At 41.2% G+C, this 72,089-nt stretch overlaps 1 protein-coding gene across 2 annotated transcripts; it reads left to right on the forward strand.

Moving 5' to 3' along the window:
* The first annotated feature begins 10,063 nt into the window (after positions 1 to 10,063).
* Positions 10,064 to 34,642, forward strand: IGSF10 (immunoglobulin superfamily member 10). Of its 2 annotated transcripts, XM_008051271.1 has the most exons (6): positions 10,064 to 10,257; positions 11,934 to 12,063; positions 15,815 to 16,205; positions 21,817 to 26,136; positions 26,593 to 27,493; positions 32,294 to 34,642. In XM_008051271.1, the coding sequence occupies exons 1-6, from the start codon at positions 10,064 to 10,066 to the stop codon at positions 34,200 to 34,202; spliced, it is 7,845 nt and encodes a 2,614-aa protein (XP_008049462.1). In that variant the 3' UTR covers positions 34,203 to 34,642. The 2 variants fall into 2 exon arrangements, with proteins under 2 accessions (XP_008049462.1, XP_008049470.1); XM_008051279.1 differs by lacking the exons at positions 10,064 to 10,257; positions 11,934 to 12,063; positions 15,815 to 16,205; positions 21,817 to 26,136; positions 26,593 to 27,493 and adding an exon at positions 29,690 to 29,912.
* The last annotated feature ends 37,447 nt before the right edge of the window (positions 34,643 to 72,089 follow it).

Below are 72,089 nucleotides of genomic sequence, written 5' to 3' on the forward strand. Positions count from 1 at the left end.
ATACAAAACATCAACAAAACAAAAAGCTGGTTCTTTGAAAGAATTAACAAGATTGATGGATCCCTAGACAGAATGACCAAGAAAAAGAGAGAAAAAGCCCAAATAAACACAATCAGAAATACAAAAGATCAAGTCACAACTGACCCTGAAGAAATACAAAATACTATCAGAGATTACTATCTACACCTATATGGAGACAAACTTGATAACCTAAATGAAATGGAGAACTTTCTGATATTACACAACCTCCCCACGTTGAAACAAGAAGACACTGAGACACTGAATAGACCAATAAAAACCCAGAAAATGGACTCTGTCATACAAAAACTACCTACAAAAAAAAGCCCTGGACCAGATGGCTTTCCAGCAGAATTCTACAAAATGTACAAGAAGGAACTGATACCAATCCTTTTGAAAGTATTCCAGGCAATTGGGAAAGATGGCATTCTCCCCAAATCATTTTACGAAGCTAACATCACACTGATACCCAAACCAGGTAAAGATTCAACAAAAAAAGAGAACTACAGGCCAATATCCCTTATGAACACAGATGCAAAAATCCTTAATAAGATTCTAGCAAATCGGATCCAAAAACACATCTCAAAACTCATCCACCATGACCAAGTGGCTTCATCCCCAGGATGCGGGGCTGATTCAACATTCACAAGACCATAAATATCATTAAATACATCAACAGATGTAAAAACAAGAACCACAGGATTATATCATTAAATGCAGAAAAAGATTTTAGTAAAATCCAGCATCCCTTCCTGATAAAAACCCTCAAACACCTAGGTATAGAAGGAACATACCTCAAAATAGTAAGTGCCATCTACAATAAGCCCACAGCTAACATGTTGCTAAATGAACAGAAACTGGAAACATTTCCCCTAAAAACCAGAACCAGACAAGACTTCCCACTCTCACCCCTCTTGTTCAACATTGTGTTGGAAGTCCTAGCTTTGACAATTAGACAAGAAAAGGAAATCCGGGGTACCCAAATAGGAAAAGAGGAAGCCAAGTTACCCCTCTTTGCTGACGATATGATCCTATACCTTGAAAATCCAAGAGAATCTGTCAAAAACCTGCTTGCACTGATAAGGGACTTAGGCAAAGTCTCAGGGTGCAAAATATATGTGCAAAAGACAATTGCATTCCTATACACCAACAACAAGCAGGCAGAGGCCCAAATTAAAAGCACAATCCCATTCACAATAGTCACACAAAAAAATGAAGTACCTCGGCATCTTCCTAACCAGAGTAGTGAAAGACCTTTACAATGAGAACTACAAACCACTGCTCAAAGAAATCTAAGAAGACACAAACGAATGGAAATATATTCCATGCTTATGGATAGTAAGAATCAACATTGTTAAAATGTCCATCCTACCAAAGGCAATCTACAGATTCAACACAATATCCATTGTTACCAACGTCATTTTTCTCAGACCTGGAAATGACAATACAGAAATTCATATGGAAACATAAACAACCACGAATAGCCAAAACCATCCTTAGCAAAAGAAACAAAGCAGGAGGTATTACACTTTAGACTTCAAACTTTATTATAAGGCTACAGTAATCAGAACAGCCTGGTATTGGTACAAGAACAGGCACATATACCAATGGAACAGGATAGAGATTCCGGAAGCAAAGCCTCAATTTCTCAACCAACTCATCTTTGACAAAGCCTCCAACAACAACCACTGGGGAGAGGAGAATCTATTCAGTAAATGGTGCTAGGAAAACTGGCTGATCACCTGCAGAAGATTGAAACAGGATCCCTATCTATCACCATACACAAAAAATTAACTCTAAATGGATCAGTGACCTAAACATAAAACCTCAAACTAGCCAGGCTTGGTGGCTCAGCCTGTAGTCCCCCGCCTTTGGGAAGCTGAGGTGAATGAATTGCCTGAGCCCGCGGGTTCAAGACCCACCTGGGCAGGCGAGACCTCATCTCTACAGTAAATTAAAAATTTAGCCGGGCATGGTAGCACGCGCCTGTAGTTCCAGCTACTTGGAAGGCTGAGGCAGAAGGATCGCCGGAGCCCATCAGGCGAGGCTGCGGTGGCCGGGAGCGGCCACTGCACTCCAGTCTGGGTGACAGAGTGAGACGCCAACTCAAAAAAAAAAACAACCTCAAACTATAAGAATCTTAGAAAAGGCAGGAGACACCCTTATGGAAAGTGGAACTGGCAACCAATTCCTGTTCAGAACCCTAAGTGCCCATACCTTTATAAATAAGATAGACAAGTGGGACCTCATCAAACTAATGAGCTTCTGCAAAGCAAAAGAGACCATCAAGAGAGCAGGAAAACAGCTTACAGAATGGGAAAAAATATTTGCCAATTATTTATCTATCAAAGGCCTAACATCTAGGATCTACAAGGAACTCAAACATGCCAAAAGGAAAAAACAAAACAAACAGACCCATTAAAAAGTGGGCAAAAGACTGAATGGACACTTTACAAAAGAAGATATATGGGTAGCCAACAGACACATGAAAAAGTACTCAGCCTCACTCATCATGAGAGAAATACAAATCAAACCACATTGAGATACCACCTAACCCCTGTAAGAATGGCCATCATTAATAAAAAGACAACAACAGATGCTGGCAAGGATGTGGCGAAAAAGGAACGCTTCTACACTGCTAGTGGGAATGCAAACTATGCAACCTCTTTGGAAGACAGCATGGCGATTTCTGAAAGAACTAGAAATTGACCTTCCATATGAACCAGCAATTCCCCTACTGGGAATATATCTGGAGGAACTCAAATCCTTCTACAAAAAATATATCTGCACATGTATGTTTATTGCAGCTCTATTCACAAAAGCAAAAACATGGAACCAAACATGTTGCCAATCGAAGCTGGACTGGATTAAAAGGTGTGTTACGTATACACAATGGAATGTTATGCAGTCATAAAGAAGGACAAATATATGAACTTTGCAACAACCTGGATACATTTTTTTAAATTATTATTATTATTATTTTTTGAGTTGGATTCTCACTCTGTCGCCCAGACTGGAGTGCAGTGGCCGCTCCCGGCCACCGCAGCCTCGACCTGCTGGGCTCCGGCGATCCTTCCGCCTCAGCCTTCCAATAGCTGGAACTACAGGCGCATGCTACCACACCCGGTTAATTTTTGCTTTATTGTAGAGATGAGGTCTCTCCAAGTTGCCCAGGTGGATCTCAAACCCGCGAGCTCAGGCAATCCACTCACCTCAGCCTCCCAAAGGCGCAGAATTACAGGCTGAGCCACCAAGCCCGGCTGGATACATTTAGAGTCCTTCATACTCAGTGATCTATCACAGAAACAAAGAACAGAGTACCATATGTTCTCACTCATAAGCGGACCTTGAACAATTATAATACTATAAGAAAGCAATTGGCACTTGTGGGAAACTGTCAGGGGAGGGAGGTGGGATTGGCAGTTGAGGGAAACTGCTAGGGGAGGGAGGGGCATGCCTCATCAATAGGGGTACCTGCATAATCAACATTTGTATACCTAACCCTGAGTTGTAACCCACATCTTTAAAAAAAAATTGTTGGGCATTTTAGTGTGCATCTATAGTGCCACCTACTCAGGAGGCTGAGACAGAAGGATTGCCTGAGCCCAGGAGGTCAAGGCTATGGTGAGCTGTGATCATGCCACACTACACTGTAGCCTGGGTAATAGAGTGAGACTCCGACTCAAAAAAAAAAAAAAAAGAATCTATAGAAACAAATTGCATTAAGTATGGTTAGAAAGGCAAATGGTGAAACTATTCATCTTTGATATGCTGCAACCCCTCCAAATTATATAATAGTGTTAATATATATAGAAGCATGTAAGTCTTCAGAGCATGGGCTTTACAGTTTTCAAGTTAATTCAGTATTGTATTCCAACTCTGAATCATTTAACATCCTTTATCTTCCGTAATATAATCTCAAAAAAATTAGTACAATTTTAGCACCTAATTCATCAGAATATTTCTGAGAATTAAGCAACACATATAAAGCCTTTATGCACTAATCATAAAAGCAATTATTGATATTATAATAATTAAGTAGGGCAAACTGCACTAGAATTAGTGCCAGCATGACTTTTTTCTTTAACTTTTAAATTAAAAAGTAGAAAATACATAGAGAACTCTGACATGAACAATTGTAGAAATTCCTCTTATAAAAATTCTTAAGACAAGCAAACATTCCTAACAAGGTACTCTTGGAAACTGATAGCAAGAAAATGACCCTGGGTAACCATCCTGGGAAAATGAGGAGTGTAACATGTCATCTTTCTGTGACTCACCCTAGTTGAGGTCTGAAAGTCCAAACCTGGGTTAGAAAAATTGACTAAAGAATACAAAGCCGTGCAGTTGGTCACCAAGGAGCTTTGCCAGAAAGATAAACTGTTGCTGTAAGAGTCCACAAATATGTCATATTTCCAAAGCTCAAGTCCAAGTTTGGACACCACGTGTGAATTTTTAACATAAAGAACCTTAGTTCTGCAGACATAATGACAATGCTCATATCATGCCTGCTTCTAGAATTACTTCTGATTCTGACTCCTTGATCCTCTAATTCTACTTTGGTAACTAACTGACTTACTATAACTATTAATCACTTAACACTTGGTCATTGGATATGACACATTACCAATGTTTGGCTAAGCAAGGCAGCCACAGTTTTGTGGTTAAACATTCAGACTGTAGCGCCAGACTGCCCAGGGCTTGAATTAACTGGCTTTTCTACTCACAAGCTGCATGACCTGAGGCAAGTCACTTTCCTTGATGTACCCTACTTGAGAAATGGGAATAACATGAAGACTACAGGTAATAAAACAAGGTCATTTTCTTTTTCCAAAAATCTTTTTTTGAGATAGGATCTCACTCTGTCGCCCAGGCTGGAGTGTAGTGGCACAACCATAGCTTACTGCAGCCTCGACCTCCTGGGGCCTAAGTGATCCTCCTGCCTCAGCCTCCTGAGTATTTGGGACTACAGGGGTGTGCCACCACACCCAGTTAATTTTTTACTTTTATTTACGTAAAGATGGGGTGTTGCTGTGTCGCCCAATCTAGTCTTGAACTCCTGGCCTCAAGCAATCCTTCTACCTCAACCTCCTAAAGTGCTGGGATTGCAGGCGTGAGCCACTGCACACATCACATTTTCATGATGTCAATTCAGTGTTTATGAATATCAGGAGCCCCTTTGGGAATTGCAGGAGCTATTACACATGGCCAAGTTGGTAAGAGTGATTCTGGAGGTATCTCTACCTTGAGACAGTGGGGCTGGAGATGGGAGAAGGGAACCCTATCCAAGCAGAAATAGTATTTAAATCCAATTCTCTTAATACCTCTTTCAAAAGAGAGATTTCTCTGAGGCATAATGTGCAATGGAATATTATTCAGTCTTAAAAGATAGGGATATCTTGCCATTGCCACAAATGGATGAACCTAGGGGACATTATGCCAAGTGAAGTAAGTCATACACAAAGAAAACTGTTGGTGATCTCACTTACACATGCAATCTAAAAAACGAAGGTCAAATTTACATAGGTGGAGATGCTTCAAGGTGAGTGGGTCTATGCAAGAAAGAGATTGACATACCCAGTTTCTTGAAAGAAACATTTATTTATTTATTTATTTGAGTCCAAATCTCTTTGTTACCCAGGCTGGAGTACAGTGGCACAATCATGGCTCACCATAACGTTGACTTCCTGGGCTCAGGCGATCCTCCCACCTTAGCCTCCTGAGTAGCTGAGATTACACAAATGTGTCACCATGCCCAGCTAAAGAAAGAAACATTTAACAGGAACTCATGAGCAGAAGTCACATCTGTGTCTCAAGTGGCGTCAAGAAAAGCAGGTGAATCTCCATGCCATTTACCCCCCAGATTAAGGGCTTATACACCATAGGGAATGGGTAATTTAGAAGAAATGACAATTGAAGTATGGGGACCTCAAGGTTGTTTGTCCTCAGGGCTGGATTTACAGTAAGTACACACTCTTATAAGGAACAATAGATAAATAGAAAATCTTCAAGGTCTTCACAGAACAGGGGTTAATCAGAAGTCAGCATGGCCAATTAACAACCAAGATCAAGTGTTTGGCCTCCACAGAGGATAAAATACTGATTACTGGGGTTGGGGACAGGAAATGGAGCAAGGCTGGTCAGTTAATACAAAATAGCAGACATGTAGGACGAAGAAGTCTAGAGTGCTAATATACGACATGAGGACCATAATTAATAAAATGGTATTGTATTTGGGATTACTACTAAAGGAGTTTTGTTTTGTTTTGTTTTTTGAGTTGAGGTCTCATTCTGTCACTCAGGCTGGAGCGCAGTGGCACAATGGCATCTCACCACAGCTTGACCTTCTGCGCTCAGTTGATCCTTCCGCCTCAGCCTCCTGAGTAGCTGGCTCTACAGGCCTGCACCACCATCTCCTGGCTAACTTCTTGATTTTTTGTAGAGAAGTCTCCCTATATAGCCCAGGCTGGTCTCAAACTCCTGGACTTAAGAAATACTCTCACCCCAGCCTCCTGGGATTATGGGCGTGAGCCACCAGACCCAGCTAAGAGTAATTAATTTTAGCTACTCTTGCCATAAAAACAAAAACTAACCGTGAGATAATGGATATATTCATTTGTTCCACTTAACCATTTTATTATGTATACATATCCCATAACTTCATGTTGTATGCCTTAAACACACACAATACAATTTATGTTTAAAAGTCCCCCCAAAAAGGAAAAAACAGAAAAAGAGGGTTTAAACAGAACATTCAAATTGCAGGCATCCCAGGTTGTTATCACTAACTCTCAGCCTTCCAACAGGACTCTGGGGAGCCCCAGAACCCAGGACAGTCCTCTGTGATCAAAGCAAACCCTCAAATCAAAGGGCCCACCTGTGACAGGTAGACAAGATCCTGGAGACATGGACGGGTGGCCACTGGCCCGGCTCTGTCCCCAGCCCGGGCTTGCGGACTTGCCCTGGGAATTTGGAAACGAGGAGGAAGAGAGTGGAGACAACAAGCTTTCGGCGCCTGCAAAAGCAAAAGGGGGCTCAGTGGTCGATGCCTATCTGTGTGCTGCAGAGCCCCCGCCGGTCCCCAGACGCAGGACTCGGGCTCCCTGCGCCGTCGCCCCGCCTCCCGCCTCCCTCCCCCCCGGCCCTGGACCGGCTCAGCGCTACCAGGCTGAGCTCCGGACCAGCAGGCGGCGTGAGCCCATTGGTCACCAGGGCACGGAGGTGAGCGGCGGGCCAATCCCTTCCTGGGAGCGGATGGGACCCACGGACCGGGGCTGGCGTGGGGATGGAGCGAGTTCCCGGAGGAGCGGGCGCTGGGGCGGGCAGGTCGGAGAGCTGAAGGTGGGGAGGGAAGACCCGCGGGGGGTGGGGAATGAACGCTAATTAGAGCAAGCCACTTCTACGGTGACGTGCCTGGCAAAATCACACCCTGATTTTGGAGAGGAGGTCAGTAGATGGAGACCCTTACTGGAGACACCTATGCCAGATTTGCCCAAACAAGTCAGTGTGAGGAGAAACTCCCGGGACCTGGGGGCAAAAATGAAGTGAGAGCAATCCTTGCAAGTGACAGCTTTAAGGAGTTCTAAAGCACGCTACTGAGGGAAGTGAAAGGGCATTTTTAAAACCTCCACTTTGCCTTTTGTTTCTGTGACAACAAAACCCACCCTCATAATAAAGGGACACTCTGGGTTCATTTGGGCACGGGTTCAATTGGAGAAGTACCTCCCGTTCTCTCTGAGGGGGAAACTCCTGAGATGTGAGCCAGAAAGACTCACTTTGGGAGCAGAGAGAGCTTTTCCTCATTCAAGTTTGGGCACAGCTTTCCGTTTCCTGGGAAGATTTTTCTGTCTCTGCCTATGTCACAAGAGGATTCAGGACCCGAAAGAAGAGATCAGGTATTGTCAATTTCCTACTTCATTATGTACAATTTCGGGTTTAAGTTTGTGTGAATCCTCTATTCGGATGTTCTTTTATATGTTTGATTCTTTTAAAACACTTGAATTTTGGCATACCCAGAACTTCTATTTTAACGCTGAACAAGAGAATTGCTTTCCTCTTGCTGTTTCTTTCCTTGCTTATCTCATAATAACAAGGTGGAAATGCTGTCTCCAATCATAAAACTTGTTTAAAATCTTTGTAACCAGGTGACAGTGACAAAAGTGGTCATGCGACTAATCCTATGTGAAATTTTAATGTGGGCTAAATACTACTAACAATTCCATCATCTTTATCTACATGAAGATGCAAGCAAATCAGTCTCTGTTATTTCTAGCATAGTTTATAGCTAAAGGATGGTTATTGGTAAAATCCAGAACAATGCTATTCCAGGGAACATTGAGATTTCTAAACTATGAAGGTCACGTTTCTTAGAAAAAGCATAATAGTTTATTTCAACCCTTATGTGTTCTGCATTTCAGGAGAGACTTAGGTTCGGATCTCTGGGCTTGTCCCACATGTGGGTAACAGATATCATTTTCTCCACAAGCTGAGCACATTTCTTCCCTACTCATGCTCCCCCCACCCTCCTGTGACAGACATGAGGGGGAGAGGAAACCAAGGAAGGAGGCAGAGAGATGTTCTAAGCAGATCAAAAGCAGTCAGCACCATGCCTGCACAAGGTCAGCATGGCCCACTGCAGTGAGTGTCCAAGACTCAAGTCTCCTGGTCAGTTACTGTTGCTTGTGGTCACTACTTGGCAGTGAAGTGTCCAGTGTGTCTTTTTTGGCAAGAACTTGAAAACCTGTTAGAAAGAGATTTATTCTCCCTTCCAGTGGATTATTATAGCTTTAAAAATGTTTTTGAAGAAGGTTTCATAAAATGAAAAAATATACTTACACATTAAGTGATAAAATATATTGTAGAATTGTATGATCATATATATACATACCCACATAAATGTATAGATATGTATACATATAAACACAATATATTAAAAGGCTGAAAAGGGACCAGGTATGGTGGCTCACACCTGTAATACTAGTACTTTGAGAGGCAAGGCAGGAGTATTGCTTGAGTCCAGGATTTGGAGACCAGCCTAGGCAACATAGTAAGAACTCGTCTCTACAAAAAATCAAAAAGTTAACTGAGTGTGGTGGTGTGTGCCTGTGGTCCCAGTTGCTAGGGAGGCTGAGGCAGAAGGATCACCTGAGCCCAGGAGGTCAACGTTATGGTGAGCGGTGATCGTGCCACTGCACTCCAGCCTGAGTGACAGAGTGAGACCCCTCCTCCTCATCAAAAAAAAAGGCTGGAATAGTAAAATGTTAAGGATTATATCTGAATGGTGAAATTGAGTCATTTTTTTTCTACTCAGTTTCCAATATTTCTATGCTGCACATGAATTACTTTTTTTTTTTTTTTTTTAATGAGTTGGAGTCTCACTCTGTCACCCAGACTGGAGTGCAGTGGCCATCCCGGCCACCGCAGCCTCGACCTGCTGGGCTCTGGCGATCCTTCTGCCTCAGCCTTCCAGGTAGCCGGAATTACAGGCATGCGCTACCACGCCCAGCTGATTTTTTGATTTATTGTAGAGATGAGGTCTCGCTGCCCAGGCGGGTCTCAAACCCGCGGGCTCAGGCAATCCATTCAATCCATTCACCTCAGCCTCCCAAAGGCGCGGGATTACAGGCTAAGCCACTGAGCCTGGCTCCATGTATTACTTTTATAATCAGTTTTCCCGAAAGAACTAATGTATCCAAAGGGAACTAAACCTTATGTATTTCAGTTGTCACAAGACCTTCATTAAGGCATCTACTTTTCCTTTTTATGAATCCATCCCTAAGTAAAAGAGATTGCTGCTTTTTGTTTAGGAGTGAGAAGCTGTGAAGAAATTTTCACAACAATAAATATCCCACTTGAGCACAAAACTCAGTGTGAGGCTGGTGCACATTATGGTTTTGTAAAGAGTGTGTTTTACCATGAAAGGTATGAAAGAAATTGACCACTTGCAACCCTTAAGGAAGGTCTCCGAGATTCCCAGAGCTACTGTGTGTGGTAGGCCTGGTACTAGAACCGTATTTCTAACTTCTAGGTGTGATGCTTTTTCAGAATGAAGGTGAAAGGCAAAGGAATCACCTGCTTGCTGGTCTCCTTTGCTGTGATCTGCGTGGTGGTCATGCCCGGGGGCAGGGCCTGTCCCCGTCGCTGTGCCTGTTACATGTCTACAGAGGTACACTGCACATTTCGGTACCTGACTTCCATCCCAGACGGCATCCCGCCCAACGTGGAACGCATCAATTTAGGGTGTGTGGAACCCTGTCTTATCCCCTTCTTAGGGAGGGATCAGTCACACTGGTGACTTGTTCCTTAATCACCCGTGACTTTGGAAGATTAGCCGCAATCATTTTAATGATATTTATCTTCTGAAATGAGCTCATGAGAATCTTAAGTTTGTTGGGAGCATTAAGGAAATGTTTCCTGGTAAAGTTTTGCTAGGAGAAAGTTATTCTAGAATTTGAAGGCCCTCTTGGTAGGTTGGGAAGCCCATGATTGTAGAAAAGCTTCCTTTGCCACATTCTCACTAGAAAATACTACACCTACTGTTAGGAATCAAGAATATGATATATCGTAAAAGATGATAGGGCAATTGGAAGTGTCCTCTTGTGTAAAAAAATATGAAAAGTCTGCCATATTCTTTTTTAAGGCCCTTTGACTTCTTTTAGTACAAAATTATTTAAAATGCATATGTAATTAAATCTGCCCAAAGAAAATTGTATTATAAAGGTTCATGAAGTGTGTGTGTGTGTGTGTGTGTATGCGCATGAAGTTGGACTTAATGCCATTTATTTGGCATTAGTGAGCCTCTACTATGTGCCAAGCACAATGGCTGGCATTGGGGGTGCAATGATGAACAGGATACATTTTTTACTTTGAGAAGCTATAGTTAAAGAGAGAAAACATGCCCAGTGAGTACAATTTAATACGAACTGCAATACGTACCAAGCACCTTGGGAACAATCGCTAATAATAGTAGTAACATTGTGTGCTTACTATGTCCTGGCATTGGGCTAAACACTCTACAAGTATTTACACATTTAGTCCTTATAACCTCCTTGGAGTGGGTTCTATTATCTGCATTTCATGGATGAGAAAACTGGGACACAGAAAACTTACTGATTTTACTCAGGTTGCACAACGACTAAGTTGAGCCTGAGCTCTTCATCATACCCAAAGCAAAAGCCCTAGCCTGGGCTCCAAAGCTCAGTTTCTTCACCGCTACTGATGAATTCCACCTGGGAGCGTGAGGGGACAGTGTCATTAAAAAAATGAGCTGGGTCGGGCTTGGTGGCGCAGCCTGTAATCCCAGAATTTTGGGAGGCCGAGATGAGTGTATTGCCTGAGCTTGTGGGTTCAAGACCCACCTGGGCAACTTGGCAAGACCTCATCTCTACAATAAATCAAAAATGAGCTGGGTGTGGTAGCACGCACCTGTCGTTCCAGCTACTTGGAAAGCTGAGGCAGAAGAATCGTCAGAGCCCAGCAGGTCGAGGCTGCAGTGGCCGGGAGCATGCCACTGTACTCCAGTCTGGGCGACAGAGTGAAACTCCAACTCAAAAAACAAAAAAAATGAACTGGGTCTTAAAAGTGTTCACAAATAGAAAAAGGTAGAGGCAAGGACATTCCAACCTGAAGGAATCATTTACACTTGAAAGTTTAAAAATGAGAAGGGATGTGGCAAGTTCTAGGAACATGAATACTGTGGTTGTAACTGAGATTGCAAGGACTAAGTACAGAGTGACCTTTGGCATCTGGTGAATTTCAGTAATATTTCAGGCATTTGATTATCATAGGAGGGCACACTTAAAATGAAAGGTATAGGGTGTGTGTGTGTGTGTGTGTGTGTGTGTGTGTCTTTGCTTTGGTATTGAGCATTAATTGACAGACTTTGCTTGTGCCTAGAATGACACTTCTTATTTCAGGTACAACAGCTTGGCCAGATTGATAGAGACAGACTTTTCTGGCCTGAACAAATTGGAGTTACTCATGCTGCACAGCAATGGCATTCACACAATCCCTGATAAGACGTTTTCGGATCTGCAGGCCTTGCAGGTGAGACCGGTGGACAGAGTGGGTAGGCTAAGGAGGGGAGGTGGGACCTGTGAGATGGACCCTCAAAGGCCGCCCATCCATACAGAATCCAAAAAGAAACATTCTGTAAAATAGAAGCAGACATCAAAAAGGATTGTCAAATAACTGATTTCTTTTTAAATGCAACTGTATATGGAAATTAGAACAATAAGAACATTCTGAGGCAAGTTTTCTTATATCTCGGACTAATAGGAAAAAAAAAACAATACTCAGGGATTAATGAATGTTTAAAATTGAATTCTAAAAGGTTGCTTCTAGTCACATTTATCTGGAAATTGCATGTGTTTCCTAAAAATAATGACTATCTTAGACAGGTGTTAACTTTCTATAAATCAATATGCTTTTTTTTTTCCTCCCAGTTTCACCTTACTTATTTATGCCCTGCCTTGTTCAAACAATGTTTTTAAGTCATGGGGACTCCTAACAATGCATAAAATGTTATAAGGATGATCACCCAAGTAAATGAGAAAGTAAAAGTTATAACAAGTCTAGGGATAAGAATACAAGCACTATGAGAAAAGGTATACATAGAGACCATTATGTCTGCTATAAGTAGGCCTTGAAGCTTTTGAGACATTAAGTCATAATACTTGATGTCTATTAAAATTTCAAAATAAAAAATACTACTGTTCAGGAGTGGTACAACCATTTCTGATTTTTAAATCAGAAATGTCTTACAAAGCTCCTTATACAATACCATGTAATAAAATTAAGTCAATAATATCTTTGTAAAAAAATAAAGTGCTGGGATTCACAGAGCCTTTTAATGTATCCTAGAGCTATGGAAGGAAGGTTGTAACCACAGTGGGGAGCAAGAGAATATAATATAGGATTCTGTTGCTGTGGCTTAATTTGGAATGTATGTCTTCAGAGGAATAGATAGACTGCATGTCCTTCATGGAATTCTCTACATATACTTATTCTCTTGACCAGGTTTTCAATTGATATTGAAGAACACTGAGTTGGAAATTGTATTCCCAGGTAACATTTGAGGCAAGCTCTTCTATGTTGCCAATTTAATGTTTCTTTTCTTCTCAGGGATGTTGGCATTTCAGAAAAGCATCTTCAACAGAGGTGACAGCTTAGGCCAAGTCAGGAAAATATGATGAGAAATCATTGTTCTTATTTGTATTTCTTTTTTCTTTTTTGGGAAAAGAGTATGTTCAACTAGTAAGAAATATATTCAACTGGAAAGGAAATTGGAGGCTACTATGCATTACTGAAATATTCAAAATTATTTTAATTTCAACTCAATAACAATCATATTACTCATAACCAAAAATTAGGAAACACCCCAAATGTCCCTCAATGGATGCACAGATAAACAAAATTAGGTACATGCAGACGGTGGAATACTATTCTGCAAAGAAAAGGATATAAGACTGATACATACTATCGTAAGGGTGGGTCTTGGAAACATTTTGCTAAGTAAAAGAAGATAGACACAAAAGGCCACCTATTGTATAATTTCATTTATATAAAATACCAGAACAGGCAAATCTGTAGAAACAGAAAATAAATTAGTGGTTGTGTAGGCTAGGAGGAGGAGGAAAATTACTACTGATAGGTATCAGTTTTTATTTTGAGGCAATGAAAATTTTCTAAAATTAATAGAGATGGTTGCACAACTCTGAATATGCTAAAAACCAATAAATTGTACGTATTAAAAAGATGAATTTTTTGGCATGTGAAATATATTTCAATAAACTAAACCAACAGACTCTCTTATGAAAAACTCAATGAATCTTAAGTTTACTTGAAAAAAAAAAAAAAATATATATATATATAATAGAGACAATATCTTGCTCTGTTGCTGAGGCTGGTCTTGAACTCCTAGGCTAAAGCCACCCTCTCAAAGTATTGGGATTACAGGTGTGATCCACTGCACATGACTAAGATACTTTTTTTTTTTTTTTTTTTTTGAGTTGGAGTCTCACTCTGTCACCCAAACTGGAATGCAGGGGCCGCTCCCGGCCACCGCAGCCTCGCCTGCTGGGCTCCAGCGATCCTTCCGCGTCAGCCTTCCGAGGAGCCGGAATTACAGGCATGCGCTACCATGCCCGGCTGATTTTTTGATTTATTGTAGAGATGAGGTCTCGCTGCCCAGGCGGGTCTCGAACCTGCAACTAAGATACTTTTTAAAAAAATCTTATTATGGAAATTTTCAACCATATACAAAAGTAAAGAGAATAACATAATGAACTCCAATATATCATCATCCAGCTGCAATAGTTACCAACACATAACAGATCTCATCTCACCTGCACCCGCACCCACTATTCTCTACTCTATTGAGTTGTTTTGAAACAAATCCAAGTTCTTATTATGTTTCATCTGTAAACACTTCAATATCTATCTCAAAGTTTAAAAACCTTTTAGAAATAACCACAGGCCAGGTGCAATGGCTCATGCCTATAATCTCAGCACTTCAGGAGGCTGAGGCAAGAGAATTGCTTGAGGCCAGGAGTTCAAGAACAGCCTGAGCAACAAAGCAAAACTCCCAACTCTATAAAAAAACAGGAAAATCAGCATGGTGGTGCATGCCTATAGTCCCAGCTATTCAGGAAGCTGAGCCAGGAGGATTGCTTGAGTTCAGGAGTTTGAGGCTGCAGTGAGCCGTGATCATGCTACTGCACTCCAGGCTGAGTGACAGAGTGAAACCCTGTCTCAAAAAAAAAAAAAAAAAAAAGAAAGGAAAAGGAAGTTAGCCAGATATGGTGGGGTACACCTATAGTCCTAGTTGTTTGGAAGGTTGAAGTGGGAGAATCACTTGAGCCCAGAAGGTTGAGGTTGCAGTGAAGCTGTGATTGCACCGTCACACTTCAGCCTGGGTGACAAAGTGAGACCCTATCTTTAAAAATAAATAAATTACACACACACACACACACACACACACACACACACACACACACACACACACACAATATCATTAATATAGTTTATAATCTTAGTAATAATTCCTTAATATCAGGAAATGCTCACGAGTATCCTAATTTCTTAGATACTATCATATTTAATTTGTAACTTCTTTGTTTAAATTAGAGTCCAAAAAAGATACACAGATTGCATTGCATTAATCTCAACATTCGAGAGGGTACCTAAAAAATTATCTTTTAGAGGGTGGGTCCCAGGAAGTACAGGCTTCTCCCACTAGGAAAGTGTTCTAGGAACTCATCAGCATAGTACCAGTTAGAGTTGTTGTGAGAGGCTGTTGTGGAAGAAACGTCCCGAGTTGTGGCAAACAGGTGACTGGTTCTTCTACCATAACAGCATACCTACCCACACCATGCATGCTGAGTGTTCAGCAGTTTTTGACCAAAAATGTCATGCTCTTTGTGCTCCACCCTCCTTATTCACCCAATCTCAGCCCAAGTGACCTTTTCTGTTTCTCTGAATGAAAAAAGTCCTCAAAGGGAAGGATTTTGCCAATGTAGAAGAGGTGAAACAAAAACAGCAGAAGCACTAAAAGGCATCAAAATTGACAAGTTAAAAAAACTGCTTTGAGCAGTGGAAAAAGTGTTCTAATAGGTGTATTGCATAAGACAGAAAGTACTTTGAAGGTGACTAAAGTTTAAACATGTAAGAACAAATATACATTTTTTATGAATAAATTCCAGGGTTTTTTGGTCCTTCCCATATGCTTTCTTATGGATACAGTTTTCCCTTTTGTAAAAATTCTTTTGATAAATAAATGTGTTCTTTTTATTCTTAGGTCTTAAAAATGAGCTATAATAAAGTTCGAACACTTCAGAAAGATACTTTTTATGGCCTCAGGAGCTTGACACGATTGCATATGGACCACAACAATATTGAGTTTATAAACCCAGAGGTTTTCTATGGACTCAACTTTCTCCGCCTGGTGCAATTGGAAGGAAATCAGCTCATGAAGCTCCATCCAGATACATTTGTTTCTTTAAGCTACCTCCAGATATTTAAAACATCTTTCATTAAGTATTTGTACTTGTCTGAAAACTACCTGACCTCTCTCCCTCAAGAGATGTTCTCCTATATGCCTGACCTAGAAAGCCTTTATCTACACGGGAACCCATGGACCTGTGATTGCCATTTAAAATGGTTATCTGACTGGATACAGGAGAAACCAGGTATCTGTACTTTTTGTTTTGGTACTAGTTAAATAGAGGAAAAGCTGCCTGACGATATTTTATTAGTAAGGGAAGAGGCCAGGGTAATTTAGGCGTAGAGAAAATGACGTCTCAATAATAATTCAGGAATCGTGAATTCTTTATGCATTGTCTATGGCTGCATTTTTGCTGCGATGGCATAGTCAAGTAGTTGTGTTGGAGACCTATGATCCACGAAGCCTAAAATCCTTAGTCTCTGGCTTTTTACATATAAAGTGTGCTGACCGCTGGCTTAGAGAATAAATTTCATGCTCCTTAGCCCGCTGTATCCTTGACTCCTGACCTACCTTCTTTTCTTCGTGATCTTGACAACCAGATCCATTCTGCCTCACAGTTACTGCTGAGCTCTAACATGACAATTTAATCCCCTGCTTACGTTTTTCTGCAAAAATTTCCCCATCACTTATTCTAGAGAATAAATCCCGTACTCCTTAGTCCAAATGCCAGATCCCTCTAGTGTGGTGCCAGCCTCTCCCCAGCCTCATTTCCTTCTTCTCCAACCCTCAGCCCCTCTCCATCCCAGATACACAGGCACTTTTTGCTCTACCGACCCTGATCCACTTCCTGACACACCACAAACTGGTCTGACTCCCTTTCTGCCTGCTGCACCCCCTGTCTGGAGCCTTTCCCTTCCTGCTTGGGGAGCTCCCAGCAGCCAGCAAACTCTGCTCAGCACTCATGCTTCTTGGGGAGTCGGGTTGCTTCTCCACTCACCCCATCCACATCAGAATAACCATGTCACCACTTCTGTTGTATGCCCAAGCTTCCATTCTTGAAAATATAACATTTTACTATATTTACTAGTATTAGATGTTTGTTGCCTTTCTCATGTCTAATTTATCTTTCCCTAGTCCCTAGACTAGGTAGGTGCTCAGTCATTTTTGTTAAACTATGCATTTGTCAATTCTATAGCCATTTTGATGGTGACTATAAATGAGCCCACCACCCACCCACTGGATACCAATGGTCTTTTTTTTTTGAGTTGGAGTCTCACTCTGTCGCCCAGACTGGAGTGCAGTGGCCGCTCCCGGCCACCGCAGCCTCGACCTGCTGGGCTCCGGCGATCCTTCCGCCTCAGCCTTCCATGTAGCTGGAACTACAGGCGCGTGCTACCACGCCCAGCTGATTTTTTTTTTTGATTTATTGTAGAGATGAGGTCTCGCCTGCCCAGGCGGGTCTCGAACCCACGGGCTCAGGCAATCCACTCACCTCAGCCTCCCAAAGGCGCAGGATTACAGGCTGAGCCACCGAGCCCAGCTTCCGATGGTCTTAATATGTCCCAGACTTGTGTGTGTATATATTATTCACACACATCATATACCTATATGCATGTGTCATATGTACATACACATTTTCATGCACATACAGCCATGCACTGCAAAATGACGTTTAGGTCAACAGTGGGCAGCATATATGAAAATGGTCCCTTACGATTATAAAGGGAAGCTGGATGTGGTGGCTCACACCTATAATCCTAGCACTTTAGGAGGTCCAGGTGGGAGGATTGAGGCCAGGAGCTCAAGACCAACCTCGGCAAAATAGCCAGACACTATCTCTATTTTTTTTAAAAATGTTTTTAACTAGCTGAGTGTGTTGGCATGCAACTGTAGCCCCAGCTACTCAGGAGAATGAGGCGGAAAGGGTCACCTGAGCCTAGTAGTTTAAGGCTATAGCAAGCCCTGTGAGTAAAAAAAAAAAAAAAAAAAAAAAAAATTATAATAGGGCTGAAAATCTCCTATCACCTACTGACGTACTAGCCATCATAATGTAACAACACAACACCTTTTCCATGGTTTAGATATACAAATACTTACCATTGTGGTATAGTTAACTCCAGTATTCAGTATAGTAACACACTGTATGGGTTTGTAGCCTTGGAGCAATAGGCTAGACCATATAGCCTAGGTGTGCAGGTGTATGTAAGTACACTCTTCCCACAAGACAAAGTTCACACAAGACAAAGCACCCAACGATGTATTTCTCAGAGCATATTCCTGTCCTTAATCAACACATGACTGTATATACGTAGAATAATTAGACACATCCACTAGGGCTAACAGCTTTCAGTCCTGAATAATCAAGTGTTCTCCTTTTGACAAGGCTTGTGATAATTTTACATGACCCATGAATTAGTCACACCAATTTCTTGTGCTCTGAATTTTTTTTCACCTATTCCAAGAGATTTGACAGTTATTTATGCCTTCAGTTGCCTCACTTGGCATGTGACAGGCAATCATTTTGCACCTATCTCAGTATTTAAATGTAACACTTCTGCATCTACTTTGGGTAGCTTTCATTCTTTGGTTCCACAAAGCTGTTGGTGTTGCATTTCTATCAATTATGGATTTATGGGCATTTCTCTGACCAACATTTGAGTCAGGGTCTCACTCTGTCACCCAGGCTGGAGTGCAGTGGCACAATCATGGCACTACAGCCTCAACCTTCTGGGCTCAGGTGTTCTTCCACCCGAGCCTCCTAAATAGCAGTGGCACAATCATGGCACTACAGCCTGAACCTTCTGGGCTCAGGTGGTTCTTCCACTCGAGCCTCCTAAATAGCTGGGTCTACAGGCACACACCACTATGCCTGGCTAATTTATTTATTTTTGTAGCGACGAAGGTCTCACTGTGTTTCCCAGGCTGGTCTCAAATTCCTGAGCTCAAGAAGTCCTCCTGCCTTGGCCTCCCAAAGTACTGGGATTATAGGCGTGAGTCACTGCATCCAGACTGTTTCATGAATATTAAATGTATGTCCTGCTGCTGTTTCCATGCCTTTCTACATATCTATCAGCTTGTTTTAATGCCAAATGAGAATGTAATCTTAAGAATATTTTAAGTGACAAAATTAACATATGTAGTGCCACCAATTCATGTGACACAATTGAAGAGAAAATAGTATAAATAGCTACTTGTGGGTGCACAAGCAGTGATAGCTATATTAAGATTGCCAGCTCATTAGCTGCTACTGTGAACACCTTCATTGGTAAGACACATCTCAATTTGTAAGTTGAAATGTGAAGAAAACATGATCTTTGAATTAGGCATGTTTTTCTTGTCTGCCTGCCTCCTTGCCTGCTTTTTCTCTTCTACTGATCTTTCCTGGGCATCCATTGGCCAGGACTGGGGATACACAGGTGAACAAGCATAAAGCTTACGATCTCACAAGAAGACAGACAACTAAACACGGCATCCTAACTGAGTAATGAAGGGCAGGACAGGAGAAGTGAAAGGTACCACAAGATGGTGAAGCAGAAAGCCTGCTTTCCAGGCTGGGGCCTGAAGGATGATTGGTAAGAACTTGGGTGGTTAGGAAAGACAATAAGTGCTTGGGAAGTAGAAGAGAGCCTGATAGGACATGGCAGGACCAAGGAATGGAAAGTATTTCCATGAGGCTGAAATCTAGTGTGATGGAAGAAATGAAGTGATGTGATTAGGTTTGTATTTGAGGCAAAATGCCTGATGTCCAAGGCCTGCTAACTCTGGTCCAGTGCAAGCAATAGTAAGCATGCCAAGATGTGAGCATAATTCTCCATGAGGTTTAACACAGTCAGCCATGTTCTCTGCAGGTTCTGAGCCCAGGGATTTGATAAGTAGCTTGTTGGCAAGTGGGTGATTGGGAGCCACCTCTTAAGACTGTTCAAAGGTTTTCAGTCTTGCTATCTCCTACTTCTGTGTAGGTTTAGAATGTAAAATTTGCTGTAAGAATGCTGACTGGCCAGATGTCTGTGACATCACCTATGGTAGACGGGTACATGCTGAAGTGTTTGGAGTCCTTGGTCAGAGTGATGGTCCTTTTTTTTTTTTGAGTTGGAATCTCACTCTTGTCATCCAGGCTGGAGTGCAGTGGCATGCTCACGGCCACCACAGCTTCAACCTGCTGGGCTTAGGTGATCCTTCTGCCTCAACCTTCCAAGTAGCTGGAACTACAGATGCACGTCACCACACCTGGCTAGTTTTTGTGATTTATTGTAGAGACGAGGTCTCACCAAGTTGTCCAGGCTGGTCTCAAACCCCCAGGCTCAGGCAATCCTCTTTTCATGGCCTCCCAAAGTGCTGGGATTATAGGCTGAGCCACCACACCCAGTCCAGAGTGATGTTCTTAAGCCTTGAGAGGAAGTGTGTGCACATGGGAAAAAAATTTGACCCTGTCTAGCCACTTTGACAAATTAGATCTCTTAAGAAGTACAATGCTCCTCTTATGTACTATGTTCAGTGTATGATATGAGAACAGTAAGGAAGTCTCAGTCTGTATGTTGTGGAAGGGAAAACTCCATACCTCTGGCAAGCATTCCAGTTACCAGCCATTTCAAACAGGGTCATCATGGCTGGTCATGGCTGGTCATGGTGGCTTACTCTTGTAATCCCAGCACTTTGGGAGGCCGAGGTAGAAGGAATGCTTGAGCCTAGGAGTTCAAGACTAGCCTTAGCTGATCTTGAACATAGCAAGACCTCGTCTCTCCAAAAATTCAAAAAATTAGCTGGGCTTGGTGGCATGTGCCTGTAGTTTCAGCTACTCAGGAGTCTGAGACAGAAGGATCATCTGAGCCCAGGAGGATCATCTGAGCTATGATCATGCCACTGTGCTTCAGCCTGGGTAACAGTAACAGTGAGACCCCAACTCATAAAGTAAAATAAAATAAAATAGGTTCATCAGAGCAATGTTCTTAAAATGCCCAAGCATGTGGTATTCAAATACCTGAAGAAGGACACTTCTGTGGTTTCAAAGGCTGGCTCTTATAGCACTGGCCCCCGTGCTGCAAGACTTGAAATCTCCTACTTCACTAGAATGTCAGGCCTTCAATGGGCTGCCACATTGCTTCAGCACAATGCAAACTGGATCCTTCTCCAGTGAGTCTACCTCAACCAAGGGGACCATCAGCCATCCGGTTACCAAAGTCATTAGCCCAAGTCTTCCTTGACTCTTCCTTTCAATTCCCTTCCATGTTTGATCAATCCTCACCTCCTATCCATTGGTTCTACCTGCTTCATGAACTCTTGCATCCATCTGCTTCTCTCCACTCCTATTGCTTCTAAGCAAGACTGGGTCAGGACACTGTGTATGTTAGTCAATATCCTTGTGGTTAATGGAAAGGGACTTGGCACTTTAATGATATCCGAGGACTTATAAGTGATCATTTATCAAACAGGTTATCCTTGAAGGAGCAATGCAGTTCTATGACTGTTTTAAAACATTAAAGTGAGGAAATAGAAATAAGTTGCTATTAATAAAACATGACAAACATGAGCATACCATTTTGTTTCCCTAGAGAGGGAAATGACTCATTCAATTCATATTTACTGAGTATTAAATATATATCAGGCATTTTCTAGACCTGGGGCATACAGCAGTGAATAAGACAGATGAAACCCCATGCCTGTGACTATTCTATTGCAGCTGGATATATAGGCCATGTGTTTTTTAAAAAATCAATTCTGAAGCAAAAAAAAGAAAACTTTATATAGACACTAAAAATTTCCAAATTCTTTCAAACGCTAACAAAAGTTACTTCTTTAAAATGTTTGAATGTTTATGAATATAAAGAGGCTGCTCAATTGTGATATTTTTTCCCCAGATGTAATAAAATGTAAAAAAGAGAGAAGTCCCTCCAGTTCTCAACAGTGTCCACTTTGCATGAACCCCAGACCCTCTAAAGGCAAACCCTTAGCCACAGTTCCTGCTGCAGCTTTCCTGTGTATCAAGCCAACCATCGACCCGTCCTTGAAATCAAAGAGCCTGACTATTCTGGAAGACACCAGTTCTGCCTCAGTCTCTCCCCAAGACTTCATGGCACCCTTTGGCTCCCTCATTATAAATATGACAGACCAGTCTGGAAATGAAGCTAACATGGTCTGTAGTATCCAAAAGCCCTCGAGGATGTCACCTGTTGCATTCGCTGAAGAAGATGACTCTATCATGCTAAATACATCATTTTCAACATTTCTGGTGTGCAGCATAGACTACAGTCACATTCAGTCAGTGTGGCGAGTTCTGGCTTTGTACAGTGACTCTCCGCTGACACTAGAAAGGAGTCACTTGGTCTCCAAAACACCACAGCTCTGTTACAAATATAAACAGTTGGCTCCTAGGCCTGAAGACATTTTTACCAACATAGAGGCTGACCTCAGAGCAGATCCCTCTTGGTTAATGCAAGACCACGTTTCCTTGCAACTGAACAGAACAGCCACCACACTCAGTACATTACAGATCCAGTACTCAGGTGATGCTCACATCACTTTATCAAAGGCAGAGATGAGGCCAGTGAAACACAAATGGACCATGATTTCAAGAGATAATAATACGAAGCTGGAACACACTGTTTTGGTAGGTGGAACTATTGAACTGGACTGTCCAGGCCGAGGAGACCCCATGCCACATTTGGAATGGCTTCTAGCTGATGGGAGTAAAGTGAGAGCCCCTTATGTTAGTGAGGATGGACGAATCCTAATAGACAAAAGTGGAAAGCTGGAACTCCAGATGGCTGACAGTTATGACACAGGCATATACCATTGCATAAGTACCAATTATGATGATGCAGATACTCTCCCCTATAGGATAACTGTGGTGGAGTCCTCTGTAGAAGCCTATCAAGAAAACGGGGTTCATCACACAGTTTTCACTGGTGAAACACTCGATCTTCCATGCCATTCTACTGCTGTCCCAGATGCCTCTATTAGCTGGATTCTTCCAGGAAACACTGTGTTCTATCAGTCTTCAAGAGACAAGCACATTCTTAGCAACGGTACATTAAGACTATTACAGGTCACCCAAAAAGACGCAGGTCAATATCGTTGTGTAGCAGCCAACCCATCAGGGGTCGATTTTTTGATTTTCCAAGTTTCTGTCAAAAGAAAAGGGCAAAGACCAGTGGAGCATGATGGAGAAACAGAAGGATCTGGACTTGAGGAGTCCTATCCTACTGCTCACCTGGAGAAGCCATCAAGTGTACAGCTCCCTACATCTGCTCCACTGGGGGCTGAGGTTGGAAAACAAGTCTCAAGCATGGGTAAGAAGCACAACTATCAGGACTTAGTACACCAGCGGCGTGTAGATCCAACACACCGACGTTTGAGGGAGCACAGAAGGCAGTTCCCTCCCTCTGCTAGGAGAATTGACCCACAGCACTGGGCGGCACTTATGGAGAAAGCTAAAAAGAACGCAGTGTCAGAGAAACGAGCAAATACCACAGTCAGGCCACCCCCACCAGGTACCCAATTCTTGAAAACACCTGGTGAGGAAGAGGATTCTTCAGGCATGCTCACTCCAGATGAGGAATTGATGGTCCTGGCCACTAAAGCTTCAGATGTTCCAGCAAGGACAGTGACAGCTGCCTCCAGAAAGATATCTGAGAGCCTTGTGACAAATAAAACTTCTGACACAGACTTCTCCCCAATTTTGAGTTCACAAATACTACCATCTGAAAAACGTAGAGATTTCAGACTGCCTACTGCTTTTAAAATAACAGCCACATCAAAGACTATAAACCCAGTCGTGTCCAGCAAAATTCGAAGCACAACCAATCAACATTCACCCACTGTCCTTCCACTATTACCTGAAGGAACCGAATTGCAGGATGTTGACCAGATAGGGGAAAGAAGAGAGCACTTCCAAAGTGCACCCCCAATAACAGCAAGGACCACAATCAAAGATGCCAGTATCATTAACAATGAAGCTGATGTATTCTTAGAGTCAGTAAGTACCACAAATGGTCATCAGACATCTGTAACAGGAGGCAATGAACCCAGGAGCCATCACTCCTATCCTCACACTACCCAACAACTTAGCACCTCTGAGGTTCCTTCAGATCCGCACACTGCTGCTGTTCATGCTCGGATTCAGATTCCTAGAAATAGTACAACAAACATCCCACTGTCTAGACGCTTTGGGAGGCGGAGGAAAATTTGGGGCAGTGGACGAATTATCAGCCCATATAGAACTCCAATTCTCCGACGGCATAGATATGGCATTTTGCATCCAACATTCAGAGGTTCTGAAAGAAGCACTGTTGCATTTTCAGCCACAGCGCTCGATGCAGTATGCCCATCCTGTCTTTCTAGAGAGAAACTCACTACTGCTATGACAGCATTGTCTTTTCCAAGTTCTTCTCCCATCTCCCTCCCCAAAGCCAACATTGCCAGAGTCACATCCAAAGCGCCTGCAACTCTAGTCCAGAATCCACCGTCACTATCTGAGAATAAACCAAATGTGGGTATCGAGAAAACAACACCCACAATAAAGTATTTCAGTGCCGAAAACACCCAAGGGACTTCAACTGGTGCAGTCATGACATACACCCCAATATCCACATCTATGGAAAAAACTCATAGAACAAATATTGGTTACCCAAGTGTGTCCAGCACCAGTGAAGCTAAAAGAGATTCAGTAATGACATCGTCATTTTTAGGTTCCATCACCAAGCCAGTAATACCTACTACTATGGCTATCACAAGATTTCCAAGAAGGAAAATTCCCTGGCACCAGAGCTTTGTAAATAACCATAACCAGAAAGAGACATTAAGGAATCAGCATAAATTTGGTTTACAAAAAAGCACAGCTGTGATGTTTCCTAGAATATCTCCTGTTTTACCCACAAATAAAGTTTCCACCTTCCATTTCACAACACTCTCAGCAAGTGTGATGCAAACTCCATCTATAACATTGGAGACAACTCACCACAATACTATGGAAACACACAGTCCTGAGGGTCTTCCAACAGTGAAGGAGCTGCCCATCCCACCCCTCAACCCGACATTTCCTAGTATCACAAGCAAAGACTTGGGTACCATAAGCTTTGTATCAATGAAGACAGCCACACCAGCAACTCCTCCTCCTGTCCCTGCATCTGTCATTGTCTATGAAACCCAAACAGTGAGATCTGGGGCACAAAAAGTACCAAGAGAAGAGAAGTCTCAGAAGAACAGGAGTGACCCAAACATCACTGCAGGCCATGGTTCTGGCTTCACCATGTCCACTGGGATGACACCACCTGTTCTAACCACCACTGAAGCTTCCAAGCCCAATGTCTTTGCTTTCACTCATTCATCCCTAGAAAACACAATCGATATTTCAAGCACAACTGGTCTGCATTCAAGAACTCTTAATCTGACAGGTGCAACTGGAGAACTAGCCTCTATGAATACTCAAACTTTGAAGAGCACAATTGCTTCTGAAGTAGCTTTGTCCAGAAAATCACACCAGAGCACCACAGCTGGGCAAACAATCATCAGACACTCCACTGTGTCTACTCCAATGCCAATTCCCATCTCCCCTCCTGCTACACAGAGTGTAGTTACTGACAACGTGGCAACCCCCATTTTCAGGATGACAGCAGATACAGCGGTCAAGCCACATGGATCCTCCAGGCATGAGACTAATCCACAGCAATTAGCAGCAGAGGTTGCAACATCTCCCAAGGCTCACATAAATGCCAAGACCACAATTGGAGCCACTCGCTTTATCTCCCCTAATTTGTTACATTCTACTTCTGTGCCAGCATTAACAACAGTGAAATCACAGAATTCTAAATGGACTCTGTCTCCCTGGTCAGAAAACCAATTTTGGCAGAAGTCATACCCAGAAATTGCTGAAAAGAACAGAAAACCAGTAAGAAACATGTTGTCTAACCCAGGCTTGCCAGATGCCTCCACTCACGCTTCAAATTGGGATGGACAGAAAAATGCAAAGCAGAGTGACTTTGATAAGAAACCAGTCCAAAAAATAACAACTTTCAAACGCCTTCCCTTTGACTCTTTGTCTAGGAATACATTTGAAAAGCCCAGAATCCTTGGAGGAAAAGCTGCAAGTTTTACTGTTTCAGCAAACTCAGATGCATTTCTCCCCTGTGAGGCTGTTGGAAATCCCCCGCCTACTGTCCGCTGGACCAGAGTCTCATCAGGTATTTGAAACTGTTTCTTTACACGTAGTCTTGGTTACTTATAAAACAAGAAAAAGAGTGGTATGTTTTGGGGTTACACATTCAAAGAGTCAACACCAGTTTCAAATTTCTCCAAGATACAGAAACGATTAATATCCTCATTTGACATTTGTACATTGTTTCTGCTCATCAGATTTTAAAACATGTTAATTAAGAACATTTTTTTGAAATGCTTTGAAAGTTAATCCAAAGAACTATGATGTGACAAAGAGAGAATGGTCATTGTGTTGAACCATCTGGCTTTTAAATTAAAATTATGCGAATAAAAAAATCCAGAAATAATTATAGCAATCTGAAGACTACATGTCCTAATTTTTAGTTTAAATGTTTGTTCTCAGTAGTCTAACAAAAAGATAGCTTTGTTTTGTGTCTAAACTTTGGTGAATCTATGACCACACATTTCTTTCTTCTTCTCAGGACTTGATTTGTCTAAAAGGAAACAGAATAGCAGGTTCCAGGTGCTCCCCAACGGCACTCTGTCCATCCAGGGGGTGGACATTCAGGACCGCGGACAGTACCTGTGCTCAGCGTCCAATCCATTTGGCGCAGATCGCCTTCATGTCACCTTGTCCGTGGTTTCCTATCCTCCCAGGATTCTGGAGAGACGTGCCAAAGAGATCACAGTGCATTCTGGAAGCACTGTGGAGTTGAAGTGCAGGGCGGAAGGTAGGCCAAATCCTACAATTTCCTGGATTCTGGCAAACCAAACAGTGGTCTCGGAATCATCCCAGGGAAATGGGCAGGCCCTGGTGACACATGATGGAACATTGGTCATCCACCATCTCAGTATTTATGACCGTGGCTTTTACAGATGTGTGGCCAGCAACCCAGCTGGCCAGGATTCACTGCTGGTTAAAATACAAGTCATTGCAGCTCCACCTGTCATTCTAGAGCAAAAGAGGGAAGTCGTCGTAGTGACTTGGGGTGACAGTTTGAAACTGCCCTGTACCGCAAAGGGAACTCCTCAGCCCAGTGTTTACTGGGTCCTCTTTGATGGTACAGAAGTGAAGCCATCAAAGCTCATCAATTCCAAGTTGTTCTTATTTTCAAATGGGACTCTGTATATGAGACACGTCACCTCTGCAGATAGGGGCACTTATGAGTGTATCGCGACCAGTTCCACTGGCTCGGAGAGAAGAGTGGTGATGCTCATGGTGGAAGAACGAGAGACTATACCCCGGATAGAAGTTGCATCCCAGAGAAGGACTGAGGTGAATTTTGGAGACAAATTACTACTGAACTGCTCAGCCACTGGGGAGCCCATACCCAAAATCATCTGGAGGCTACCATCCAATGCTGTTGTCGACCAGAGGCACAGGTAGGCCTGTACCTTTGGGTTGGAATGTGATATGCTTCATCTATTGAGCTGTACAAATTCTTTTTGTTGTTGTTTTTTGGGGTTGGAGTTTTACTTTGTCACCCAGCCTCTCCAGATTGCCTTGGCATGATCGTGGCTCACTGCAGCCTTGACCTCCCAGGCTCAGCAATCCTTCCACCTCAACTTCCTATGTAACTGAGACTACAGGCATGCACCACCACACCCAGATATTTTTTTTTGTAGAGATGAGATCTTGCTATGTTGCCCAGGCTGGTCTCAAACTCCTGGGTTCAAGCAATCCTCTCACCTCAGTCTCCCATAGTGCTGGGATTACAGGTGTGAGTCCCCACATCTGGCCACAACTTCTAAAATAGAAACAAGTAACACTGTGGGGCTAGTAGCAGTTTAGAGCATATATGGGCTTTGGACATAAAGGTAAGTCTCTGGACATAAAGGTAAGACTCAATTCCTTTGAGAGCATTTAAATATAAAAAACAATCTTCTCATATGCTTAACTGTAAGGGCCAACTTCTAGTTTTTATAGTTAAAACAGGAACAAAAATCTTATTTGCCTTCATATTTGTGACAGTTTAAAAATAGTAACTGCATAAATGTATTCATACACTCTAGGTCCAAAGAAAACAAGGGAATTTTTGTGATGCAGTCAAGGTTCTGGAGAGATGCATTTTGTTATATTACTCTTCAGAGTATCCTATAGACATTTTCAACTTCCTATCACCAGTACTTAATTTTTTCTTTCCTAAAGTTGCAAAGTGCTTGATCAAAGTCACAACATTAAGACCTTCCCAAAATGAAATGTATTCCAAGTCCCCCACCCCGATGGGGTCAGACATGTATATCCACATATATTCTTTCTCTAGGTTGATCTTTTCTAGGCATAAAACTATTTATCTTATAGCTGGTTTTCTGTATAGATTAAATTCCATCTTTGAAAATCAATAAATATAATTTATGAATTATTCATTTTTGCCATTCATGACTTTATGCAATGATTTTCCCGAACGTGACAAAAAAAGATGGGAATGAACATTTCTATGTTATGTATTTATTAATAGAAAATATTCATGCAGGAGAAATTATATATAAAATTAATTTATATTCATGCTTAGACATTGGAGAATAGACTTTTTCTAGTGCCACAATATGAGTTAGTTGTGAATATAGTAAATAAATTTAACTTGTAATCTGTAATTCAAGAGTAAATGCTAATTTTCAAGTTTTCTAAATAATAAGTCACCAAAATCACCTAAACAAATGTTAAATTGAAATTATTTAGATTGAAAATGTTTAGGCAAGGCTTGGTGGCTCTGCCTGTAATCCCAGCACTTTGGGAGCTTGTAGGTTTGAGACCAGCTCTGGCAACTTGGCGAGACCTCATCTCTATAATAAATCAAAAATTAGCCGGGCATGGTAGCCATGTACCTGTAGTTCCAGTTACTTGAAAGGCTGAGGCGGAGGATCGCCAGAGCCCAGAAGGTCAACACCGGGGTGGCCATGAGTGTGCCAAAGCACTCCAGCCTGGGCAACAGAGTGAAACTCCAACTCAAAAAAAAAAAAAAGTTTAAATACTGAGTTATAAAATGTGAACTTTATGTTTGTTATCATATATATACCCATTTATGGCATCAAATATTTCCAACACTTCACTGTTAAGTTTTTACATTTAATTTCACAATGTCAGCACTCCTCATTAGCACTGAATGCCAGTTCAATGCATCTAATGAAATTAATGCATCTAAAATAAATTCCACAGCACATGGATTTTCATTAACCCAGAAATGCTCAAAATAACTTGAAGAAACAAAACAAAGCAAAACTGAGGCGTGCTAGTATTGTACAATTAAATGCAAAAACTGATCAGTGAAGTGTTGAAAATATTTGATTCCATAAATGGACATATGTACAGTGGACAACAAACACAAACATATATGGTTTCTAAAGTTCACATTTTATAACCCCAGAATTTAAAAGTTTTAAATCTAAATTTCAATTTAACACTTAGGTAATTTTATGGACTTATTATTGGGAAAATTTGAAAATTAACATTTACTTTTGAATATGCATCTTAAATTTGGCACCAGGTAATTCTGACTCAGGTGTTGGGGAACTTTCATTGACAACCAGCAGTTAAAGCAGTGGTTCTGAGACTTTGTTGCACATGGAAAAGTTGAATCTGGAAAACTTTAATGACGCCTAGGCCACACTCCACACCAATCAAGTCAGAAATTCTGGAGGGGACACCCAGATGTCTGTATTACTTTAAACTCCACAAGTGATTTTAATGTATAGTCCAGTTTGAGAACCAAAACTTGTAGAAAGCCTTACGAAAGAATAATAGCAGGTAGCGGTACAGCGTGGTGGAAGGCACAGGGTTTGAGAACCAGCCCTGTAACCTGAGGCAAATTACTACATCTCTCTCAATATCAGTTTTGCAGCTGTAAAATAGGGAACTACTCCAAGCTTTAAAAAAATCAGTGCAAAGCAGCTGGCAGTTTCCATTTCCTTTAAGTGCATCCGTTGTGATGACTTTAGCTTGTTGTATGTCAGAGAAGTTCCTCCCATACTTGGGGGTGGGGGGAGGGGAGAAACAGCATCACTTATAATATTTTATCGCAACACTTTCCGTACTTTGCTGGAAAATAAAAATGACTTGAAGTTGTTTGACTTGGTTAGCAGTTATGCTATGAAAAGTAGTCCTCACTTTTCTATCCGATTTTATCTACCTACTTAGCCCATATTGCTAAAAAACAAGCAAAACATCCACATAGATCTTCATCTATGGGTGTCCTTGGCACACTTTTAGCAGCAATTCCAGTCTCCACTGGTCTTTGTGAAAAACTAGATTTAGTTATGCCAGGAGGAATCTGCCATCTGGTGGTTAGATGTGATAATGGCAGGCTGTGCAGCAGCCGGACACGAGGGACAAGGGTTCCACAAAATTCAACTAGCGCAGAAACCAGTCGCCTCACAGATACTCAAGGAGGGCAGGTGCTGCAACAGCTTCTAATGAGCCTTACATTGGTATTCACTCTTTCTTTTTTCTTCTTTTCATTCAGAGTCTTGCTTTCTCACCCAGGCTGGAGTGCAGTGGCACGATCACGGCTCCCCACAGCCTTGACCTGCTGGGCTCAGACAATCCTTTAGCCTCCTGAGTAGCTGAGACAAGTGTGTGCCGTCATGTCTAGCTACTTTTTTTTTTTTTTTTTTTGCAGCGGTGAGGTCTTGCTATGTTGCCTAGGCTGGTGTCAAACTCCTAGGCTCAAGCAATCCTCCTGCCTTGTCCTCCCAAAGTGCTGGGATTACAGATATGAGCTACCATGCCTGGCCAGTATTCACTTTTTATAACAAAGTAGGACTTATTTTCTAACCAAATAATTCACTAATTTTTTGGTTACTAATAACTTTAAAAATTATCATCTGGCATCTTTTATGAGCAACTGAATTTTTTAAAATTCTTTTTTCTTTACCTATATTACAAAATAATCATTTTAATGAATTCATTAGTTTGATATGTGAAATGGTCAAAGAAGTCAATGTCTAGAAATCCAAACTTTTAGCATCTTCATTAAATTTTAAAAAATACTACCATGTAAAGATGAATTATTATATGAAAATTCAAAATCTGAAAGATCCTTGGGAAATTTCCATTTAATTGGAAACAAAATAGCATATTTATAAACAACCAATGGGGCAAATAAAATCAAAATGAGAATTAGAAAGGGTTTTGAACTGAGTGCAAATGAAAACAACATATCAAATTATATGCCCCTGTGGCTAGCTGAAAAATGACGCCCAAATGTTTTTATTTATATTTAATTTTAAAATTTTTGTAAGATTGAAGTTCATCCAAGAAGTACCACTTATCTGCACTGAATTATACCAGATCAGTTAGATAATTTCTTCTTTCAGTAAATTCCTCAGAAAACAGTAAGCTGGCCTGTAATCCCAGCACTTTGGGAGGCTGAGGTGAGAGGATTGCCTGAGTCCAGGGGTTCGAGACCAGCCTGGGCAACTTAGAGAGATCTTGTCTCTACAATAAATCAAAAAATTAGCCGAGTGTGGTAGACATGCCTGTAATTCCAGCTACATGGAAGACTGAGGCAGAAGGATCGCCTGAGCCCAGCAAGTTGAGGCTGTGGGTGGCCGTGAGTGTGCCACTGCACTCCAGCCTGGACAACAGAGTGAGACTCCAACTCAAAAAAAAAGAAAGAAAGAAAGAAATGAAGAAAAAAAATAAGCTAGTGATAAGTGATTTAATTTTAATTTTTTGAGTTGGGTCTGTGTCATCCAGGCTGGAGTGCAGTGGCATGATCACAGCTCATCGCAGCTTTGACTTCTTCCACCTCAGTCTCCCAAATAGCTGGGACTGCAAGTGCACACCACCATGCTCAACTAATTTTTCTATTTTTTGTAGAGACATGGTCTCGTTATATTGCCCAGACTGGTCTCAAATTCCTGGGCTCAAGCAATCCTCCCACCTCAGTCTCCCAAAGTGCTGGGATTACATGCATGAGCCACCATGGCTGGCCATGGTTTTAATTTTTATGGCAGCAGGTACACACACACACACAGATAACTATGCAAGGTGGTGTATATACACATTAGTTTTATTGTGGTAGTCATTTTACAATGTATATCAAAATGTCATGCTGTACGCCTCAAAAAATATACAATTTTTGTTCATCATGCTTCAGTAAAGGTAGGGGAAGCTAATCCCAAGTAAACACAACTTCCCCCATTCCTGATAGCTACACTCAAATTTGTCTCTTTTCTCCTTAGAATGGGCAGCCGAATCTATGTCTACCCAAACGGATCCCTGTTTATTGGCTCAGTGACAGAAAAAGATGGTGGTGACTACTTGTGTGTGGCAAGAAACAAAATGGGGGATGACTTGATACTGATGCATGTCAGCCTGAGCCTGAAGCCTGCCAAAATTGACCACAAGCAGTATTTTCGAAAGCAGGTGCTGCATGGGAAGGACTTCCAAGTTGATTGCAAAGCTTCGGGCTCCCCGGTGCCCGAGATATCCTGGAGTCTGCCCGATGGGACGATGATCAACAATGTCATGCAAGCCGATGACAGTGGCCACAGGACCAGGCGGTATACACTTTTCAACAATGGCACCTTATACTTCAACAGAGTTGGGATAGCAGAGGAAGGAGATTACACTTGCTACGCCCAGAACACCCTGGGGAAGGACGAGATGAAGGTCCACTTGACAGTTATAACAGCCGCACCCCGGATACGGCAGGGCCACAAGACCAACGTGAGAATCAAGGCTGGGGACACAGCCATCCTGAACTGTGAGGTCACTGGGGATCCCAAACCGAAGATATTTTGGCTGCTGCCTTCCCATGACATGATTTCCTTCTCCAATGACAGGTACACATTCTATGCCAATGGGTCTCTGTCCATCAACAAAGCAAAGCTGCTGGACTCTGGAGAGTATGTGTGTGTGGCTCAAAATCCCAGTGGAGACGACACCAAGATGTACAAGCTGGACGTTGTCTCTCAACCTCCATTAATCAATGGTCTATATACAAACAAAACTGTCATGAAGGCCACAGCCGTGAGACATTCCAAAAAACATTTCGACTGCCGAGCTGAAGGCACGCCGCCGCCCGAAGTCACGTGGATCATGCCAGACAACATTCTCCTCACTGCCCCATACCATGGGAGCAGAGTATCAGTCCATACAAATGGAACCTTGGAAATCAGGAATGTGAGACTTTCAGATTCAGCCGATTTTATCTGTGTGGCTCGAAACGAAGGTGGAGAGAGCGTGTTGGTGGTACAGTTGGAAGTACTGGAAATGCTGAGACGACCGACATTCAGAAACCCGTTTAATGAAAAAATAGTTGCCCAGCTTGGGAAGCCCACGGTGCTAAATTGCTCTGTTGATGGCAATCCACCACCGGAAATAATCTGGATTTTGCCTAATGGCATGCGATTTTACAATGGGCCACAGAAGTCTCGGTATCTGATAGCAAGCAATGGCTCTTTCATCATTTATAAAACAACTCGGGATGATGCTGGGAAATACCGCTGTGCAGCTAGAAATAAAGTGGGTTATATTGAGAAACTGATCATACTAGAAATTGGTCAGAAACCGGTTATTCTAACATATGCACTAGGGACAGTAAAAAGTATCAGTGGAGAATCTCTATCACTGCCTTGTGTGTCTGATGGGGTCCCTAAGCCAAACATCCAATGGACTCTGCCAAATGGTTATGTAGTAGACAGGCCTCAGATTCACGGGAAATACACACTGCATGACAATGGCACCTTAGTCATCAAAGAAGTAACAGCTTATGACAGGGGGAACTATATCTGTAAGGCTCAAAACAGTATTGGCCATGCACTGGTTACTGTTCCAGTAATGATTGTAGCTTACCCTCCCCGAATCACGAATCGCCCACCCAGGAGCATCCTCACAAGGACAGGGGCAGCCTTTCAGCTCCACTGTGTGGCCCTGGGAGTTCCCAAGCCAGAAATCACATGGGAGATGCCCAAGCATGCCCTGCTCTCAGGGGCAAGGAAAGGGTGGATGCCCGGAAGTGAGCTGCTTCACCTACAAGGTACCCTAGTCATTCAGAACCCCCAAACCTCTGATTCTGGGACATACAAGTGCACAGCCAAGAATCCACTTGGGAGTGATTATGCAACAACTTATATTCAAGTAATCTGACATGAAATAAAATTAAAGTCAACATCTGGACAGAGTTTATTTTTTGGAAGAAGTTTAATCAAAGGCAGCCATAGGCATGTAAATGAATTGGAATACATTTACAATATTAAATTTACAATGGACATGCAAAAAAAAAAAGACTTGTAAATAAATGCATTATGAACTGGTACTGATTTCTTTAATGGATCTCAAAACAAACTTTTAACTTAAGGCACTTTTATTTTGCCAACAAATAACAATGAACATTAAGAGAGAACGGTCCACCATAAAATAACAAATGGCTAATGTACCTGAATTTTTCAGTAGAAAATTGACTTTTTCTTTTACTACCTGTTGCCTAGTGTTCACCTTCTATCAATGTTGCAAGCATGGCACTCTGAACAGAGACAACGGGAAAGGTGAAATTTGCAGTCTTTATGTAAATTTACCATCTTGATGTACAAATATTTTGTGGTTTATAAATTTTTTTTGCTAAAACCTACAGAAAATAAGCACTGAACTGTTTTGATTATGATTCACCATTTGTTCACACTGAACATTTTCATTGATGGGGAATACAAAAATGTCTTAATAACTGCATTTAAAAATAAATGCAGACTAACTTTTCCACATGTAAAAAGCAACTGAATACCTGCACATCATAAAATGTGAAAAGGAGGTTGATTATTTTTGTCCAAATACACCCATTAAAAAGGTTTTAAAAATACAATGAAACTTCGTTATAAGTTTAAAATCTAGCTCAGGCACCCCTGGTTTGGAGTTGTTTACAAGGAAATTATCTGAGGAAGAATCATTGCTTTATAAGCATTTTATTTCATTAAGTGATAATTCTCTATGTGATGGGGAAATCAGGGGGTCTGCATCTATTATATATAATGAAGTCTCACTGTATTTACAATTTGATCAATCCTACACAAAATGTTGCTTTTTGTAATTCACTGAATTTATTTATATTACATGCTTAATTCAACCTGAATTAATTTGGGGGACATATGATTCACCTTATCTAAATCTAGAGGCTGGAATTTTTCCAATGTAATTTATTCAGCATCCATTCAAATATCCACCTATTATCTAAGAATTATAGGAGCTTTATAAATTATTTTTTTTTAAATGCCATAGGTCTTGTTCAGGTATCTCAGTCTACAAAACCGAGTTATGTTAAGCCCCTGACAATCAGTTGAGACAGATGTGAGATCTCTCTGTATTGTGTTTTCATCATACCAGTTTTCAGCTAGCCCCACTTAAGAAGTGACCTAACTGCTACTAATCTCTGATGTTAGTACCTCGAGGCTGCAAGAGGTCAAAGGTACTCATTGTAAAGTGATCTCCCTCTACTTCTGGGCCAAGAAGGGTATATAAAACAACAAATGCAACCCTATTAGGAAAGAGCCTACAGCGTAAACAAGTATGTCTACAGGCTTCTTAAATCCAAGAACTGTGTTAGGAACACCCAGCTCCATGAGATTTCAAGTCTTGTCTTTTAGGGGAGCTGGGGTCTCCATCTTATTCTAAGGTAATTTCCTCTTTCTCTCACCAAGCAAATTACCAGATTCTGTCACAGGGCTTTCTATTGTGATTTTAATGCAAATTAATGCATTTGCTAGAAAAGAAAAAGAACAAAAACCTCTCAAGATACAGGATTAAGGGTGAAATAGGACTAAAGTAATTCCAGTTGCTTTGTTTATAATGCACAGCGCAAAAACAGCTCTGAGTTTTTCCTCAACTTTCCACAGGCTCTTGAAATTACAGGGCCTTACCATGACTTAGCTTCCTCATCTAAAAAAAAAAGAACACAAAGGTCTACCCCACAGTTTTCATGTGCAAAATGATTAATAAGTTAGCTTAACTTCTGCAAAATATAAAGTGCATACAAATGCTATGCAGTTATAACACTCATCCTTGAAACAGTGTTACCGCTGTTTCCAACTTTGAGTTACAAAAACAGATGGTTCAAAATGAAAACTGGCATTTTAAACACCAATAATTCTCAAAAGAAATAAAACAAGGAAGGGACCTGACTCACTCACTAGGCACAACATTCATGTTTCGGTTGTTTCGCCAATGCAGTCATTATATGGGTGTATTATTTTCAAGAAAAACAACTTCATGAACTCCAAGTATGATTCTTGAGAGGAAAAAACCCTGATATACAAAACCAGCAGAACTGTACAGATAGGTCTTCTTGAAAGCAGATAGACTATGTAAATTTAGTGGGGAAAAAAAAGGTCTTTAATGTTTTGGCAAAGTCTCTTCCAGCCCAGAGTAAACACAAAATGAGCAGGCTGGAGTAAAATATTTTCACAGTGTACAAAGCAGTTCACGTGGATGTTGCCACAGCAAAGTAAGCTGACATGAATTTGAGGTCATTTGCATGAGTCAAACTTTGCAATGAGTAACTCACCTAGGAAGATATAAATTATTTATATATAATGATTTGCAAAAGAAACTGTCTACTCAAGTTGTACTAGCTACATTTAAAAAAAGTAGATCTACATGGTTTGCTCAGTATAGACAAATCTATTCACAGTATGCTTGACTACGTTACGTGTAAAATCATATGGCAAAAGGAAATGAAATAACAAAGAACATGGGAAAATATCCCCCACATACGTTTTAAAATGCCCTGCAATTTTCACATTCAAAATTTTATGCATCTAAATCTAAAAAAATATTATATGGAATACTCTTAAGTTACACAAACTGATAATAATTTACTGTATTTTTTAAAACTCTAATAGGAGCAAATTACCACATACTTGAACAAAGTTAAAATAGTTACTATTTCTTTATAATAAATTTGATGTATAATTTACTTTACTTGTGCTTTTTGCACCAATTTATAAATACAGTATATGCAATACACAACCAAGACTGACACCAACATTAATAATTAAATTCAAAATAGCAAATACTTACCATACAAAATAAACAGCAGATACACCTTTTATGAAAACCAGAGCCTTCTGGACTTTGGAGCCAGATTCTCTGGAAGCCATGTCAAGTTAGAGCACTGTGGAGTCTCAGGCCAGCTGTGGGGTTTGTTTTGTCCCCCCTCAAGTTGGCATAAGGTTCAGGAGGACCACAACTGGCAATAAATACTTGGAACGATTCCACTGTGGTTCTTTCAGGCCTTTAGAATTTACATTGTTGTTACTTTCGCAAAGACTCTGGTATATGATCTTGCCACTGAAAACAAATCTGGGGTACAGCTACTTCTAACAGGATTCCACACATCTTAGAGTGGCTCTCACAGAAACCTTGGTTTAGTTCTTGGTTTCCGAAGTTTAAGTACTGAGCAACAATCTGTTTCAGCACCTTTTGACCACAACAAAAGCAGAGGAAAATCCTACATAAATAAGAACAAAGTTCATAAAGTGCTTATGAAATTACAAACATTTCAAATTAGAGTGATGCAAATAAATGTCCATTTCACCATCATAGGTGAGCATGGAATAAATGGGTCACTGTCCTGTCAAGATCTGACATGACTTTCAAATCAGTAGTTTGGTCCAGCAGTTTTGAAAAAGAAGAAGAAGAAAAAAAACACTTCATCATTAATGAATGAAATACATAAATATTTTAAATCCACCATAATTCATTCTTTCTGCAAATGTGAGATTCAAAAAAAAAGCACCAAATTCAAAAGGTCTGCTACCACATTCTTCCTGGAGTAGGCCTGTATGATCCACATTTTTAAACCTACTTTAAAGTGGAATACGACAGAACCAAACCACAATTTCTCCTTTGCTTTTTGTTTAAACACCTTTGTGTGAGATGTAGCATAAAATACAGCAACATGTCAAAGAAATGAAAGAACAAAAGGACATGATTAAGGATGACTAATGCATTAAATTCGATTTTCTATTTTTTCAGTGCAAACATAAAACTTCATGTCTTCTCCTCTTCCAGATTCAGAAGTGTGAAGGGTGCCCATAGGGAGTCACGCCTTGCTGGGGTTGGTTACCTAATAAGATAAATAAATTCAAAGAAAATTACAGGTGCAAAGTTATGCCACAGCTGCTACCCTGCTGTCTCTGCTCTCAGTACCAACCTCAGGTCCAGGGGACACAGGCTGACTGACCAGAGTGTGCTATCCTTGTCCTGAAAGACCTTCTCAGTAAAGTCGAAATACCATCCCTGAATTTACCCCACAGAGAGGCCAACTGACCCTCAGACCCCACACCAGCCTCAGGATTAAGGTAACCCGCCCACTCGAAGCATCTCCCTCTAAACTAAATGACTCAATGCTAGCATTCAGAAGAACTGCTGAAAAGTCTCAAAAAAAAAAAAGATCAGAAGTTCTCAAAATAAGGGCAAGTCAATGATTCTGCTTGAACACTGATGCTATGATAGGTAAGAGAAAGCTAGACTAGGGTAGGGCAGTTTTCTGCGAATGGCCATGAGATATGTACAGCAGAATTGTGCAAGAGTGTGCACAGGTATGAGAGTGGTAAGGGTATCTGTGTGTTGACTCAAGCATGTGCCTATGCATACATGCCTGCAAATCACATGTGCACACACAGAAAAAATGAATAGTTGGTCAATGCCAAAAAATGACGCAGGCTTGGGAACTGCTTGCATTATACTCTGTATGATTCGAATCCAGAGACCCCATCACAGGGGCCAGGCTGTCAAGAGCCCTCTGGAGTGGTCCAGTGAGCAGCTCAGCTTAACTTCCACTCTTCCACAAAGGAGGGGGCCTGCCTGCTTACCAGGCAGCAGAGTATATGCCATGGGTAAGAGGTGGGCCATGGAAGGAGAGACCCTGAGTTCCAGTCCCAGCTCTGTCCCTTCCTGTTAGCCGAATAACCTTGGGAAAATCAGTCAACGTCCCTGTTCTTCAGTTGTTTCCTCATCTGTAAGATGGAAACGGTAATGATACCTCATTTCACATGGTGGCTGACGAATAAAGTGAATTAATTACACGTGAAGTCCCAGTGTCTGCATCCAAGAAAGGTCTACAGAAATACTGGCTCTGACGAGAATCTGTATTACTTCAGCTCTGGTAGACACTCTAGGAAATAATAGTGGATCGCCGCCACCAAAGAGGTGCTACTATGTGAAAATCCTAGCTGACTGTTGCTAAACACTGGGGGGAAAATATCTCTGCCTTAAGATGATATTCTCTGCAAGAATATGAACTCTGGAATTAGGGAAATGCAGTGAAATTTTAGTTACAAATTTGTTTAATAGACCACACCTATTAAACAATAGCTAGAAATGAAGACTGATTTACTTGATTTCGCTGAAATTACATGAGGCCATAAGAGGGGAGAAAAGATCCTGGGTATGCGGTAATAGGGACTCCAAGGGGTAGGAGGAACAGTCCCTCTGCCAGGAAATCAACATGCACAACAGCCAGACAGAAAAATAAGACTAAAATCAAGCTGGCCCTCAGTCATTAAACACCTATTTCCTCACTGTATCTGCAGGCTGCTAGTGCTACACCACTACTCAGCCAAATATCTTCACACCGTATCTCAGAGGCGTAACCTCTGAGATGCAGAGGAAATTGCTAGTCTCACAAAGATGACAGGATCCAAATAAAGGTGGCCAACTTGGCACCAGAATTTAGGTCTCCTGACTTCCAGGCCAACGTTCTTTGTATCTCAGGGGGCTCAAAGGATTTCCTATCCTGAGCCTCCAGCCCAGGAGCGATTCAATTCAGGAGAGCACACTGACTGGCACTGATAGAGAAGAGGTATGATGACATATGTTGTTGGTCTATGCTCTAGAAAGGCAGCATAGTTAAAAATAAACAAATAAATAAAAATCCCACCAGCACCACAGGCAAGTTTACTGAGGAGAAAACCCAGCCCAGTCTAGCTGTTGGTGATTTTGCAGGTCTTGATTTCTGAGTCACTATCAGAAGGGTAGGGTGGTACGGTGGTAAGAACTGTCACAGTCTAGAGCAGGTCTCTACATCAGAAGACCTTTGGGAGCCCACCTACCCTCATTCATCTGTACAATTAAGGCATCAGCTGAGTTCTTCCTGACCCTCCAGCTTTATAAAAAGGACACCCGTGGTTCTGCAAACCCCTCCCTCCCCAAGAATATTGGCCTGGAAGTCAGGAGACCTAAATTCTGACACCAACTTGGCCACCTTTGTCTGGATTGTGTCATTTTTGCATTCGTGCAATGAGGAATGAAACTAGAAACATTTCCAGGTTCTGATGGAAGCAAGAGGAAAACATCTTTACTGAATCTAAGAAAAATGTTGGGGTTTTTCCCAGGAAAGGAAGCATTCAAGTGAAAACCAAACCAAGACAGAATAAAAATACCCTGGACTAGCCTGAATACGGCAACAATTGCACTGAGGAAGACAGAGCTGTTTGGGTAGCCACCATGTGTGTGGTGACTGCTTGTTTTCAACTTTCCTGGTACCGTCTGCTCTGTGACAGACGGGGTACTTACTGGAAAGCTGCTTCTGAAGCTGCCGTACCAAGGCGGCCGTCTGCTGCTGCTGCTGGGTCTGCTGCAAGCCTTGCCTGGGGAACTGCAATTGTGACAGGAAAAAGGATGGAGATCAGCCCACAGTGCCAATCGCAGCCAAGAACAGAGACTCAATCCCAGGACTTCTCAACACTTCGTGGTAAAAAGACCATGGCCGGTGTGTGTGTAAGTGAATTTGCACCTACGCCCTGTTTTACATTGGTTAAACATGTAAAGTGCCCCAACCATTCAGGAACACTCTCCAGGGGACTTGCTGGCATTTACTTGAAGAGCCCTGATGGACTCCACACTCCAGATGTGAACCCAGAAGTTCAGATATCCTTGTCATTTCCCTCTTTTCCAGTCAGCTAATGAGTATCATGAGCTTGCAAGCCACTTTCACTAGCAACATGAAAGCTCTCTGGTTGGAAGATCTGTTCAAGCACTGCAGGGAGTGTCTTGCATGAATGGAAGAAACAATTCAGTGAGGCTGAGCAGGGCCCTAGGTCCAGGGTTCCTTTGGGACTATGCCCTGGAGGGGATGGAGGACAGATGTCAGCTAATCCCACCCGCACATTGTGGCCAGAGTGGGGGTAGGGTGAGGCGGGTAAGGTCCTGCAGATTCCAGCTTTAAGAAAGCACTCATTCCCAGGGCTGGGCAATGCAGGGTCTATGGGAAGCATCAGGACAGAGTCACAACATGGGGCCACGTGCCCTGGTTCTATCCATTAAGTTGATACAAGAAATTGTGATGTTTATTCCAAAGGGAAAAAGGAATCAGTATCTGGTAGATGCAAAATTACTTTGGATTAGAATCACTGACAGTGCTGGTGTACTTTTTGGTCTTAACCTTCCAATTTCAGCCTGTTCCTGCATCAGCACTGTGCTGGCTGTGTCCAATGTGCATGCCCTGCATGTGGGCACCAGGCTGCCTATGTCGGGGGCATCAGCCAGGCCGGGCCCTATGCCTTCTGACTTCTAGGTGGAGAGGGGGCACTCCCAGGAGCCTAGAAGGCAGGGGCAGAGTGAGGCTGGGAAAGAGCAAGGTTTTGTTTTTGCTGATTTCTCCATGAGGGTGTCTGCTGGCTGAGCACATCCACTCTGGGACGGTCACAGCTCCTGTCTGGTGGCCCTCTTCTGGTCCCACTGGGCTTAGGGACAGTCACTGCCACCAGCCCTGTGAGTGCCACCATCACTCAATAGCTTCCCCTCACCCTGGCATGTCTTTGCAAATAGTTGATTTTTTTCTTTTAGTTTAAAAAATATAGTTTATTTAAAAGTAAATTACAGAGAGAAAGAGAAGGGAGAGAGAAGATTCACCTTCACAAGGTTGGGGAGGGGCCAAAGCCAGGAAGCATGGAGACAGCCATAGCTCAAAGAGTGCATGGCCACACCAGAGTTGAGCAAGGCAATGGCCGTACATAATTTTTTCAAAAAACTCTTCAATTACCCAATTAGAGTGCAACACACATCTCCCTTCTCAGAGCTTGTCAAGATGATGAAGAATAGCCTGGGATTATAAGTAGCATATCTAGCAGATAAAAATACAGAGTTCCCAGTTTAAAGTATATCTCAGATAACAATGAAGACTTTTTTTAAAGTTCCAAATATGTCCCAAATATTGTACATGACAAATATTTAGTATATGCATGTCCCCCCATTCAGTATTTGGGACATACTTATACTGAAGTGTTATTCATTGTTTACTTGAAACTCAAATTTAACTGGGAGTCCTGGATTTTACCTGGTAATCCCAATTAAATGGTACTACTCAGCTGATTCTTTTAAAAAGAGTGTTTGGCGTGACACCTGGCTCAATTGTTGCTCTCCAACTTGGGCATAGCTACTGATGCATCTCTGGTATCCAGCAGTGCCAGGCACACAACAGGTACTCAGAAAAATAAATAGAATGACTAACTTTAGTCACTCGAATGTGTCTTCAATTCTTGCAACTTTCCAAATAATGAGAAAGAGACCCAAAACTAATGAACCAGTTCCTCCATCAGTGTTGCTGTTTTCCCCAATACAAATTAGGAAAACAGTAGCTTACCATTGCTTTCCCATTGCCCAAATCAAGAGAAAAAAAGAAAAATAAAAATCAGTCTTTCATTCACGTAGAAATGCTAGTAAAATAAGTTGATCTTTCTTCCGTTCAATTGGTTTTATGCTGATTTGGGAAAATTACCCTATGTACTTAATAAAATCTCATGTCGTACTAATGCCAGGCACTGTTCTAGATAGTCTATGTGTATATTAGCACGTTTAACCCTGATACGGTAGTCAACGGTAGTAACTGTCCGCAATCTCTTTACCTGAAGTCCCTGGGACAGAGATATGTTTTGGAATTCAGAACACACAGGGTCTACTATGAAACATTCATAACGTACAGACCAGGCAAAATGTAGGACAGTACTCCATAACCAAATACATCACATTTCTGTAGCAAAGCACATGAGCAGCCAAATCAGGTGGAATGAGCAAAAACAGGCTCACAGCCGTGCAGGTCAGCCTTTGCCACCAAATGAGTTCATGTCAAATTCTGCTGTTTGGTGAGTTTTAAATCATTCTTCCATGTTCAAAGGTATTTGAAGATCATGTTCGTTTGGGAAGCAAATATAAGGGATTGTAAATCTTTACTGCTACTATTCTCATTCTACAGATGAGGAAATAGAGGCACAGAGGGGTTCAGGGATTTGCCCATAATCTCTCTTAAGTATTGTGGCTGATATTCAGACTAAGCTTTCTGGATCCAGAGTCCACGACTGTAACCACTATCCATTTATTTTTTTAGTTGATGAATAATAATTATATGTATTTATAGGGTACAGCGTAATGTCTTGACACATGCATACATTGTGGAGTGGTCAAATCAGGCTAATTAATATATCCATCACCTCACATCCTTATCCTTTCTTTGTTGTGAGAACATTTAAAATCCATTCAGCAATTTTGAAATACACATTAACTATAGTCACCATGCTGCACTACAGATCATCAGAACTTATTCTTCCTGTCTAACAAATTTTGGTCCCTTTAACCAACATTTCCCTTTTCCCCATCCACCCCCAGCCCCCTGAGCTTATCCTTAATTGAAAAAATTAGTCTCCAAATATTAACTTGTTTGGAAATAATTACAGATTCGAAATGGTTGGCTGCAAAGAAGTCTAGGCTGATTATATAGTATATTGGGATATATGGTGCATAAATATTTAACATTTATTCATTCAACAAATGCTTAGCTGCTTTGTGTTCATTTAAAGCCTCTTCCAATAGATTGTCCTAGAACGAAACGCTGCAGTGACCTTCTCAGATTCTATATTTTGCAGACCCTAGGCAGTGATCAAGTACCTAGCAAACTTATGTGTGTGTGTGCTGGGAAATGGAGGATCTCAAAGTGTGACCCAAGGACCCCAAGACTCTACTGGTTTATCTGTAAGGTCAAAACCATTTTCAAAATTATACTAAGATATTATTTGCTTTTCCTCACTCTCATTTTCCCCAAAGGCTGCATAACCTGTGTATTGCAACGAATTGAATGTCTTCTATTAAGCCAGCAACAAACTGAATGTCTTCTATTAAGCCAGATATTAAAGACTTTTTTAAAAGGGTGTCATTCTTCTCATTAACTTTTATTGCTTTGAAAAATATACCTATTTTTAATAAAAGCATATTACTTTTGTTAGATATGAGTTTATTTTAAAATAAGTTACTTGCCGGGCTCAGCCTGTAATCCCGTGCCTTGGGAGGCTGAGGTGAGTGGATTGCCTGAGCCCGTGGGTTCGAGACCCGCCTGGTCAACTTGGCGAGACCTCATCTCTACAATAAATCAAAAATCAGTCGGGTGTGTTAGCACGCGCCTATAGTTCCAGCTACTTGGACGGCTGAGGCGGAAGGATCACTGGAGCCCAGCAGGTCGAGGCTGCGGTCGCCAAGAGCGGCTATTGCACTCCAGTCTGGGTGACACAGTGAGACTCCAACTCAAAAAAAATAAAAAATACAATACAATAAAATAAGTCACTAAATATTGTTAATATTTGTTTTAATTTCTAATATAGTAAATATTCATAGATATACAAAAGTTCTTTGGGTTCACGATAATTTTTTAATGTGAAGGGATTCTGGGTCCAAGAAGTTTGTTACGCAATTCTTTAAAATGACCAGAGGACGTGGTGGGATAAGTTTATGTTCTGCAGCCTCCTCAGATGTCCTGTTTTACCACCTCTGCTTCCTCTCAAGGGCACCTTGCTATTCATGTTAACTTGCTTTCATCTGTATATGAACAGGAGCCACAAAGGACCCCATGTACAATTTCCCTGGGCTGTGGAGCACCTGCCACCAAGACCCCCTAGAGAGTCTCACTACTGAGCATTTCAGCTCAAGTACCAAAATTCTCCTGCAAAGACCTGAACCCTATATGTGGCCAAGGAAGCACAAAACTTGGGGGAAATTTAAGGAATCACACTCCTAAGACTCCTCCCCAGACTTCTTGAAATGCAATTTCTGTGGCTAATGTGTTAGAATTTTTTTTTTTTTTTTAGAAAGCAGGATTTATTAAGAGAACAGGAAAGCTCCCACAGAGGGGACCCCAAGGGGTTGCCCTAGAATTTTTAAATGATCCCAGGGGGTAGTGCACATGCTTGGCTAGATTGTGGAATGATAACCATGGTGGGAGTTGAAACTTTTAATTTTACCAAAACAAGTCAATAAATAGGCTCACTGAGGTTTATTAAAGGTCCTAAAAATCACGACCCTTGTATGTTTAACTCTTCCCTACTTGAACATGGCAAGTGAAGTGAGGTTTTCCTGGCCTGTGTCCACACAGGAGACAACCACATCTCTCTCACTTCTGTGCCTTCACAAATGTTAATACCTCCTCCTAGAAAACATTTTCTTCCCCCTTCATCCCATCCTATACTCTCCTATAAATCGACCCATCCTGCAAAGGTCAGCTCAAGTCACCCTACTCCCTTAGGAATGTACAGAGTGAACTGCTGCTCTTGGACTCTTCATACTGGGCAGATGTCTATATAATCAAACATATGATATAACATGACAATTGCTTCTCTCTAGTACTCTAGATTTTGAACTTCTCTGGGTCAGAAGTCATGTCATGCTCCTGCTGTAACCACAAGACACAATGCAGAGCTCACTAATTAACCAACGTGGCATAACCGCTCTCCAAGAAAGACCATTCCCTGCTTAATTTTAAACATATATTTTTTGATGTATTTTGACTAATCCCTAAATTCCTATGATGAAAACACACTTTTTCAGCTCGATCACTAAACAGGCAAAAATACGTACTAACAAGGAGTTTCCATTTAAACATCACCGAATCTTTTTTTTTAACCTCAGAACTTGAGCTCGCCCTTTCAGCAGAAGCAGACACTGGCTGAGTGAGGGGCCCACACACTGGAGTTCAGACAGTGTGAATGCCTTGCCTTCTGCACTGGATTTTCCTTTCCTTATATGGATGCTGTATCATATTAACAAAACTTTTTCATTGCTTTGACATTCAATAAATGAACCATTCAACAAATATTTATCAAAATCCAGGCAATCTTCTGGGCTTCAAGAGCACCAAAGTAAAGAAACAAATCCCTGCCCACATGACAGCAGGAAGGTTCTTGCTGGCTATGGCTGGGATCATACTATCCATGAGCAAAGGAACTAAAGCAGCAATGCTACACTTACTTTAACCTGTGCTGCCAACAGGCAGGTCCACAGCCAGGTGCAGGTGCCTCTAATGGAGGAAGCACAGCTCTTCATCTGTGCAAGCTCCAGCAGAATGGAGTCCAGCAAAGGACGCTAAGTGACTGACTGAAAAAAAATGTGCATACGTACTCAACTTCATCTCCACTCTCACAGGGTGCCACTCTCAGAGAGGAGCAGTGGCTGATGTATTTCAGAGAATTTAGTGTGTATTTATTTTCATGGTAACTAGTAACTTGCATATTGTCATTTTTTCAAACTCTACACACAGCTTGGTGAGAAAAACGCTACATCAAATATATTGTCCATCCTGTTATCAGAAATATCCTGAGATTTCTTCCTCAACCTCTTTCTATAAATATTACTTTTCCTTTTTTCTTCAAAAAGAAAAAACAAAATTCCAAATTCATGCCAAGGAAGGCAACATATCTCAATATTGTTCTCTGGACCCAATCTCCTTCATTTGAAAAGGAGAGTAATATTATGGCTACTTCTGAATTCCGGAGGCATTCTGAAAAATATCTCAGTTTCTCTGAATGGAACTAATGAATTTCTTGAGGACAATTATTGGACAGTTTCACACAAGACTGTTAACTAAAAGTTAATGCAATTAACTAATTATTGCTGCCATTATACATATTTTTAAAGGCAAATATTCAATGTAGTATAATACTGACCCAAGGATCCGTTTATGTAAAAAGTCAACTTTTTAAAGCTTTCTGTCAAAATACTCTCCGGGTCACCAGACTAAGACAGCCTGAGTTTAAGATTAAAAGAAACAACACAGTAGGATAATACAAACATTAATTTCTTAAAAGCTGGTAGTAGCTTGAAGGAAAAGATCATGGTCTACTGATATATTTAGCTAAGAGTTAATTTAATCATAACAACACATGAGCTTTAAAAATATTTTCCAGGTCAAGAACTATAATTTAAGCCAAAACAAGAGATGCCAAATATATTTTCCCAGCAAGGGTACTCATATTTCCAGATGTTTTTCCTTTGCAGAAGACAAGCCACTTAAGTAAGCAAATGACAACGCAGGAATTGGTATTAAGCCGACACCAGATTTCATTTGTAAACATTGTCTTGTCTTAATCTCTCTTGCCCTTTTCACAGAAAAGCACTTTGTTTTCTCACAACAAATTTTGAAGAAGCACCAATATCTGCCTTAGTCACTTTTATAAGTCACTTTTTACAAGTTTTATACACTTAAAACTTTTTTCAAGTAACTTTTTATAGACAGAACCGACCTGCCTGCATGGGTGCTAACAATCATTGTCTCACATGTCCCAGCAGATGCTGTCAACAAGGGAACAGTGTAAAACAATGAATCAAACTCCACTGCCTGTCAAGGCTCGCCCTCCATCAAGGCTTCTCAAAACTCCTCTTGCCTTTTGACCTCTGTCATGGGCTGAATTGTGTCCCCTAAAAAAAGATATGTTGGAGTCCTAGCCCCTAGGTACCTCAGAAAGTGACCTTATTTAGAGAGAGGGTCATTATAGAGGCAATCTAGTTAAAATTAGGACCCTAGACTGGGACCTAATACAATATGACTGGTGTTCTCATAAAAAGCAGAAACGTGCACACAATGAGAATGCCACGTGGGGGCGAAGGCAAAGCTTGAGTGACGGTTGTACAAGGAATGCCAAAGATGGCCAGCAAACCACGGAAGGCAGGAGAGAGGCACAGGTACACATGGGCAGAGGATGAGAGCAACAGACAATGGTGACTCCTGAAGGTGGGAGGGAAGGAGAGGGGCCAGAGTTGAAAAACTCTCTATTGGTTTTCAGGCTCACTATTTGGGTGACAGCTTCCACAGAAGCACAAACCTCACTATCAAGCAGTATGCCCATGTAACAAACCCGCAAATGATCCCTTAAATCTAAAATTTTTTAAATACAGTGAATTTTGTAAAAAGGAAAAGGAGGAAGAGCAGGAGGAGGAGAGAGCCCTGCTGACAACAGATCTTAGACTTCTGGCCTCCAGAACTGTAGGACAATAAATTTCTGTTGTTGAAGATACCCCATTTGTATACTTTGTTAGAGAAGTACCAGCAAACAAATACAGCCTCTCCTGCTCTTCTATCAAGTCTTGGGTGTTTACTGAAGCTCCATTCACAAAAGCAAAACTATGGAACTAACCCAACTGCCTACCAACAATTGACTGGATAAAGAAAATGTGGTGTATAGACACCATGGAAGACTACGCAGTCATAAAAAAGAATGCGATCATATCCTTTGCAATGTGTAATGAACTGGAGAATATCAGAAACAGAAAACCAAACACTGCATGTTCTCACTTATATGTGGAAGCTAAATGGTCACAAAAATGGAAATAAATAGATACTGGGGACACAAATGGTAGGGTGGGGAGGGAGGTTAGGGTTCAGAAATTACCGATAGGGTGCAATGTTCACTTATCCAGGGAATGGACTTCCTGAGACCCAATCCCCACCACTTTACAATATGTCCATGTACTAAACGTGCATGTGTACCCCCCGAATCCAAAATAAAGATGGAAAAAAAAATCCAGCAACCATATGTTACTCCCCACATGCAATGCTGCCATTTAGCCACTTCCTCTGATTCCAAGTCCTCCAGTGGCAGGAAGTGCTTCACCGGCATACTTTGTTCTCTACTGCACACACAAAATAAGCACTTATTGAATTCAACTGTGAATGTCACCAGACAGCAGCAGGACAAGTCACGGGGATGGTGGCAGCTGTGTTACCATGACTCTTTCTGCTTTGCTACAGCAGGAATCATAACTCCAATGAGGCAGCATTCACGTCTCTTCAACAGCCAGCTTACCAGCTTCTTCTCCAGCAAAGAAACATAGCATGGAGAACATTGGCTAGAACCAAGACGCAGGTCTGCTGAAGATGTTTATAATACATATAAATAGGTATATTTATAACACATACAATGCATCTTAGGAGAATGAAAAAGAAAAATGGCAGGTCAGGCATGGTGGCTCATACCTGTAATCCCAGTACTTTGGGAGGCTAAGGCAGGAAGACTGCCTGAGCCCAAGAGTTCAAGACCACCCTGAGTAACATACTAAGACTTCATCTCTACAAAAATATTTTAAAAAGTAAGTCAAGCATGGTGGCATGCACCTGTAGCCCAGCTACTTGGGAGACTGAGGTAGGAGTACCACCTGAGCCCAGCCTGTGTGACACAGTGAGACCCTCAACTCAAAAAAAAAAAAAGAAGAGCAAATTAAAATTGTTCTTAATATTGTGAGGCTTTGTGCTATTGCTGTTCTAAAGATATACAATTAGAGGTAACTTTTTTCTTTTCTTATATTTCTATTTTATTTTATTGTGGAGACCAAAACAAGAAAAACAGAATATATATCAAAATATCCCTAGCAGCACTATTTTTAAAATTGGAAACAGCCTAAATCTTTAACAATGAGTAGGATAACTAAGCAAATCATGACAGAGCAATACAAGGGACTGGCTTCATAGCTGTTTAAAATTACAAATATGCAGACTATATTAATAAACTTAAAACTATATGTATACAAGTACGCTAAATAAAAGCATGCTAAAAAAGAATTATAATAATGTAACAATCCGAGCTCAACTATCCCTGTAACTTCTCATTCCAAAACTAACATTCCAAGTCTAAACATACTGGATTTTCAAAATATTTTCAATTTTCAAATTATTTCATATTTTCTGATCCATCCTCCAACATATATATGGCTTTGTACCAATAATTGTTGCTCAGACTACAATACAGTGCTTTACAAGATATCATGCGTCTCAAAGTAGCTCTTAAAGCTCTCAGCTTAAAAAAAAAAAAAAAACATAGGCCAAGCATGGTGGCTCATGCCTATAATTCCAGTGCTTTGAGAGTCCAAGGTGAGAGGATTACTTGATCCCAAAAGTTTGAGACCAGCCTAGGCAACACAGACCTCGTCTCCACAAAAAACAAATAAATTGGCCAGGCATCATGGTGCGTGACTATAGTCTCAGCTACTCAGGAAGCTGAGGTGGGAGGATTGCCTGATGCTGCTGAGAGCTGTAATCATGACACTGCACTCCAGTCTGGGGTGACAGAATGAGACTTCCACTCAAAAAAAAAAAGCCTACTGTGGTTTTACTATTCATTAAAATTGCTGTGAATGAATTATTGTTGTTTCTCTGAAATTACCTTTCCATGAACACAAGTGGGAAACAAATCATGTGACATGTTCTGACCTGTTCAATCTCTGGGATGTGTGATAGTATTTTAAGCTAGTGAGTAAAATATAACCTATTATATTAGAAAACTATGCATATTCTTTACACATAATACATTTATAAAGTATTTATGAAACTATGAGATGAGTAGAAGGTTATTCAATTCCCTTATATTAGATATGCCTTAATTCTAGCAGACCATGGGGACAGTCTTCTCTCAGCTCTGCATAAGCCGATTCCTGCTTCAAACTGTAACTAAGAAGTTTAAAGATAATCTCCACCCAGTCTTATAAAGATCATTTTTTAATGAAATCAATTTTTATACTACACAAAACATAACTACTTAAGACACTTGATATTATATAGCATGGCTCCCTAAAAATAAAATTTTAAATCCTTAATAACTATTTCATACATTTCCTATATATTATAAACCAATTAAAATAATATTTACTAACAGGCAGCTGAAATGCCAAAGAGAAAAACTAATAGGAGAGACTTTGATAATCTAATCCAAGTTTTTTGCTGCAATTATTAAGTCTTTTAAAAGAACTTATGCCCACAAATGAAAGCCAAATGTTTTAGAAAGTAAAATTCACACAGTCTTAGAATGGCAGATATGTATTTGTGTGATTAAAACAAAACAGATTTTCAATATATAGAAGAACTATATAGCTTAAATAAAAATAAATTTAAATATACGCATCAAATATATAGATATTTTCTTATTTGTGAGCCACATCTTGTGTATATTTCAAATATAAAGTTACTTATTTATATATTTAAAGCAAAAGTTTAAAAAGCTAAATATGTATAATACCATATGTTATGCATTCAACAGTAATTGAAGTAGTCCCACATTTAAAGTTTGCTCTTTTGTTAAAATAGTTATTACATAACCATTTCCTTATTAGCAATGGCTAGCCATAACAGTTATAATTCTCAAATTATTGAGGGAACCTTAGAATTACTAGTCAAGTGCTCATTTATGAATTTATGTTAAATCTCTGAAAAGATATATAACTGTAGTAAACATAGTCCTGCAGTTAAGATGAGAATTGTAGCATGAGATTTTGTTTTTAATTAGAAAGAAAGAAAAAAGACTAAGGATTTGCCAGGTTCCCATCAAATATCCAAATTTCAACATGACATAATTTTCAGATATGTCATTTATTTTTGACCTTCTGTCAAAATTTCACCGGAATGTTTGGTTGTATATAGAAACAAAAGAGTAAGGCTACTTTAAGCTTTTGTACTTCTTTTCCTAGTGGCAAGTGAATTTTTAAATCACCAAATTTAATCTAATTGATACCATATGTAACAACAAAATACTTGGTAAATATTGAGAAAAAATTTAAATTCTTCCCAGTAGGTACACATTTTAAAATAAAAGAGTCAAAAGATAGACTTTATATTTAAGAAATAACTTAGGGAGAGACAGAAAATGAGGAAGAAGAGAGGTCTCTTTTTAAAAATAGAATACCAACTGCTAAATGTAAAAAAAGATAGTTAGAAAATCATCATTTTTGTACCCATTAAGGAATAAGATCAAGCATTCAATAGCACAATAGAGTGACTATAGTTAACAATAATTTATTGTGTATCCCAAAGTAACTAAGTATAATTAGAATGATCCTAACACAGAAATAATAAATGCTTGAGGAGATGGATATCAATTTTCCTGATTTGATCATTACACAGTGTATGCTTGTATCAAAATATTACATGTACCCCCAAAATATATACAACTGTTGTGTACCTATAATAATTAAAAATTAAAAAAATTAAAAACAAAAAATGAAAATCATCATTTTTCCACTTTCATAGTAAAATTGGATCTAGGCAAGAATAATTTAATAGATGCTAACAGTAGTGTGTGATGGTTTGATAAATAATAAGACAGGTTATATAAAACCATAAGGATACATCGTTTAATTACAAAGGGAAAATCAGTAATGTTACAGTGGAGAGATCTATCAGAAACCACCCACTGATGGGATTAAAGTAATATAATTAATAATGCATATTCTAATGTGATACACTGAGAAGGGCACAACAGTAACTCTGTAATAGTCTTGCCAAAAATGTAGAATCTGAATCTAGTTATAATTAAGCAGCTAAGTAACACTCTAAGAAACAAATTAAGTAAGTAAACAAACTAAGTAACATTCTAAGAAACAAATATTCCATATACCTTAAAAGTGTCAATGTTGTGAAGAAAAAAAAAAGAAAGCTTTTGATCAAATTGATCCACGTTAAAGGTGAGTAAAAAGACATGAAAGTGAAATGCTAAGTGTGATAATCCTTAATCAGGAAAAAATTCCCACAGCAATGCAATAAAGGATATTATTGGTGTAACTGGCAAGACTTTCAAAAGATTTATGTCAACTATAGTATTGTATCCATTTTAAATGTTCTGATTTTAATAATTATACCCAGAGAATGATCCTTGCTCTTGAAAAGACAAACTAAAGTATTTAGAGGTAAAGAGGCATGTGTCTGTGACTCACTCTTATGTATACATCATGAAGAAAGGGAGAGAAAAAGAATAATAAAGCAAATGTGAAAAAATGTTAATAAATGATGAACCTGGACAAAGGGTCTATGGCAATTCTTTGTACTACTCGAACTGTGATACTATAAGAGAATGATTGGCAGTAGTGGAAAACTGCCAGGAGGGGGGCGGGGAAGTGGGATTGGCAGTAGTGGGAATCTGCCTGGGGAAGGGGGGGCACACCTCATTAACAAGGGTACCTGCATAATGAACATTTGTAAACCTAACCATGAACTGTACCCCACATCTTTAAAAGAAAAGAAAAAAAAAAAGAAACTGTTCTGTTAGCTTGAAATTACTTTAAAATAAAAAGAAATACCTTGTTCTTGGATGGGATATTAGAGTCAGCTAGCAGTGTCCCCTCTACAACATTTATAAGTCACAGTCAGTTCCTGCTAAAACATATCTGATGATAAGGAGCCAGTCAGTAAATGTTTACAGATGCCTCTACATTAAAAAGCATTTCTGAGATGGAATGCAATAAATGTCACAGACTTGTTAAAAAAAAAAAAAAAAAAAAAAAAAAAAGAACTAGAGTTGGAAAAACTAGATCCATGATGAGGAAGAAGGAACTTAAAAATGAAGATCAATTTGGCCAAGGAGCTTGCTAAATGTGGCAGAGATGCCCCCTATCCACTTGGCCATGTTCTGTTCAGTCTTGTTGGGCCACAGTCCTTTAACCACCTAACTCCACTCTGATCTCTCCTAATATATTATCACTCTGCCATATTGCTCCTTCTTTACCACAAGTTATGAAACCATCTATCTTTCAAATTCTGTGCTAAACACAGTCTATACCAGTTCTTCCTAAACACTGAGTCAGGTACAGCAAGTCAGCTTATCACAGGTGAGACTCGTTTACACAACTCACATCACTTAGCTACATGGAGATGGCATCTCAATTATTTTTGTATTTTATTCACAGATATTTCCAATATGTAGTAAGTGATGTGATCATTGATTGTAGTAGTGAAATGCTTCCTTTTAAAACATATTTATTTAGGTAAATATAAAAAGATGGAAATTTAAAAAACAGTAACTAATAAAATAGGAATATGGCTTTGCAAAAGTAATAGCTGTTGTGAATTACTGAGGTTTATAAAACTTTCATGCTATACATATATTTCCAAATTTAATTTATGTAGCTAGAAAAGCGAACTATATGATGTGAGTTACCTGTAAGTTCTTGTAGCGAGTGCTGACTAGCTAAAAACAAAGCTTATTTTATGTCAGTAAAGATGATAATTTACAAAGCACTTCCATGGTTTTGAGATTGCAGTAAAAAATCAAATTACGGTAAGATAATCTTCTAAACATATACAGCAAATCATCATTTTCACATGGCTTAGGAAAAAAAAAAACCTTAATGTCTATGCAAAAAATTTTAGCCCATGGGATAGTCTCAAAAAATGTGGGTATTACAAAAAGACGGCGGCTGAACCAGTCGGACTATGCGAGTCCCCATGTGAGTGAGTGAGTGGATGGAAAATTTTGTGTACATTCAGGCGAGCGAGTGGGAGTGTGAATGACTGACTAAGTGAGGGCTAGGGAGCTAGCAGTCAGGGCTTTCCTGGTATAGCAACTGGTGCCACAGCTGCTGGGCTTGGACCCTAGTGACTCCCAGGATGCAAAAGCCGAGTATCATTTTCTTTTCTTTTAAATCAACAAACCCTCCCTGGGATGAAAATGCTGGGAGAGACTGTCTAAGTGGGGGCTCATGAGCAAGTGGCAAGACCCCTGGTGCAACAGCTGGTGCTGCAGCTTCTCTGCTTCTGTTCTTCCCAGGTCACAGAAGCTGAGAGGCATTATTTTTTTTTTAAACGGACAAAAGCGGCAGGGAGAAAAAAATCACCCCAGCCTCTCCCTCACTGGTGTAACAGGAGAGAGACTGCCAGCTCCTGGCTTTGCCTCACCACTTCAGCGCCTGGCAGGGCACTGGCAGCAGGGGCTGCGGAGGGCGGCCAGAGGCAAAGTCCCACAGAAGAGGACAACAGAGGCAACCCACCACCATCTTGAAGGAGGGGCAGGAAAGTGCACCAACTCGCTCACCATGGAGCAACAGTACTGTGACTGGCAGATCAACTACTCAGGGATTGATCGTGACCCAGAGGGAATATCCTGAAAGCACAAACTTCGGAGGGACCTAGGGAATGCTGAGTCCCAGGTAGCCCACCTCCTACCCTGATCCAGCCACAGGACAAAAGGTATGGACAGAAAAGGACCAAGAAGAACTCCAAAGAGATCAGGAAGAACTCCAAAGAGATCAGTGAACAAATCAGAGCCCGGGTCAGGGTAGAGTAGAGGACAGAGCACTCAACGGGCGGGAAAGCCTCTCCCACTGACACTGAATAACAGAACTAAAGAGAAAAAAAAGAGATCTGTCACAAATGAGGAAAAACCATAGGAAGACCTCAGGCAATTTCAAGTGTACCAAAGACAAAACTCCTAAAAAATCAGACCTTGGTGCCCAAACAATGGAAGTCACCAACGACTGGCCCCAGAATACAGCCCCAGAATACAACAGGGATTAGGGAATGCATGGAAAGAGTGAATGAGACTCAAGAAAGACAAGATGCAACACTGAAAGAACTTGTAACAGAGATTTTGGCAATAAAAAACTCGATCCAGGAAATGAATAACAAGATGACAAGCATGGAAAGCAGAATTAATCTAGCTGAAGAAAGAATCTCAGAACTTCAAGACCAGAATATGAAATTAACCAAATCTGTAAAAAATACAGAAAGAAGACTCAGAAAGAAAGAACAAAGCCTACAAGAGATGTGTGATTATATCAGGAGGCTGAACCTATGCCTGATTGGTATCCCAGAAGAAGAAAGGAAAATGGAGAACAACTTGGAGCAAGAATTCCAGGAGGTAATCCAAGAAAACTTTCCCCATCTCACCAGAGATGTGACCACCAAGTACAAGACATACAGGAGCCTATATTCAAAGTCCTCAAAGATAAACAATTTCAACCAAGAATTTCCTATCCAGCCAAGTCAGCTTCATCAGTGATGGAGAATTAAAACCCTTCCCAGACATCCAATCCCTGAGATTATGCAGCTTCCAGATCAGCTCTACAGGAGACACTTAAAAAGCTATTAAGCACAGACGAAAGAAAAAAAGGATGGCCACACACTTCCCAAGAGAATAGCAGAGCACAGAATCAACAGAGAATACAGTGCAGCAAGAAACTTGAAAACACATACTTACATTAACCCCAAAGCCAAAAGAAAACAAGCAAAGAAAAAACTTTATAAGACTTCATGACAGCAATAAACATCACATTTCAATAATCAGCCTGAATGTGAATGGACTAAATGCACCACTGAAAAGACACAGAATGGCAAACTGGATAAGAAACCGAGACCCAATTATTTGCTGCATCCAGGAGACTCATCTTACTACAAGGGATGCATACAGACTCAAAGGATGGAAAACGAGTTTCGAGGCAAATGGACCACAAAGGAAAGAAGGAATTGCAATCTTAGTATCAGACAAAATAACCTTTAGGCTATCAAAAATTTTAGAAGATGCAAAAAGAAACTACATAATGATAAAAGGTTCAATCCATCGACAAGAAATATCCACACTAAATATATATGCACCCAACACAGAAGCACCAGCATTTATAAAGCAACTACTAAGTAAACTAAAAAAAGCACTGACTCTAATACTATTATAGCAGGGGACTTGAGTACCCCACTAACAGCCCTAGATAGATCATCAAGACAAAAAATCAACAAGGAGATCCAGAACCTAAACTTGAACATGACCAAATGGACTTAATATATACCTACAGATTATTTCATCCAACAATCACAGAATATACATTCCACTCATCACCGCATGGAACGTACTCCAAGATTGATCATATCCTTGGTCATAAATCAGGCATAAACAAATTCCATTCCTTTTCAGACCACAGTGGAATAAAAATAAATACCAACACCAACAAAATTTCCTGAATGCTCACAAAGACATGGACACTAAACAGCATGACGCTGAACAACTACTATGTCAACACTGAAATCAAAGCAGAAATTAAAAGATTCCTGGAAGCAAATGAAAATGAAGAAACATCTTACCAAAACCTCTGGGATGCCATGAAATCAGTTCTCAGAGGGGAATTCATAACTCTACGAGCACACATCAAGAAAATGGAAAGATCACAAGTGGAGAGCCTAACAAATCACCTAAGGGAGTTGGAAAGACAAGACGACCAAAACCCCAACTTCCACAGAAGAATCCAAATCACCAAAATAAGAGCCCAAATGCAAGACATAGAAGACAAAAATATCATAGAAAACATCAATTAAAAAAAAAAGCTGGTTCTTTGAAAGAATTAACAAGATCGATGGATCTCTAGACAGAATGACCAAGAAAAAGAAAGAAAAAGCCCAAATAAACACAATCAGAAATTCAAAAGATCAAATCACAACTGACCTCAAAGAAATGCAAAAGATTATCAGCGATTACTATGCACACCTATATGGAAATAAACTTGATAACCTAAATGAAATGGAGGACTTTCTGACATCACACAACCTTCCCAGGTTAAAACAAGAAGACATTGAGACAGTAAATAGACCAATAACAACCCAGGAAATTGACTCTGTCATACGAACACTACCTACAAGATAAAGCCCTAGACCCAATGGCTTTGCGGCAAAATTTTACAAAATGTACAAGGAGGAACTGATACCATTTCTTTTGAAAGTATTCCAGGCAATTGAGAAAGATGGAATTCTCCCCAAATCATTTACAAAGCTAACATCACACTGATACCCAAACCGGGTAAGGATCCAACAAAAAAGACAACTACAGGCCAATATCCCTTATGAACATAAATGCAAAAATACTCAAAAAGATGCTAGCAAATTGGATCCAAAAACACATCTCAAAAATCATCCACTATGACCAAGTAGGCTTCATCCCCAGGAAGCAGAGCTGGTTCAACATTCGCAAGACCATGAATGTCATTAAATACACCAACAGATGTAAAAACAAGAACCACATGATTATATCTTTAGATGCAGAAAAAGCTTTTGATAAAATCCAGCATCCTTTCTTGATAAAAACCCTCAAACACCTAGGTATACAAGGAACATATCTCAAAATAGTAAGAACCAGCTATGATAAACCCACAGCTAACATTGCTAAATGGACAGAAACTGAAAACATTTCCCCTAAAAACTGGAACAAGACAAGGCTGCCCACTCTCACCCCTTTTGTTCAACACTGTGTTGGAAGTCCTAGCTCAGGCAATCAGACAAGAGAAGGAAATCCGGGACATCCAAATAGGAAAAGAGGAAGTCATGTTATCCCTCAAGTTATTCCTCTTTGTTGATGATATGATTCTATACCTTGAAAATTCAAGAGAATCTGTAAAAACCAGCTTGCACTGATAAAGGACTTTGACAAAATCTAAGAATACAAAGTAAATGTGCAAAAGACTATTGCATTCCTATACACTAACAACAAGCAGGCAGAGACCCCAATGAAAAGCACAATCCCATTCTCAATAGCCACAGAAAATATGAAATACCTTGGCATCTTCCTAACCAGAGAAGTGAAAGAGCTTTACAATGAGAACTACAAAACACTGCTCAAAGAAATCCAAGAAGACACAAACAAATGGAAAAATATTCCATAATCACGGATAGGAAAAATCAACATTGTTAGAATGTCCATCCTACCACAGCCAATCTACAGATTCAATGCAATACCCATTAAGTTATCAACATCATTCTTCTCAGACCTGGAAATGACAATACAGAAATTCATATGGAAACATAAACAACCATGAATAGCCAAACTATCCTTAGTAAAAGAAACAAAGGAGGAGGTATTACACTTCTAGACTTCAAACTTTACTATAAGGCGACAGTAATCAAAACAGCCTGGTATTGATACAAGAATAGGCACATAGACCCAACGGAACAGGATAGAGAGTTCAGAAGCAAAGTCTCAATTTCTCAACCAACTCATCTTGACAAAGCCTCCAACAACCACCACTGGGGAGGAGAATTCATTCAGTAAATGGTGCTGAGAAAACTGGCTGATCACATGCAGAAGATTGAAACAGGACCCCTACCTATCACAAAAATTAACTCTCAATGGATCAAAAGACCTAAATGTAAAACCTCAAACTGTAAGAGTCTTAGAAAATGTAAGAAATACCCTTATGGAAATTGGAACTGGTAACCAATTCCTATTCAGAACCCTAAATGCCCATACCTTTAGAAATAAGAGAGACAAGTGGAACCTCATCAAACTAAAGAGCTTTCGCAAAGCAAAAGAAACCATCAAGAGAGCAGGGAGACAGCCCACAGAATGGGAAAAAATATTTGCCAACTGTATATCTGACAAAGGCCTAATATCTAGAATCTACAAGGAAATCAAACATGCCGAAAGGAAAAAAACAAACAACCCCTTTAAAAAGTGGGCAAAAGACATGCATAGATACTTCTCAAAAGAAGATATACGGACAGCCAACAGACACATGAAAAAGTGCTCAGCCTCACTCATCATCAGAGAAATGCAAATCAAAACCACATTGGGATACAACCTAACCCTAGTCAAAATGGCCATCATTAATAAAAAACAACAACAGATGCTGGCGAGGATGTGGAGAGAAAGGAACACTTCTACACTGCTGGTGGGAAAGCAAACTAGTGCAACCTCTTTGGAAGACAGTATGGCAGTTTCTGAAAGAACTAGAAATTGACCTTCCATATGACCCAGCAATTCCCCTATTGGGAATATACCCGGAGGAACTCAAATCATTCTACAAAAAAGATACCTGCACACATATGTTTGTTGCAGCTCTATTCACAATAGCAAAAACATGAAACCAACCATGCTGCCCATCAAAGCTGGACTGGATAAAAAAATGTGGTACATATACACAATGGAATATTATGCAAGAATAAAGAAGGATGGACTTTGCAGCAACTGGATGGATTTAGAGTCGATCACACTCAGTGATCTATCACAGAAACAAAGAACAGAGTACCATATGTTCTCACTCATAAGCGGACCTTTAATAGTTATAATACTATAAGAAGGTGATTGGCAGTAGTGGGAAACTGTCAGGGGAGTGCGGGTGGGATTGGCAGTTGAGGGAAACTGCTAGGGGAGGGAGGGGCATACCCCATCAACAAGAGTACCTGCATAATCAAAGTTTGTATACCTAACCCTGAACTGTATCCCACATCTTTATAATAAAATAAAATAAAATAAAATAAAAAAGAGAAGAGGTGGTATGTCATTCCTGAGACTGTGTTACAAAAGACGATGTGATGCCCCCGCCCCTATATTTCATCCCTTGTTCTAGGGGAAGCCAGCTCCCTGTTGTAAAGACATTCAGGCAGCCTATCAAGAGGGCTACATTGCAAGTAAGTCTCCATCTAAAAAAAGGTCTTCCAACAATCACATGAGTGAGGTTCTGCATGTATCCTTCTTCTTTGAGCCTTTGTATGACTGCAGCCCTAGCCAACAGACTGACCATAGCCTCCTGAAAGACTCTGAAGCAGAATTACCCACTTCAGTGGTTTCTACAAAAACCATGAGCCAATAAGTGTTTGTTGTTTTAAGCTTTTAAGTTTTGTACAAATTTTTAGCACAGCAATAGATAACTAATACAGAACAGAGATGAAAGCATGGATTATCACGCAAACTTTCTGAACATCCCTAAACATCCACTTTCAGGAAATACACAATTAAAATAAAAAGTGTTATAAAGGGATAAAATTGATGAGTCTGCCACGGGAGTTTTGAGGACAAGCTCATGGTGAGCTGGATAGGGAGAGGAGAATCTACTCTGCTTAGTTTGAGAACATTTTATGAGTAAATATCTTTAAACTGAATTCTGAAAGATAGGAGTAAGATCTGGAGACAGAAGTGGAAAGTCAGTGCAAATGCCAAAGTCATTATAAGTCAAAGTCAACCAAATGGATAAAATTGGATGTGCTTTTAAGAATGACTGGTAGTTTTATGTGGTTAGTAAATATGGGAAGTAAAGGCCTTGAATGCCATGGAAAGACATGTGCCCTTTTTCCTTTAAGCCATGGTTTCTAGGTTTTAATTATGCATTACCTTTATTAGCTTAACCCAAGTATACCATATATTGTAATTTAAAATTTAGATTGACTCGCTTTTTAAAATGTCAGTTTTGCCTTAAAGAATAATATTCATGGCTGGGTGCGGTGGCCCAAGCCTGTAATCCCAGCATTTTGGGAGGCTGAGGTGAGAGGATTGCCTCAGCCCACAAGTTCGAGACCAGTCTGGACAACTTGGTGAGACCTCATCTCTACAATAAATAAAAAAATTAGCCGGACATGGTAGTGTGCACCTGTAGTTCCAGCTACTTGGAAGGCTGAGGTGGAAGGATCGCCTAAGCCTAGCAGGTCGATGCTGGGGTGGACGTGAGTGTACCACTGCACTGCAGCCTGGACAACGAGACGGAATGAGACTCTGACTCAAATAAATAAATAAATAGAATGATATTTATAAAACCATGTATCTTATAGTCTATATTTGTTCTAATAAACATAAAAATGAACAATCGCTATTTTTAAAATGTGCTCTGCCATGTACCACCTAACATCCTCTAACAGCCCAACAGTGTCACACCACACTTTGGTGTACCACAGGTGAAGATAACAGGAAGAGGGATACCCTCATCAAGGCCGTGTTTAAGTGGAGTAAGCCAGAAGTCACCTAGAGGCTTCCCTCTCCCTCAGCACTCCTGACACCCAACCAATTATCAAGCCCAGCTGATCCTGTCTCCCAACTAACTCTTTATGCTGCCTGACCCTATTCCCTCCAAAACATCCCTGGCTTGGATTCTCATCACTTGTCACATGCACCACCTCAGTAGTTTCCTGACTTCTAGTACTCAAGCCTTCACCCTCCTCTGCTCTGTGAACACAATTCTGATCACGTGACTTCTTGCTCAAAATTCTTTTTCACACCTTCAGAATCAAAATTTAAACACCTTAGCTTTCAAATTGAGCCCTTCAGGTCTGGAACTTTCCATGCCTGTCATTTCTGCTTTTTGTCCATCCAGCAGTGGCACCAAAGGATTTGTAGTTCCCGGAACAAGACTGTGCTGTCACACGCACACCTCTGTGTCTCTTCCTGGAACGCTCCCCTTTGTGGGTCTGTTAGAACAAGCCTTCTCGTCCTCCCAGGGGTTGGCTAAAGATTCCCGATTCCCCTAGAGCTACTGTTTCACTGGGTGCAAACCTCCATTCTATCACTCTGTGTTTTGACTATCCCTTGATATCCCAACTCCAATACTAAACTGTAAAGACAGACTTTGGGGCCATATCTATTCCTCTGTCTTTGTTATGCAGCACATAGTCACCTCAGTGAATGCTTCTCAAATGAATGCATAGCATACATTACAGGGGCACAGGGGCAGCCCTGTGGTTTGGCTAGAAGAGGAACTAAATTCTGGCTCCCTCCTACTGCTGCTTCTATTTATGAAATGTTTCTTCCCAAAAGGAAGAATAAGCGGGCCTGGGGTGCTGGTGGCAGGTGCGATGAACCGTGGATAGGTCCCCCCACCCCAACCCCGGAGGGTGTGATTGTGTTCAGTGCTTCCTGATTCCTGTTAAGTTCAAGGTTTTCTGACAAACACAAGCCAATTAGCTGTCTGCTGCCGGTGGCTGGTTTACTCAACATGGTTTGCCTTTTTGATTTGAAAACCTAATATTTTTCATGGATTTGATTTGGCTCCACTGGGGAGCCGAGATAAGCTCTTCAGTCACAGCCACTGAGCTGACTCTAATGGCCCTCGTCCGCTGCACACCCAGCATCAAGTGAGTTCTCAGGTTCCATCTCCAGCATGGATGTGAGCAGAGGCCTCCTGTGCTGTGGGCAGGCCTGCACAGGTGGCCAGGACAACCCAGATTAGGGCCCAAAGAAGGCAACAATGCAGATCTTCCCTCAATTGATGAGGGTGATGAGACCCCGATGCCTAGGGTCGGCCCAGCTCCTTCTATGGGGACTTAATCTAACTCAGCTTCTGTTTTCCCTAGGTGCCTTCAGAATAACCCTTTTTATTTGCTGTTGGAGGGGAATGCCTACCCATCTGGCTTTTTGAGGGCAGGGAGCTCTGTTCCATTTATGTTTGCCTCCCTGGCTGATAATGATGATAACCATGTTTGACAATGTTTCACCTGCACTTATGCCTGGTGCAGTTTTAAGCGTGGTCAACACCCCTTATGATACTTAATCCCCATAACAGTCCTCTCGGGTTGATGCAATGATTACCCTTATTTAATAGAAGGAGAAACTTGAGTCAAAAGGGATTAAGGAATTTATCAATCCCAATGTTCACCTCCTAGCAAGAGACCAGGCTGGGTTTGAATTCCAGTTGACCAGATACCAAATCCTGCATTCAGTGCTGCATGGTGCCTGACATGGTGTCTGTTGCATGTGGGAGAGTTCAGCCAGGTGTTGGGGAACATAGACATGGATGAAGTCATTCTCCCTGCCCCAAATCCTCTTAGCTCTGGGTAGGGGCCATCCTCCCAGAAGTCCCAGCTGCCTTCATCCAGACCCTCTTAAAGAGCCTGTCCACAGGATTGGGCCCCATGTTGCCAACATCTGCTATTCCTGTTTGACCCAGCACATGAGCCCTCCTGGCCCCCTGGCTCCCATCCTGGAAACCAGGTTCTGTAGCCAGAAAATGTCCCCAGCCTTCCTCCTGGCTTCTTGCCTGCTCTATGCCAGTTTTCCTTCCATTTTTTAGTTTGGTTAAGGTCTGGAGTCTTCCTGGATCCACTATTGCAGATGAATGATTAGGCTTAAAATTAGAAGGCACTCAGGAATTACCTGAAGGGGCTGACATTCCACGCCAGTGGGGGAGCTTCTAATCAATTTCCAGGTCAATGCACATTTCTTCTAATTGGAGGAATCTGATGGAAATCAGAGGTTACTCTTGTTTTTATAAAATATTTGTAAAAATGGCTAGATTAGGAAGCTAATGTTGACCAAATGACATATTTTGGTTGGTTTCATTAATACACATATTTTCTATAGAATGAAGGAGGTGATTGGCCTGTGATTTGGTGACTCCCAACTAGTTACATGGGGGAAGATAGACAATATTTCCCTAGGAGAAGTGGGAAGGTTAACAGATGCTAAAGGGAAGATACCATAGCCAGGACCTTGAGTGCTATCTTCTTGAACTTAATGAGTTGGGATCGTTCAGCACTCAAAAAGTGATGGGGAGCTGCCCAGTGGCCCTAGGCAAACTGCCAGGGTAGCAGAGCCAGACCTACCCACAGGCTTTGGCCTTTGGTAGTACCCCAGGGGGAGGAGCCATAACCCCATAGCAAGGCTGAGGAGCTAAGGATGAGGCCATGGGTGGGAATTCCCAAAGAGATTCTGTGTTTCTCAACTGTAGAATCAAGAGGCTAAGCAATGTGAGGAAGGAGCTTGTTCAAGATATGGGGTCTCCTCCTTATATTTATTCACTGAAGCTCAAACTCAGGTTCCATGTGACTAGGGTGTGGGTACCCTGTGAACCTTTTATGGGCTCCCTAGGTCTACCAGTCCCATTCCCTCCACTCTCCACCCTTCACATGGGTGCCAGGGTCTCTCCACAGTTTGCATCTGATCATTTTTCTCCCCTACTTTCAGTCCCTCTGTGGCTCCCTAGCATCTGTGGAACCTTTGGCATCTCATTCCTGATAATATCTTTAGCCTTTTCATCCACTGGCTCCTCCCTTGTCCACCTACAAAAGCTGGCCACATGTTGATAGTTCTCAGAAAAACCAGACTGGGCTACTTCTCTAGATCCTGGGTTACATGGTTCCCTCTGCCTGGAGTGTCCCTCTGCTCCCATCTAGGCAGTGACCACCTACTCTGCTTTCAGTAACCAGCCTGCATGTGCCAACTCCATGAAGCCTTTTCTGATTCTTTTCCTGCCCTCCTCCCCTGTCTTCCCAGGAGAAAGAACACCCTATGGTGTGAACCCCGTAGAGATGTCCAACTTGCACCCTTTAGTGCACTGATGTCCCCTTCAGGACCAAGCTGCTTAGCTCTCTTGCACAGTAGGCAAGGGCTTAGGCCCCAAGTTCCAAATCCTAGCTCGAATACTCCCTGCTGTATGACCTTAGCAACTTACTTAACCTTCTGAGTTGTTTTCTCATTTTATAAAATTATTTTTATTTTTAAAATTTATTATTTATTTATTTTTATTTTTTATTTTAAAATTGTGGGGTACAGTTAAGGGCTAAGTTTACAAATATGTATTATTCAGCCACCCTTGTTGATAAGGGGTGCCTCCCTGTCCCCAGACAGATATTCACTACCCTTAGTCCCACCTCTCTTCCCCTCCCTGCCCCACCCATAGTTTCCCACCACTGTCAGTCCTTTTCTTATAGTATTATGATAGATGTTCAAGGTCCACTATATGAGTGAGAACATTGATACTCAGATCTTTGTTTCTGTGAGAGATCACTTAGTATTATAGACTATAGTTCCATCCAGGTTGCTGCAAAATTCATGATTTTGTTCTTTTTTACGGATGCGTAGTATTCCATCGTGTATATGTACCACATTTTTTTAATACAGTCCTCTTTTGATGGGCAGCATGGTTGTTTCCAGGTTCTTGCTATTGTGAACAACACTGCAATAAACATACGTGTGCATGTATCTTTTTTATAGAGAGTGATTTGTGTTCTTCAGGGTATATTCCCAGTAGGGGAATTGCAGGGTCATATGGAAGGTCAATTTTTAGAGCTTTTAGGAATCGCCACACTGCTTTCCACAGAGGTGCACTAGTTTACACTCCCACCAACAGTGTAGAAGTGTTCCCTTTTCACCACATCCTCTCCAGCAGCTGTTATTTTTTGAGTTATTGATAATGGCCATTCTGACTGGAGTTAGGTGGTATCTCAGTGTAGTTTTGATTTGGATCTCCTTGATGATTAGTGAGGTTGAACATTTCTTCACGTGTCTGTTGGCTGCTCAGATGTCTTCCTTTGAGAAATGTCTGTTCATATCTTTTGCCCACTTTATAATGGGGTTGTTTGTTTTTTTCTTTTCAGCACATTTGAGTTCCTTGTAGATCCAAGATGTTAGGCCTTTGTCAGACCTGGAGTTGGCAAATACATTTTCCCAGTGTGTGGGCTGTCTCCCTGCTCTCTTGATGGCTTACTTGGTTTTGCAGAAGCTTGTCAGTTTAATGAGGTCGCACTTGTCTATCTTATTTTTCATGGCCCATGCATTTCGGGTTTTGCTCAGGAATTGGATGCCAGTTCCAATTTCCATAAGGGTGTGTCCTGTATTTTCTAAGGTTCTTATGGCTTGAGGTTTTGCATTTAGGTCTCTGATCCATTTAGAGTTAATTTTTGTGTTTGCGGATAGATAGGGATCTTGTTTGAGTCTTCTGCATGTGGTCAGTCAGTTTTCCCAGCATCATTTACTGAATGGGTACTCCTCTCCCCAGTGGTAGGTGGTGGTACTTAACCTGCTAAGCTGTTTTCTCATTTGTTAAATGGGAATTATAACAGTATCTCCTTCACTGGGTTATTGAAAGAATCAAGCGTGGAAACCCAGGCAAGGTTTAGCTGCACTGGTCAACCCATGGTGGACACACAATAAGCATTAGTTATTGCTGTTTTTATTCTTGTCATCATTATCATAACTAGCATCATCATCTCTTGGGTTCAAAACTGGTATGGCATTGTGTAGGTGCTATATATAAAAACACAATTCAAGGCTGGGCATGGTGGCTTACGCCTGTAATCACAGCACTTAGGGAAGCCAAGGTGGGAGGATTACTTGAGCCCAGAATTCAAAACCAGCCTGGGCAACATAGCGAGACCTTGTCTCTACAAAAAAACAAAAATATTAGCCAGGTGTAGTGATACGTACCTATAGTCCCAGCTACTCAGGAGGCTGAGGTGGAAGGATTGCCTGAGCCTAGGAAGTCAAGTCTGTGGTAAACTATGATTGTGACACTGCACTCCAGCCTGGGTGACAGAGTAAGACACTAAATAAATAAATAAGCAAAATTATTAATGCTTATGATTGTCATTGCTGTGGATGAGGAAACACATAATTATCTGTCATGGTTCAGATTAAATGTGGAGCTGGTGGACGGAGAAGCCCTGCATACTCTAACACCCAGGGCTTCCCAGCGTCAGGACAGCGTCCCTAGTTACATGTTTTGGAGACCAATCAGAAGACCATATCCCATCCCCACCCCAACCTTTGACTATGATCCCTGAGAATCTGGAAGCTGTTTCCCCTGGTGAACTGTGGGATGATGCTTGGTCCACCCTTTGAAACTCCCACTTTTCTACTTCTTCTCCTTGACTAGGCTTGTCTCTGACCTTAGAACAACAACACCGCCAACAATAATAACAGCTGCCATTTATTTTGCATTTGCTTTCTACTTAGAAATGACACCGCACCAGGTATTCTCTGTACATGATCTAATTTGATCTTCAAGTATAAATAGGGATCAGGGAGGTTCTGCAACTTGAGCAGAAAGGCTCATATCCCAGTCTAACTGAGGGAGGCACAGAAGCCCTTTCTCTTACTACTACTGCCTGCTGCCTTCTCCTATGGGCAAAAGCACAAGGCTTCCTCCATTAGAAACACAAGGCTGAGCGAAGGCAACATAATTTTGCCTCAGTGATGCCTCTTGTCTCCACGGACTGGTCAGGGTAAAGTCTGAGGGCAGTCATCTGAGAGAGTGTTACCCCGATTCTCTCTGGAGTGTATTGAGCCAGCAGCCCAAGAAGCCCAAGGTCTTTCTGCAGCACTCCTGACCTCTGTGAGGATCAGAAAAGGCTCTCATGGGAGCAATTCCCCACCTGTGAGGTACAAAGAGGGTCTGGCCACCTGCTTCACTGGGCAGCCCTGACATCTGGACACAATACAGAGGGCAAGTACATGGGTGGGCTCTGGGACAGAGAAAAATCAGGGAGAGTTAGGACTTGTTAGACAATAAACATCACAATATCACCCTATTCCAAGTTCCTGCTAAGGGTTTGGGAACCCCAACTCTGCCAAGGGCTTGGGGACCTCAAACCCTGGGCCACAAAGAGCTCATTTCTGTAGGGTAGAAGGACTGCTGGAGTCAGAATCCCCAGCACCTCTCAGTTCATGGGTTCACCCCTTGCATATCATGTCCCCTGCTCCTATTGTGTCTGCCAATTAGCATAAGCCAGTAAAGCCACCAAAAAGCAGGTGTGGGCGGGGTGCAGTGGCTCATACCTATAATCCCAGTATTTTGGGAGCCGTGGCAGAAAGATCATTTGAGTCCAGGAGTTCAAGACCAGCCTGGGCAACATAAAAAGACTTTGTTTCTACAAATTGAAAAAAAAATCAAAAAATTTGCCAGGCATGATGGTGCATACCTGTAGTCCCAGGTACTCAGGAAGCTAATGCAAGAGGGTTGCCTGAGCCCAGGAGTTTGGCTGTAGTGAGCTATGATCATGCCACTGCTCTCCTGCCTGAGTGACAGAGATCTTGACTCAGGAAAAAAAAGAAGCAGGTGTGCATTCCCTCTCATATGCACAGGGACTGTGCCAGGAGCACCACACCCAGATCTTGTCCTCTGTAGCAAACCACACGCCACCCACCATTTCAAGTTTCTCAGTCTGTTCTAATATAAGGCAGGGGAGGGTTGGTGGCAGTGCTAGCCCGACCCTCAGGGTCTGACAGCATCAGGTTTAAAGGGAGGGAAAAGGGCATATTTTATTGTGACTTGGGTCTAGCCTAGTGACCCTGAACTCCTATTTCCTTCATGACTCCCAAGCCTACCCTCTCTGCAAGACCTCAGAGCTGGGGACTTCCAGAGCTATCTCTGGCCATATTTCTTGTGCCTTAATCTGTGTCCTCAGGATTCTGCCCTTGCCCCAAGCTACCTAGGCTCCTATGAAATATTTTCCAAACCTGGTGGGTACCACTGGATCAGAGCTTGTATTCCTGAGCTCCTGCCACAAGCCCCCAAGAATTAGACTTCCTGCCTACTTGGATTTCAGAGCTGAGTCTACTCCTCAAGTTCCCATTTCTGGACCCCATGACTTTCACATCCTTAAGTTTGCATAGGCTGCCCACATTCTGACAGTGTTATAGGGCTGTCATCTATTATCTAGCCTTCAGACTTCAGGGTATTTGGTTCTGTCTGTTAGATGTACCCTTCTCCTTTGGGTGTAACTGATTCCCTATTCCATCCCTCCTGGCTTGCCCTGTCCATCTGCAATAAACATGGCTGTGTCTGGCCCTATCCTAAGGTTTGCCAGAGCCTTCACTAAAGTATTGATAATGATTATTAGCTTATTCATTCGGAAAAGCATTTACTACTTTCCTGCAACATGCCAGCCTATGAGGTTTGATGCTGGATGTTCAGAGAAAGAAAAACTTATCATTCCTGTGCAATTGGAGTTTTGGTTTAGTGGAGGAGAAAGACAGTCAATAATCTGGCAAACAAGGAAATAAAGAATATACTATGGCAAATAGTGATTATCTTGGACAGAGAATTATGGGGAATTTCACACATTCCAAGTCACACATTTCTATAATATTAGAAATTTTACAAGCATATAATGAGCAGGGAAAGAAGTAAATATTATAAACAAACAAAAGAATATTTGTCATCCAAGTCTAGGACTCCATTTCCAACTCACTGTTTCTAAATCAAACAACTGAATATATCATGATGCATTAATGGAGATGAGGAAGACCATAATGGAATTAGGTACAACTGCTGTATTTATAGGTCAATAATGACAATAATAATGTAGCTAGGATTTAGTGAGCACTTGCTGCATCTCTGATAATGTGCTAATTGCTGCAAATGCATTGTTTCATTTAACACTCTAGGCATTCTTATCCTCTTTTTCAGAAACTAGAGTTTAGGTTAGATAAATCACTTAACTAATATCTCCCAGCTGTGAGGCACAGTAGCTGGGACTCAAACCAGGTCATTCTGCGTTCTGCTCTTAGATTGTCTGGTCTATTTCCCTTAGAACCGCTGTCTGCATTAGGGGGCATTAGCACATCATAGCAGCACCAATGGAAAGCCCAAAGTGGGAGGCAGCATTTAATCTTCTGCTCTGCAGGTGAACTGTTGGAGTATGTATTTTTAAACCCCCATGGTTATGCTGAGAATCCTTAAAAAAGATAGTTAAATAAACAGAGTGACGAGGAGACAGGTGAATTTATTTTTAGCATCTCTCTGTATAGAGAAGGCACCAGAGGCAGAGAACAATAAATTGCCCTGCATATTAATGGGGAAGCTAAAAACTGACAACAGGAAACTGGAAGCCTATGGTTCCTTGACCCTCCCTTCCTGGCAGGTCCCTATTGGAACAAACACTCAATGCTGTGATCTTACTGAAAGAGTCACACAAGGGTATGTAAAGGCACATGTGAGAATATCATTGCAAATGCCAAACTTAAAAACCACAGATATGGCCATAGTCAAGGGACTAGATAAACAGATTGGAGCCCACCCATACAAAGTAATGATATGCAGTCATTTCAATGATGGATGCAATTTTATATGAGTTGACATGTACTGGTGCCCATGAAATGTTGTTTAGAGAAGGAAGTGAGTTGAAGAATATTATTGCATTATTTTGTTTTTGTAAAAACGAACAATGATATGTATATGTGGGAATGTATTCAGATACATTGTGTGCATATATGCATGTGAATATAGATTCAAAATGCTAGTATATGCAAAGGAAACATACAGGAAAAGATATAAAAATGTTACCAAGGGCATGGGAGAATTTTCTGTTTTAAGTTGCGCATTTATGAAATGCTATAATATTTATGAGGCTATTCTTAACTTAAAAAAATAATTGAAATGAAACAGAAGAATCTTCTCTGGATTCCTGTGTCCCCTCTCCTAATCAGCATGAAGTACCTTGCGGTGAAGAAAGTGGCCTCCGTCCCTCTCATTACCCTACCATGTGTCAGGCCATCTGGCCCCAAACCTCATTATTAGGTCATCTTATTGACCCTTGGAGAGCTAACAGGATGCACCCTGGCTGGTTCGGGAGCTGATGTCCAGATGACAAGCTTGGGAAGAGGTTGACCCTCCTTTTATCATCTCCATACGGCTGCCCCGATTTCTTTCTCAGAACCCAGATTTATGGGGACCATCTCTCTGGTTTGCTTTCTGCAACAGAGAAGATATTAACTGAAGACTCCTCATTCATTCCCTCTGCTCCTTTCTAAGGAGCAAATAGGTACCAAATTCTGTGCATAGATACACGTACACACATAGCATCCAGACACACAGGCTCACACATGTGCATACCAACACACCAAGTAGCCAAGACAAATAACCTACAACAGCTCAAATCCTATGCTCACAAAGATACAGACACATAACAATAACATAGGGGCACACGCATGTACACACATAAGCAAACACACACATGCTCACATACACACCACACACCTATTCAATTCTCTCCAGCTTTGAAAGAAAGAGGCAGGTGTGCTTCAGCCCCTCCAGCAGACTGCCCACATAACCTTCTGAACATACCAAGCTGCTTTCTCCCCTTCCTCCTCCTCCTCCACCCTCTCCTCTTCCTCCTCTTCTGCTGTTGTCCCTACTCAAGACAGTTTTTTTTTTTTCCTAAGCTCTTGTTTTTTCTTGGCACCAGATGCTAAACAGTGCACAGATAGAAGCAGCAGTAGAACCACCAATTAATTAAAAACTGCCTGGGAAAGCAAGGAGTAGATTTTTTTCTTGATTGTTTTTTCTTACCCTCCTGTCTGTCTGTCTGTTCCCCACTGTCTCTCCCAAAGCAGCAAGCTGGCAACTGAAGTGCCTTTGCTCAACAAGCAGCTGGGCCCCTAAGTCTCCTCCTGGCTCCTGTTCCTGTTCCTCTAGCTTTTCTAGGCACCTCCATGGCTCCCCATCCTACCTCCTGTCCGCATGCAAAGGGTGGGTTTGGATAGGGAAGAAAGAGATTTTTAGCATCAGGGAGGGACT

Source organism: Carlito syrichta, unplaced genomic scaffold (genome assembly GCF_000164805.1).
Source record: "Carlito syrichta isolate Samal-C Ts95f unplaced genomic scaffold, Tarsius_syrichta-2.0.1 Scaffold64587, whole genome shotgun sequence".
Lineage (NCBI taxonomy): Eukaryota > Metazoa > Chordata > Mammalia > Primates > Tarsiidae > Carlito > Carlito syrichta.

Coding starts and splice junctions, on each gene's coding strand:
- IGSF10 (XM_008051271.1), top strand. CDS start 10,064: ATGAAGGTGAAAGGCAAAGGAATCACCTGCTTGCTGGTCTCCTTTGCT. Junction 10,258..11,933: donor GTGGAACGCATCAATTTAGG/GTGTGTGGAACC, acceptor TTCTTATTTCAG/GTACAACAGCTTGGCCAGAT. Junction 16,206..21,816: donor CTGGATACAGGAGAAACCAG/GTATCTGTACTT, acceptor TTTTTTCCCCAG/ATGTAATAAAATGTAAAAAA.